General features: G+C 41.2%; 2 protein-coding genes across 2 annotated transcripts; one reads left to right on the forward strand and one right to left on the reverse strand.

Annotated features, from left to right (window-relative positions):
- Window positions 1–1,594: 1,594 nt before the first annotated feature.
- LOC135933855 (small membrane A-kinase anchor protein-like) lies at window positions 1,595–8,660 on the forward strand. The gene is made up of 3 exons (XM_065472099.1): window positions 1,595–2,018; window positions 2,833–3,038; window positions 3,142–8,660. The coding sequence occupies exon 3, from the start codon at window positions 3,145–3,147 to the stop codon at window positions 3,418–3,420; it is 276 nt and encodes a 91-aa protein (XP_065328171.1). The 5' UTR covers window positions 1,595–2,018; window positions 2,833–3,038; window positions 3,142–3,144; the 3' UTR covers window positions 3,421–8,660.
- An 854-nt stretch (window positions 8,661–9,514) lies between these two features.
- hibch (3-hydroxyisobutyryl-CoA hydrolase) lies at window positions 9,515–33,299 on the reverse strand. Its single transcript, XM_063499838.1, has 14 exons — window positions 33,190–33,299; window positions 32,869–32,911; window positions 31,746–31,877; window positions 30,503–30,587; window positions 30,319–30,399; window positions 30,120–30,172; window positions 20,903–20,981; window positions 14,931–15,076; window positions 13,766–13,852; window positions 13,602–13,660; window positions 13,257–13,338; window positions 12,268–12,387; window positions 12,131–12,164; window positions 9,515–11,509 (listed from the first exon to the last, which is right to left on the reverse strand). Exons 1-14 carry the CDS (start codon window positions 33,219–33,221, stop codon window positions 11,394–11,396), a joined length of 1,149 nt encoding a protein of 382 aa, XP_063355908.1. The 5' UTR covers window positions 33,222–33,299; the 3' UTR covers window positions 9,515–11,393.
- Window positions 33,300–72,089: the final 38,790 nt, after the last annotated feature.

Raw genomic sequence — 72,089 nt, forward strand, 5'->3', positions numbered from 1 at the left:
TAATCTATTCACCCCTACACCATGGAGCTTTAAGTAAGAAAACTTTCACATCTCATTATACACACAAGCGATTTCAATGCAGGAAAAATAATGCTGGATATCTGCACAGATATGGACTGGGTAATAGGTTATGTCACATTGTTTGGTGGTAATGAAAATTATCAACCTACAGACAGCTAAATTCAAAGACACCCCAAAAATCAAAGTGAAAAAATTATGACAACACTGGGGCATGAGAAAGGGTGGATGGTGTCTGTGGATGTGATCTCCTCCCAGATCTGGACCAGGACATTACTGAGCTCCTGAACAATCTGAGGTGCAACCTGGGACTGTCTGAAGGTCCCAAAACATAATGTCCCAGAGGTGTCCTATTGGATTTAGGTCAGGTTAGTGTGGGTGCCAGTCAATGCTATCGTTGTCCAGGAACTGCCTGCATACTCTCACCACATGAGGTCGGACATTGTCATGCACAAGGAGGAACCCAGGACCCAGTGTACCAGTGTAGGGTCTGACAATGGGTCCAAGGATTTAATCCTGATACCCAACAGCAGTCAGGATGCTGGTGCTTAGCCTGTAGATGTCTGTGCGTTCCTCTATGAATATGCCTCCCCAGACTATCACTGACCCATCACCAGAACACATTGGCCATGCTGAACGATGTCACAGACAAGATAGTCTTCTCCACGGCTTCATGAAATCTGTTTCTGATTGTTTTGTCAGAGACATTCACACCAGTGGCCTGCTGGACGTCATTCTGTATCTCTGTTTTGCTCATCCTGATCTTCCATGCCTAAAGGAGCAGATACCAGTTCAGCTGATGGGTTAGGGGCCTGTTACGGCTCTATCCAGCTCTCCTTAGAGTAACTCCCGAAATCTCATCCATGCTCTTAAGATTATACAAACGTATTGATGTGCCATCCTGAAGGAGTTGGGCTACCTGCGCAACCTCTGCAGAGTCTAGCTATCAGCTCATGCTACCAGTAGTGACACTGATCCTAGCCAAATGGAAAACAGTCAAAAAAGATAAGGAGGGGAAAACATCAGTTTCCTCCACCTGTGAAACCACTCCTGTTTAGGGGTTGTCTTTTTGATGCCCGTCTAGGTCACCTGTTAACTGAAATCCATAATAATCAGTTTTAAGCAGGAATAAATAGTAAGTTAAAGTTTCAACTCATTGTAGGGTGTCTGCCGCTTTTTGTGCTCACGTTTATTAGAATTACTACCAACATAGGACAGTCTTACCAGGGAGGGCCACTGGGAGGGCCAGCAAATTTTGGAAGGTGGCCAGTGCCCCCCCTGGACCCACCCTGGTGACGCCCCAGGATCAGTATCTCAGAAGTTTAACTGACTTGGTGCTGTACTCTGAATAAAAAGTGTTCCTTTAGGTTTTTGAGCAGTTTAAATTAAAATAGAAGTCAGTTTGTCCCTCATTTGTGTTTTTAGGATTTTTGTTAGGGTCCCACGTTTATTCTGCACAAGTGCACCTCCATATCGTTTTGTCACTTGTGTGGCCGGCAGATGGCAGGCTCGCCCCGTGTGGGTGCGGATCGTCTGGGCTCTCTCTCCTCTGGAGCCCCGCTGCAGCTCGGTAACCTCCGTGAAGCGTCGCTGTGCTCAGCTCAGTCCAGACCTGTGATTTTCTCTCCCGGAGCTGCACTCTGCGTTGACCGACCGACGCGAAGGCATCAGGGGAAACAGTCTGCAGAGCCCGCACCCTCCAGTCTCGGAGATTATTTGGAAATCTGGCACGGAGCGCTTCATCACAAATAACCAAACCGGCGAGCAGCGCCACGAACTTGTGGAGATATTTTGATTTCTTTACATTACAGCCAATAAGGTTCAAGTTCAGATCCGTCGGATGCTGTTTGGAAAGCAGAGGGGGGCGAAGCGCAGAGACACAACATGATGTCCGGATTACTGTTTATATGAACGACCTTGGGGTTATAGCTCCTTCTTCTGTCGCTGGATTATTTCGTTTTAAAGTGGAATGGAGAGAAATCTGAGACTCTCTTCTAGAAGTATGTACAGCTTATTTGGACCACTACACAGTCATGTTCATGTTTGTAGAGATAAAGCTGCAACACTGTGCCGTTCAAATCACGTTTAATCCAAATCCCATGTGTCTGTCAGACATCTAACGGGTGCTCTCAGTTTTTCATACTAAGGCAACTGTTTGTAGCCATTTAAGCTCATTAACATAACATCAGCTGTGGATGCGGATTTCCTGTGTTGATGTCTGCCCGCACCTCCAAATGTTGTTGTACTCACAGGGAGACTCCCCGGCTCTGCATGAATCATTCATGTGCTGCGTGTTGTGCAGACTACATGCAGCTTTCTGAATGAAGCACATGTTTGCTGTGCACTGAGGCCTCCAGTCCTAGAAAAAAAAATAGAGGAGCTGTCACTGCGAATCAGGCTGCAAGGCTCGCTTAGTGGAACAGATGGGAGACACGGGCTTACAACAAAACAGCATCAGGGCACTCAGGCCAGAGACAGACGTGCCTGTGTCATGCTGTACAAAATAGGGCGAGGGGGATTGAGTCATAAAACACGCTGAGTTAGTAGAGGAGGAAGAAGAGGAGGAGGGTGGATGAGTAACACAGTGGATGTGCAGAAGAGTGGAGCGTGGTTAAAAGTGACCCTGCAGAGGTGAGCCAACTTCAGGGCCCTGACCTCGAACCAGTCGCTGGAGCCCAGGGTCACAGCCACTGTGCAAATCGTCCACAATCCTCCCCTCGCTCCCCACCATCTGGTATTTTTAGACTGTTTTTACTCTAGTGGAAATTAAATCACTTAAAAAAAATCCTCTCTCTGTCTCTTCTCTATCTGCAGCCAAGGAAGGTGTGAGATCTGGTCAAGAAAGCTGCCGGACTGTCAGACCCACACAGGGATGGGCCTCCTAGCCGGTCAACTCACTAAAACACCACCCTCAGCTGTGTAACACCACCCCGACCATCGCACCTGTTGTGCTCAGAGACATGGCTATGAGTGGGAGTGGATGACAGTGACTGCAGCAGGAACACAGCTCCCCTCCAGAGGTAAAAAAGAAATGTTGGTGTTGGAAATCTAACCAAAGACTCTGGCTCCTCACTGCCATCCTACACCTCCCACCCTAAACTGAATCAATGCTACATCCTCCAGAGTATGGGGTGCGTCAAATCCAAGAGGAGCGACTCGGTGGCCCAAAATGCAAACTCCACGGAGAAGGTGGAGGGAAAGAGCAAAGGGACAAAGGGTGAGAAAGCCTACTTAGTTCATTCAGAGATGGGTTCACCGGAGAGCTCCAATCAGGTCAACCCGGTGCTGCTGGAGTACGCCCAGAAGCTATCAGAAGAGATCGTGGCCCGGGCCGTGCAGCAGTGGGTGGAGGTAGACCGCCGCTACAGCGACATCCCCTACATTGAATGTGACGTGCCATGACGGGGGGAGGTGTGTCGCAGTGGAAAGGTGAGGCTGGGACGAGCTGCTCTGACCATCATTCAGAGTCACTCCACCTACTTGTGAGGAGGAGTATGAATGAGGCGTTAGTAATTCACATTTGAGCTCCTTTTGTATTTGATTTACATGGACTGAGACTAAAAAACCTCCTCCAAAGTGACCAGAGTGCTCTGATCTATGTTTCTGTGATTATTGGTTTCTTAGCCTGAGCCTCACTGACGCACACCATCTTCAGCTGGATATCATCTTCCTCGGTCCTTATTTGTCCCCTCTCTCCCTCGCAGTAGGTGCTGGCTCTTCGTGGCTGCCCTCATAAGAAATCCTATCAGATATGCCCGGAATCACAATGTTCCTCCTTGCCAGTGAAAGTCTACCCCGTCCACTGATGTTGTCCTGGGGCCAAGATTCTCTCCTCTTACGGAGGAACTTATTTATAGATCCCTTCATTTGGTGAAGGCTCTCACTTGAAAACTGGTATCAGCAGGTCAGAAACACACCCAGCTGTGTGACTCCTTCCGGTCTGACAAAAGGCTCTGTGGGCTCCTAATGGCCTCCCTGGAGATCCACGAGGAGCATTATCCTCCAGCTCTGCAATTAGACAGGCTTGGCCGCACCCCTCCTTCCAAACATGTCCTCAAAACGAGTCCAGGAAATCCAGGGTACAAATGATGCGCTTCCTGCCCTCCAGGATATTCTCTGCACACAAGTCGTGCAGTTTGGGAACTTTGACAGGACTTGGATCGTATAGGCGGCGAGCGCAAAGAAACCAGGGCACGAGGAGGATTGACACACTTTCAAGAAACATTTGGCTCATCAACAGAAAGAAGAGTGAATAAAAAACTAGCAGCAGTTTGGGGGAAATGTTTTAGGGCCTAGTTTCTTTTTTTGTTCGATTGTTTTTTGGGGGGATTGTCCACATCGGGTCAGTGTATACCTGAGAAATATTGCTACCTGCCCTAAAGAAGAAAAAGCACAAAGCCATGACATTTAACCTTTTATCTCTAACAAGAGTGCCAGTGCATCTGGAATAAGGTTTAAACCGCCCAAGTCCTTAATGATAGTGAGCCAGCTTTAAAGGCTCACTCCTGAACTCCTCTGGCCATAGTGGTATCTATCATTGTTTGTTTTTGTGTGAGATGCCAAATTTGGTAAATTCTGTCTGCTTTTTCTTACATATAGAGGAATATATAGAAATGCTTTTTTTAAAACCCTCCCATCTAATGTCTCTTTCCAGAAATCATGACCTTGTTACTCAAAAATCTAAAAAAAAAAAAAACCCAAATCTTCTGATGGTGAGGAATTTCATGTAGAAACTATTTTCTTTCTACAAAGATTGGAGTTCAGCTGAAGGGGGGTGTCATTAATGTAGACGCCTCTCAGTCAACACTTCTGCTCAGTGCTGGAGCCAAATAATGATGCAAGTTTAGGTTTTATTTGCCAGATATCAATTTGCTGATTGCTGCTATTTAAGAGCTGGTTGGTTATAAACTGAAATATTTTGGTGTTGATTGCAGAGCATCAGCAGGTTTGGGCTATTTTTAACCTTGATATCAACATCTGTTTACATCATTTGCTTGTGAAAAAGAAATCACCAAGCTCGAGTGGTATTTATGTGTAGACTTAAGTTGCATTCCAGCCAGGAATCCTTCATTCTCCACAGTGTGTAGCTACGGTAGGAAAACAGCCAGGATATACAGACTGTAAGTAAAAGTTGGACGTAGTCACTGTGAAGTCATGAGCTGGTGTTAATGCAACAGTGAAACTGAGGGACTGGCTAACTTCTTGTGATTGATACATCATTAGCCAATGAGCTGTCTCCCGTTAGACTCTAATGGGTACTGTAATGTACAAACTGAATATCATGCTGTGTTCAATAAGACCTGAAACTAGAGACTGAACCCAGAAAGACATCAGTTGCTGGTTCCTCTTAAAAGGGAGTTTTTCCTTCCCACTGTCACCAAGTGCTCGCTCAGTGTGGGTTGTTTAATTGTTGGCTTTTATTTGTAATGTTTTAGTCTTTATCTTACAATATAAAGCAGCTCAAAGCGACTGTTGTTGTGATTTGGTGGTGCAAAAATAAAATGAATTGAGCTTTTTTTTTTCTTTGGACCTTTAAACAACCAGTTCTGTAATTCACTTCCACATAACCTTTATTTTTCACAGCTGTAAGCCTCGTCCACCTTTTATATACAGTCACTTGTCACAGGTTGTTTTTCTTAATAATTTTTTCTTTTGAGGACTGAATCATGATTTCAGGAAATAAATGTTGCTGTTGTTGACAGCTCACACTAAAACAGATGAATAGCATCACAGGCCAGAGAGGTCTCACCCATATGTACATTTATGGGTGAAATGTCCCTTTAATATCCAACAGGTCCCAAGATAATTTCAAACAAATACATTTTCTGAAATTAGAGGTTTTTACTTTTCAAATTAAGTTTCATACCCGTTGTTATGAGCCATTCCATTTGGATAAACACATTACATAAAAAGGAGTGGATGTGAACCAACCCCTAAACTGTAAATAGGTCACTGGCAGCTTGGTGAATGCTGACAGGTCAGGGTTCTCACTAAAATCTGAATTAAAATGTTTGTTGTGCGTCAAAGTGGCATCAGACAGGTGTGGTTTAGAGGGATGGTGCAGCTACAAGCCAGAGCCTCTGAAGCAGAAACCGTTTGTGCACAGGTGTGCTTTATTGTCCTTATACACGTACATGGAAATTGTGGAATTTACCCTAAACTGAAGTCATTACTGCGAGCTGACGCTTAAACTGCCACACAGCTGTTTGCAGAGACAACAGCTTCGAGTATTGAAGTAATAAAATAACTGCAAGGATGAACCACAATAGCAGGAACCAACTGCTAATAAAGCCATAAAAGTAAGTGGCAGGCAGGGTATGGTCACCGCTTGCCTTCTCTTCACGTCTCCAGTCTGTGCTGACATAAAACTGACCAATAAAAGCAGCAAATATACCCACACTGCACTGGGAGGGCTATCTGATGCTATTCGGTGCTTCAAACTGTGCCAGCTTTACAGAAGAGCAGCAGCCTCTTTAAAAACAAAGTTCTGAGCCACAGTTCACAGGTTGAATTGTTTCTGTGAGTTCAGTGATGATGAGCGGCACCATATTGGTGCGCTATGTAACCCAAACACTCCAAAAATCAAACACATTAATCATAATGTTCCTGCGTGGGCAGATTAATCTCCCTCCAAACATGTTATGAGCAAACTGGAGATTAGAGGTCGTGCTAATCGGATGTTTTGCTTCTGATAAACACAAGAAAAGGCTAATCTGACTGTTTTCCTAAAAAACTGCTTTCTGTGAATGAAAGGCTGGCTTAGAAAAACACACACACACAAACACAAGGAGGGCCTGATAGCCAGAGTTTGAGCTGTTAATGCAAGTCAAGATGCACATTTTCTTTAAAGTTCTCAGGCTGGAGGCTGAGTCATAGTTTTCATTTCTGTTTCATTTCTGCCTCCAATTCTGTTTCTTAAAGATACTGCCAGAAATATTGATGTCAGGCTTAACTGCATTTCCTGTGTTTACACATTTATAAATGTGGGGTCTGCAGGTCATACAAAAGAAAAGCGTCGAGTTTCACCTTTCACAGAATTGAGAAAAGAAAATCTCAGACCCAACGTGAATACCCGTCTTCATCCAAACATGTGTCTTCCAGGTGATGCTTCCTTTTGGGGAAAAGTGATTCATGGTTTTAAAGGTCACTCATTTTACGCTATTTGACACCAGCAGGTGTTCCCACAGACAGGCTTTACTCACAATAAGGACAGATTCTCTGAGATGCAGAGTCTGAAGGGCTGTAGTGCCCTGTCGTTGAGTTCAAATCAATGCTGGAGCGAAGTGTTATCATTTTCTTGATGCAATTTTTTGTATTTAAAGAAGCTCCTTCTGCTGTTCAGTGTTCAAATATTACAAATATTAATCTTTAATTAACAACTAGTTCAGTATGGAGCACTTTAATGGCCATAGATGGGACTTTTTTCCCATTTTGAGAGATGAATAAGCAAGACAATATGTTTTTTTCTTAAAAACATAAGGAACTTATGTAAATGTAATGAAGTAAATGTATTTTTCAATAGGGTAAGCAGTCTTAAAGTAAAAGAAGGAGACACCCAAGAAGAGGGAACTTATAGCTGAACACACCAGGTCCAGGGGTAGCTAATACTGCCAATTACCTTTAAATCAGCATCGACATAGCCAGAAACACCTGGATGCCCTCATTGTCATCATATTTATACTGAATTTAGCAGAAAAAAATACAAGTTTGAAGTACACTGGGATGCTTGGAGGAAATTCCTCTAAGATTCCAGGAGTTTCTCTGATAAACCTGCTACATAAGTGATGATCAATCAGTACCTGATTTGTAAACCAGAAGCTCTTGGTGCACAGAGAGGGATTCCTCCAATCAACGGAAAACAATTACAGGCTCTTCTCTGTGGATCTTATCTGTGAGTTCTGGTTTTTCCCACCATCAAAAATCATTCAAAGACAAATAAATTCTGCCTCTTGGGCATTTGTCTATAATGTTTAATTTCCTGTTTAAATAAAGATTTTTTTTAAAAGCATTTCCTACTACATAATAAATATAACCAAGTATGCACACAATACATGCTATGAAAAGTCAGGGGTCCCCTGTGCTTTGCAGCCTGGCTTCAAGGTAGAAAAAGCGCTATGATGTGTTGATGGTGCACACAAAAATATACAAAATCGGTGCACATAATCGCATTTTGTGGCTTTAAAATGTAATTTTTTCTTGTATTTGACTCCTGCTGGACTCCACGGTCCCCAACACAAAGGAACTCCATTGACTTGTTACAAATAAAGCAAACAGATGAGACGCTAGACCCAACAGCTCTGCAAGTTTCTGAAAATGAAAATAAAATGTTGCGCCTCCTTTACTTAAAATCTTTTTTTTTTTAGCTTTCTCTCATTATTCCTGAATTTGTCCACCGTCTCTCAAGTTTGTTTAAAATTAGTATTCGAACATGATTTAGAAATGTGCCACTGACTTGACACCAGCCAAGCTGATTAGTTAATGCTCAGCATTGGACACGTAAATCTGAGGTCAGTATGATCTCATTGGTGCAATCTCTCTAATGTACCAGCTTTCCACAGCAGTCTGAGGGACCCACAGAATAAAAAACAGGTAGAGAAGTTGAGCGAAACACAAGCAGCCCGGGGAACGATAACTGAAACCACCTGCACCATGAATAATCTGTCATGAAATAACCTGAAATGAGTGACTTTGTGCATCTTCCTCTATGATAAAAGACTTTGATTTGCAAAGTGTACATACAGTGTGTGTAAAACTGATGCCAATAAATCAGACTCATGCCTTTCTGTCATTGAAGTGTTTTTGTGGCTGTTTAATAAGAGGAGACGCAGTGGATTTTGAGATATTTGTGGTGCAAGATGACTTTAAAATTCCTGCCAAACAAAAACGCCCATCAGCAGGCCGAGGGACAAATGATCAGAAATGAATTCTGGCCAGCTTTTGTCTGAAGAGCAAGATGTAAATAGACGTAAATCACAGAGTTCATCTGCCCGTCCAGAGCGAACAGTCAGCACTGGAGGTCGTCCTGTCTGCTTGATGAGCTGCAGACTGCACTGATGAATGAGTCAAAGCCTTGATACTCATTTCTTAGGCAGGATTTATGGGCTCAGACTGTGCGAATGTGAGGCAGGTAAAGAAGATTAAAACAGGCATGAGGAGAAGGTGTCCCACGCTGCAGATAGTCTGGGATTTAAACAATAATCTGAAGCCTGATTTAAAAATTGTTTGAGTCTGTGCAGCTCGATGGGGACAATTCAGTCGGAAAGCATTATCATTCCCAGGTGCCAGCCTGTGCTACCGAAGCAGGATTTCCTGGCAGTGCTGCAAACAGAACAGAGCACTTGACGTAAAATAAACGTGTTTACTTTGGAGAGTTTATATCTGAGCAGCAGCTTAGTGCTCTCATGCTGATAATCAAGGCACTTTGTAAAGTTACACAAGAACATTTTAGGTCATAAAAAATACCGTCCTCAACAATCAGTTCCTTTAAACACACCCAGTAAAAAACACACAGAATTTCATGTGACCAGCTCTTTTATTGCCCTCTGTTCCAGCACTGAATCTGACTCTGGTTGTTTCATAAATAATGCAGCTGCTGAGACCTAATGATGAGGGAAGTGATTTGATTTCCTCTGAACAAACATCGGGAAAATATTAGAAAAACAAGACATGCATTTCAGATGACTAAAACCAGATTTGCTTTGCTAAATTATGCAGATACATTCAATATCAGTACTAATTTATAGGTTTGTCTTCGAAGTATTGTTTGGATTTGTGTTAGAACACTTTAATTCCCTGTTATACCTAAAAACAACTACAGGTAGCACTTACACTGGTCTGCCACAACATTAAAACCATTTTTCCAGTGCCAGAGAATTTAGGGATATTCCAGAGCAGTGAAGATATTAGTAAATGTGTAATTAATAGTGGGGGGAAAAGGTTTTTGCTTTAAGATGTTAGTCAGACTTGACTGATGAGTCTTGGTAACCATTAACATAAAAAAATTTAAATAATGCTTCAAAATAAATGCTCATATCTCGCCTACAAGTGGCGAGACTTGATTCCAGAAGGACTGTGCTCATATCAGCTCTGACTTATCAGAGGATTCAACTCCTGTGACCGGTGTTAGAATGGCCCATTGGGTCCAGTGGGTTGCCAGGTGGGGCCATAGACTGTATATAAAGATGGGCTTAGCTTAGTTAGGACGTAGTTAGTAAGTTAAAAACTTAAGCCGAAGCACCTTGACATTTTAACCTTTTTTTAATGCCCAGCAGGGGGCGACTCATATGGTGACAAACATGTCTTCTTCTTTTTTTAAAGATAGATGTCCATGAGGAAAAAACCCGGGTGCACGATTGATTTACAAAATCAAAAGACTTTCCTGAACAAGACATGGGTTAAATCACTAGTTTTAAGTCTTTATACATTGCAGTAAACTTGATAGAAAAGCGCAGTATCTTCAGGGACCAGCAGGTGTCTCTGTTTCTCAACCAGATCCACTTTTTGCGCAGAACGTTTAGTTTTAAAAAGTTAAACTGTAAAAAAGTTTAACTCTTTTTGAAGCCTCAAATTAAGGTTTCAAAAAGAGGACGGTGCAAACCAGTGCATGATGTCATGGTGGGTATGCCCATCTTTAATATACAGTCTTTGTTTAGGGTCTCTGTGGACTGAGCTTTTTCCAACAGATTCGATCAATGCGAAAACGTTTAGGAAGCTGCACCTTGTCAGAGCAACATCAAAGTTAATGCCCAAAGGTTTCCCAGCACCGCACTGTAACAAGATGATCAATGTTATCCAGCGTTGAGGGGTTTTAAATGCTGCGGCCTGTATGAGATTAAACATTGGAGAAAAAAAAAAGGGGGGGGAACAGGAAACAGGAAGCTGAGACGATATATGATCTGTATCAGAAGCTGTGACCGCGCTGCAGGACTACAGATGATACTGCTCCGTGTCACATCAACAAACATCCACAGGAAATGTAGTGAAGCACTCAGTGGTGAGATCATTATCCCCTCCCGTGTCCTTGTGCTAATGTAGCACTGCTGTTCTGATCCTTCAACATGCAGCACTGTAATATTACTACTGTACAAACTATGCAGAAAGACTCCACTGCAGAGCAACAGTGCACCAAACTGTCTGCTCCCTCTTCTGCCTGTGAGCATGACTCAGCTGTGGAGACACAGTCATGATTTTTTGTAAAGAATCACCAGAACAACTACTTATTCTACAGCAATAACACGGTTTATGAACAAGGGCTGACACGCTTCCATCCACAGCGGCACGCTCCTCCATAAAAGGATGGGGGGGACAGGAAGTGGCCGGTTAGAGAAGGCTTAGCGGTGTGTTGTTTGAAGTTGGGAGGCAGCTGCTGACCAACTTCACAAAGTCAGGTCCTTCTCACCCAAGGAGGAAAAGCACTGCTCCACCATCTGGTCGGACACCTCCTCCAGTGTTGATGGGTTCCACTTGGGATTCTGGTCTTTGTCAACTAGCACTAAAAACACAGAAATTCGAGTTTAGTGATGCTAAGAGGAACAATAACTAACCCACAGCCTTAGAGGCAAGCATATACTTCTGCAGAGTGATCCGTGATGATAATAATCACTGCTCAGAATCCTTGCTAGTCCCAGCAGACACTTTAAATCTGAACCCAAAAACCAAAGCTGATTTTAAAAAGGCTGATCTCCCCTTCAAGGTTGTCTTTCTGTGCACATCAGGACCTCTTCCAGCAGGCCCAATTTTTCAGATCTCCCCCTGAAGCTCCTAATTTGCCTTTTTGCATGTGTGCATCAGCTAAGCTCCCTCAGCTAAGCTGGAGGAGAGGGAGGACTGGGCTTCTCTGTTCAGACTGGACGAGTGAATGGGTGAGAGACAGGTGCACCAGGAGACGACCTCAAAGAGGAGATCAGCACAGTTTAAATCAGGTAACGTTTTAATCTCTTTATCATTTCCACTTTACTAGGAGGAAGACCACTTTAGTTTACTGATCCTGTAATAATAGAATAGAGCTACAGTGTTTAATATGTTTGGTAAATCTATTTAAAAATAAGTTACAAGACTAAATTTCATACCCATCCTCTTCTGCTTTTGTTTCCCCTGTACTGCAGTGACTTACCGGCTCGAACGCCTTCATAGAAATCACAGCCCCTCTGCAAAAAACACAAACAATGCCTTATCACTCCCTGAAATACATCATCAGAGCTGAAATGTGAGAGCACCTTGGGTTTCAGACTTTACTGTGATGGTTTTTACCATGCAGGCCTGGCTCAGTCGATACTCCATCACCAGCACGTCCTGCAGGCTCAGAGCTGCGCCCGCCTGCAGCTGCTTGAGGGTGATCTTCAGGGACGTGGGAGACATTTTGGACAGAGTCTAGAGGAAGAGAAACCGTTTGTTTGTTTTACTCAGATTTGGCTTCATAATATCAGAACAGTCACAATCTAGGACAAATCGTTCCTTCTGCGGATTCTAACAGTCCCAGCTGTTACTTATACACATATAAACCTCTCAATAACGCCAGGATTTAGTCAGTGACAGCCGAAAGAGAGAAGGAAACTTTTAAAAAGATCATCAGCTCATCATCGAAATGCCCCCCCAAAAAAACCAAGCTCTTTCCTCGTGCCCATGTCCAGACTCTACTTCCTTCTCACACGACAGTATTCAGAGAACATCCTTACATCCAGAAAAAAAATCGCTTACATCACAATTATTTCAACATGTAAATAAAGATTCATTAATAAAAACTGTTTTTTTGTTTGTTTGCTTTGGTCTTGCTGAAGGAGAGAAGATCAAGCTCATGACTTTCCTGGTGAACAGAATTAAGAAGCGGGGTGTGGTAGGTGAGGGAGGGCGGGTCATGTGACTCGTTTAATCTCACTTGACAGTACACGAGTTTATCAGGTGAAGTGGGACATCGCTTTTTAGGCTGTTTGAGGGAATTTTAGTGAATGAAGCCAAGATAATTCACTCTGAAATCCCACTAAAGTGACTTTAGCTCCAGCCAGCAGGGCACAGTGATTAACCTCATTAAGTACTTATTCTCAGGTAACTACTAATTACCAAAATGCACAGCGGAGCCAAATAACACCCCGGCTTCATTCCAGCTCTGTCTGTGGGTTTATCAGAGGGTGGTGTTCACCATCAGCCTCTGAAAGAGTTCATGTTTTAAAGACGCCTGACTGTTGGAACAGAAGCAGCTGGACCGCACTCTACTTGAACTGAGCCGCAGAGGAGCAACACACCTCAGTTTGTTTCTTAGCGAACTCGGAGCCCTCGGTCTTCAGGTTATTCACAATGCCCTCCACACTGCTGGCGCTGAAGAGCCTGACGGGATTTAAAAGGACAAGAGACTGAAAATAAATAAATGGCTGATAGTCTTTAAAAACAGAGCACAAAGAGATTAAAACCAGCACTGAAAGAGTGCATATAAGAGTACATATGGAGCCCTGAAAGCTGATTTCAGGAATACATTTCTCACTAAATAGGGTGTTTCTGTAGATTTTCTTTATCTGTCACCAACAAAAACAGACTCCAGCTCACCTCCTGAACCTAGTTTAAGTATATTTAGGAAGAAAGTCATGGCCCACCTGTCTATATCAGAGAGGTGCTTTTTCAAGATGAAAGGCTTCTCAGCATCCAGACTGCTCTGTGGACAAAGAGCAGAAACAAAGAGTGAGATGCAGTAATGCAAATACACAGCTAGAGTCTAAGCCACATGTTTGTGTAAATGACTGGCTTCTTGGCTTCTAACCTGGCTCTGGTAGGAGTCTAGCACTCTGAAGACATCTTCAGCAGAGGGAGACTTCAAGTCCACGAGCTCCTTCTGCAGGTCTGGGATCTGTTTAATCCAAACGGAAAACGTCAGTCTGCAGCTGATCTGTCGTTTATGATGTGATGTGTAGAAGCTGACCTGTCAGCACATTCACTAAACATAGTTTTATCGTCTAATAAATAAACAGAATGTGAGGATTATTATTCCCGACTAATGAAAAATTTAGGTTATGTTAACTGTACTTCTAGTTTCTCCATCTCTGCGTCATCATGTCTCCATCTCAGTCGTCCTTAATCGCTTCCTGTTTGACTTTGGCATTTTTTTGCGTGTATTGCTTTGTCTTTACTTTCTCCATTTTTCCTTCTTTGCGATTGCCTGCTCTGCCCTCATCCTGCAGTCTCTCAGCTTCTTCTTCCAGCTGCTCCCTTTGCTTCACAGCGGGTCATCTGCTTCCATCTCACCCTATCCCAAGCATCCTCCTCTGTCCCATCAACCTTCTGAATGTCCTCCTTCACTACACTGATGAACCTCCACTGAGGCCTTCATCAGGCCGACCTCAAATACCTCAGATGATACTTAATCTGGAAGTCACCAATGCAATAAAGTCTAAACTATAAATAAAAACAGATGCTAAAACAGTACCTGAAAGTAAAATGGAAAAATCAATCTAGCACTTCAATCGGTAAGCTACCCTCTTAATGAAATTTGACTATCAGACCGCACCGATGATCTTGTTTCTTTCCCCTTGTTCATGTCAGCTCATTGCTCACACTCTGTGCAGATTCCTGTTGTTTTATTTACTCAGATTCAGAATTTTTGTATTTTGGCTCTTCTTGCATCAGCTCATTACCTCCGAGTCCTCTCTCCTGTCTTATGTAACCCTTTGTCTTGTTGCTAAACTTCCACTGAGGTGAGATGTGTTTGTTTCTGCCCAAACCAAGGTTAGAGTCATAAACAACCTGCCACCCACTGCTCTGACCTCATGCCAACAGCAAGAAAAACATAACTGGCCTCTGTGCCAGCCGGTGAATGCTGGCACCGTAAACAAGAGTGAGGGCTCAAGTGAATCAGCATCTGGCTTTCCAGTGCAGCTCTGACCTCACCCCCGCACTTCCAACACCTGAACTGAAAGCTCACACGGTACCTTCTTAGACTCCACAAAGTGAGTGGCAACACCGGCTCTCTGCACATCCCGTCCTTTAAGTCGGAAGCCCGTCAAGGCAAGAAACAATCCCAACTTCCCCTGGAGCCTCGGCAGAAAATAGCCACCTCCCACATCAGGGAAAAGCCCTTTCAAAATAAAATGAAAAGCAGAGTTAATAACAGTTTGCACAGGTTTTTCATGAAAGCAGCATGCCCATTAATCAGTGACTTACACAAGCCAAGCAAGGGTTTTATTATAATGACTTTTCCCTGAGAATAATCAATGGTTTTGTCCTAAAATATCATCCCCCCCTCACTCTAAGACAATTTACATACGGTGGTATTCCAGCAAAAGGCCACTGGCACACTACAAAAGGCCAAATATGCAGCTTAGGAGAATTAATGATCATCATCACAATCTGCAGATTTAATCCGTTCGTTCTGTCCTTTCAATAATGTTTCCATTTGATTTCAATATTTCTGACAGGACACGACAGTCCAGTGCTTACAGCAGGTTCTGTAGTGTGGCGAGAGGAGGGGATTAGATAAGCTGACCTGATTCATGGCTGAAAATGTAATATTATAAATGTGGCAGATTATGGCTGTTGTTCAGAAGGCTGGCAGGGCCGAGTTAAATCTGTTAATCCCGCCTCACGGGGGGTAACGGGGGTTACAGCGTGCTTGTGTGTGTAGATATAAAGATATGATGTAAGTACTGCTAGAGATGCTATTAATACAAAGACACAAGTTTTCCTGGGGGAATAATTAAGTAATCTCAGGCACTGACAGCTACAGCTAAATCATGCCCACGTGATGCTTCAATGATTGTGAACCAGTGCATTTACAGGTCCATATGGAGCCTCGTGTTCACCCGCTTTTGATTACAAGTACATTTTAAAAACAACAGAACCACATCTTCTCTGCTTTTTGCCAACGATCTGTTGGGACTGAGACAACACGCAGTTATTGCCTCGTTAATTATCCATTTTATTGTCGCACATTTTTCAAAGTGACCTTTCTGGAGTAACTATGAGTGTTTGCTTAGTCCAGTTACTTGTATGACTAAGCAACTGGTCTCAGACCGTATATAGACTCATTTTAATGAAAATCAGCTTATAGTTTTGTTGTCCACTGACCTACAACACACACACACAAAAATCAATTTAGCTATTTTTCCTCATAAATATTTACATTTTTTCCTCTCAATTTTGCCTTTTTTCCTTGTATATTCGTCAGTTTTATCAAAATTGTCAGGTTTTGTTTTCCCTCATAAATTTATCTTGTTTTTTTTGCCAGATCAAAGTGACCTTTCTGGCGTGACTATGCATGACTAAGCAAGTGATCGACCTTTGCAGTTTTTACACACACACACACACACACACACACACACACACACACACACACACACACACACACACCTTCCATGCAAACATTTTTCAAACTCTCTTGTACCCTAATCTTGAAAATTCTGACCTTTCTTTGCAATTTTATCGTCCTTTGCCTTAAATCATCTGTTATGATTTCATTTTTAAACTTCAGCGGCTCTGATTTGCCGACAAAAAAACCTCTTTAGTTGACACCAAGATTTTTCATATGCACAAAAAACTCACAAAGTTGTTTGCTGCTGCTTGTTTATGTTTATGTTTGCTATAACTTGTTTTTCATAATTTCGGGGGTAATAAAAAGAACTCACTTTTTCATAGTTTGGCTCTGTTCCTCATGTCTAACCATTTTCCCCCTTCACACAGATGGAGGATGTCATGATGACTTAAAGGGTAATGAGTTTAATTCAATTAGACTGCTACAGACCATTTTATCCATCTAACAGTCATATCCAGACTCCAAAATTTTAATAAGTGGACGCATCCTGTTGTTACAGCACAGCCTTTAATTCTACATCACTAAATTTGCCCCTAATATGAGAACTACATCTCAAACATTTTCAGAGTTTACTGGCACTAAGTTCAAAGCTCCTGCAGCATTTGAAACCCTCTCGTCTAATCCTGGAATACCACAGTGGAAAAAGCAAGATTCAGTCCACAGTGCGACTCTGGTTAAAGTAAACCAGCACAGACGAGAAGCTCTTGAGAGGATTCCTCCCCAGGATCAGGGCTAAAATAAGCTTGTGGGGTCTATAAGGCAGCTGCATTCCAGTGAAAAAGGCAGAAAAAGCTCGTCCCTGATGGAAAATCACACGGTGTGAAGTTCCTGATTACCCGGGGGACGTGCTGATAACGGCCGTGCGGTGACCTGCAAGTCGAGAGCTTTTAGTAAAAACAATCGTGACAATGTTATGACCACGGCAGCTGGGAAGGGGATTAGGCAAGATTTCCTGCTCGTCCTCGCCAAAGTGATGGGAGAGATTCAAAGCAGGAGACTCAAGAAACTTAACGGTGAGGTTAAAATCAAATTATTCTGTGTGCCAATTCAAGAGAGCACACCAAATGAAGAACTGACACTTTAAAACAGATCACATCCAGTGTAGAACATCTTTGCCCCATTATGGCCAATCCTGAGCATGGACGATTGAATTACTGGCCCATTTCCTCCCACTTCTTACTTTAGCCTAGCCTCTGACAAAACCCCAGACAAATATCAGACCACATCGGCGGGAATCTCCTGCTTTTTCTTGCTGCTACGCTCATTTCCTGTCCGCTGACAACATAATCTTCACCCTCCACCTCGCTCTAGACACCAGTCCGACTCCACAGCGCTACACATCAGCAGAAGATTTATTATAAAGTCATAGCCCAGAGTACTTCAGAATAATAAGCCTGACATGCTTCTGTTTGTATGTGTGGGTGTCAAATGAAGAATGGCTTGAGCGTCCTTGGAAGTTTGCACATATGAGGGAGCGAGTGCACGCAATCAATTTATCAGAACCTGAACAGACTCGGAAAAAATGAGCAGTGCCCACGCTGCAAAACCCTTTCCTAATCCACTGACTCCAGGACCAACGTAATAAAACCTGCACAGAACGTTACAAAACACCCTGAGAACCTTTATGAAGACACTGACGACATTAACTGTTCGATCACAGCAACACAAACCCACTGTAACAAATACTTTTACAGTCATATCACTCTGGAAATAGCGTATATGCATTCACAGCAACAGAGCTGTGGTAATCCCAGTGGATTTCATTGACAACATGCTAGTTCACGGTACAATGTCGACTGCATTTCTTGTCACAGATTTGTTACTAATCTCCTCAGCACCTCAGGAGATGACCATCTGTCCACTAGAGACAATTAGCGAGAGAGGAACCTACAAGTTTAGTGTCTCAGTGGCATTTTTCACTGGAGGACCTGCCTCACACTGCAACAGACAAAGATGTCGTACATGGTTCAGCTATGATGCTTTAAAAGATCTTCTAACAGGTTAATGTAGCACTTTTTAGTTGGATCAGATCATTTTCTGGCTCCATATCAGGACACTGTAATCTATTATCTTTAAACTGCATGAAATAATTAAAGAATTTGACCTTCTACAACTCTTCAGCTCTTCAGCCACTAACACACTGAGAGATGATTTTTGCCAAAGGATTCAAAGGATGTGATTTTTATGTTTGCTTCCAAAGACTGTAAAAAGATGGATGTAGGAATACCTTGAACCTGCACTCTTTCTAATGGCCAGCAGAAGGCAAAAAGGCCTCTGGTTTTATACAAGTCCATGAGAAAACTGAAAGTTTCACCAAAAACTTTCATGCTGGATAAAATATGATAATTTTGTTTGACACCTACTGGAGTCAAAAAGGAGAGTTATGCCAGCCAGGCTGGTGCAGGACATGTTACTAGGATGAACAGGATTAGAAATGAGCACATCAGAGGGACAGCTCAGGTTGGGCTGAGATGGTTTGGACATGTGCAGAGGAAGCATAGTGGATAATATGTAGCTTCCAGGCAGGAGGAGAAGAAGAAGACCACAGAGAAAATTCATGGATGTATAGAAGGAGGACACAAGTTTTCTCATTTTTGCTAGAGTGGCTAAATTTAATGTAGCATTTCTTAAAACATATTTTTAGAAAGTTTAGTCAAGAAGTTTAGTAAACTCCTGACATCCACCTGCAGAGCATTGGCCTTTCCTGCTCTGTGACTGTTTGAAGTCCTGGATCTGTCTCTTCCCTTCCCTTCTAGGTGATGCAGTGTGTTTGTTTCCCTATCTCCCTGGAGGCTCAGATAAAAAACACAAGTTTGTGTGTCAGAAGGCAGCAACAGGAGTAGAACAACATACAGCCTGCTTTTCTATCACTGACATGTACGTCTTCCAGGAAAAGACGGAGAGCAGAAGGAGGAAAAGATGAATTATATATGGGAAAAGCAGCCGTTACTGACGACAGCTGCACAGCTGGATCACCTCTCAGTGGGCTCGACTCTTCTATATCAATCTTTTTTACACACAGAAAGTGATGTGCTGTCCAGTGAGTCCACACAGTTACCACTACTGCATTTAACAAGTCCAACTAAACAACCACAGCAACCCATTTAAGGGTTCCTGAACTACTTCCAATTTAAAATACACTATAACACTGCAGCTTCAGTCTCCTATGAATAATCTTCAAGTTTTTTAGTTGGCTTAGAAAAAGAAGTACCACCAAAGGCTGCAGTTCCTCTAATGCCCACTTGAGGCTCTCTACAAAAATGACTCACTCCTCATAGACCCCCACGTTTAAAGGCAGCATAAAACAACATGTTACCGCCTGGTAGAACAACATGTACGAGGGTGATTCCTTTTAAATAATTATAATTCACGCTTCCTTTGCTTGACAGGTGGCACACCTGATTGATGTCTGTTAGGCTTCACATCATCTGTTCTAATCCCTGAACAGGACCTCTTGAACATTTCTGTGTTGGTGACTAATCTTCTGTCTCAGTGATGTGAGCAATGTAACAACACCTGGGTCAACAAATGGTGCAAAAATCACAAAAAAAAAAAATCACATATGATGGAAGCGAATTTACCATGAACTCTTGGTGGCTGCAATTCGCTGAGATACGAAATTAACAGCATTACAGCAATAATAATATAAAGGAACAAATCCAAGAAGTTTGTATTTAAGGTAAATTATTTTATTAGTCTGTTAGCATTTATCATACCTCTGTGTTGCACCTGTACAGTTCATGGATGGAGCCAGCTAACCAGCTAGCAATTCAAAATGTTCATTCTTTCTAATGGCCAGCAGGGGGCAGCACCCGGCTCTCTTACTCCATGTCCTTTCCTCATGATTTATGGGTTCAGTCACTAGTTTCAGGTCAAACTGAACAAAATTTTAAGTTAATTTTGCAAATTATGGTCATAAGGGAAGATTGCCCAGAGTATTTTCATTGGCTAACAACCTGTCAATCACAAGTCGCTGGCCAATGAGCATGCAGTGGCCTCAGTTTCTCAGTCAGACCCACACCACGCTTGTCACGCTCAAGATGGTGACAGTGAACATGCCCCGCTTGTTTATTCTGCTGTTAGCACAGCACTTCACTCTCTTGTCCATATTGAATTACTTTTGGCTCCAAAAAGATAAAATGGTGGCAGATAAACTGCAGCCCAAAAACAACTGGTGACATCATCATCATCTTATCTACCGCCTTAAATAGTTATAAAGACTAAATATTCCTATTTTTAGATTACTGAGCTTCTGTTTTCCAAACTATCTGAAAAGGTTTTTTTGTGATTTTTAGCATTGCTGAAGTTTAAAGGCTTAAATGCTGGACTCACTTTTCCACCCTGCCCATTTTAGCAGTTCATTTTCAACACTTATTTAGGGATGAGGTCATCAGCAAACAGCACTGAATGCAAATCACTCTTCTGCTCGTGTTTGGCTCTCCAGCTTCAAATGCAGACAGACCTTGTATGTGAACTGGGCCCAGCTTGAAATCATTGCTCCTACATAATTAATATTCTAGATATACACTCCCACTGATGTGGGCCAACCCTTGCCACTGAGCACTCCCTCAATCAGGCAGATCGCGGGCTTACCGATGGCAGTCTCTGGCATCGCAAACAGCGTCTTCTCAGTGGCCACTCGAAACCGTCCGTGAACTGAGAGACCCACGCCCTACAGGTATAAGAGAACACATTTTAAAATAATTAGAGAAATAAAATAAAAGTCATATGATAGAGTAAAATTTAAAAAAAAAAAAAGAAAAAAAAAGGAGGGATCAGTGTCATTAATGACCGTCACCTCTACAGAGAGCTGGAGACTCAGATGAAAATTGGCTGAAAAAAGTAAACCAGGCTAACCTGTCAAGAAAGTGTGTGTGTGTGAGTGTTTAACTCATGCAGCTCCCAGCAGGGAGAGAGGTGAAGGCTAATGAGCAGTGTTGGCCAGAGGACATTTCCAGCACAGTAAGGAGTATGTGTGTGTGTGTGTGTGTGTGTGTGTGTGTGTGTGTGTGTGTGTGTGTGTGTGTGTGTGTGTGTGTGTGTGTACGGGTTCGTACTATCCTGGTGGGGACCAAAATCTGACTTTTACTATCCTGGTGGGGACTTTCTGCACCGTGGGGACCAAAATCCAGGTCCCCTCGGGGTTGAAAGCAATTTTCACACTCAAAATGCGGTTTTACTGTCAGGGTTACAATTAGGTTATGGTTAGGTTTAGGGTAAGGGTTAGGGTTAGGCATTCATTTTTAATGGTTAGGGTTAGGGTAAGGGGCTAGGGAAAGCATTATGTCAATGGGATGTCCCCACGAGGATAGCAAACCAGACATGTGTGTGTGTGTGTGTGTGTGTGTGTGTGTCTGTATGATATTATAAGGTTGCCTTGGAAACAACATCCCCTTGCATACCTGAATGCATATGACCATGCAGATAGACAGGAAAATTACACTACCTGATTGTTCATTATAACTGAAGTACCTGTCAATTGGAAGCTTTTATTTTGAAGGTCAAATATATATCTGCAATAACAGTGTTAGACGTTTAAAGAAAACACTGCTCAATCCAAAAAAAAAAAAAAACAACACATAAAAATGTTTATTGTGTAAAAGCTGCTGGTGTATCTCAGTTCATCCCAATGCAGAGTCTCTGTTGGTGGCGGGTTATGGCGTTTGCTGTTGTAACGTTCAGGCTTCAACACTCTCGCCTCTCACTGACTTTGTCTAATTACACACATGTCAAATTCACAAAGGAATGAGTAAATGGCTCTTACAGGGCTGGATTTTACCCCAAACTACAATCTTTTCTCAACTCTAACTGGGTAGTTTTTATTACCTGAGCTTGATCATCAACTGATCAATTAAAAAAAGCAACATCAAGTGCAAAACACAACAGAGTCCAGTCTGCTGTGTTCCGTTTAAAGTCGGATATCAGAAATCCTGAGGTCTCAGTCCGAATTTGCAACTGGATCACTTCTTAAAATCTGACATTCTACTCAAAAAGTTGGAGAAGCCAAACCAACGCTGACTTTGTTGATGAATTGCTGAATGGCTCTAGCTTGGCACGGAGAAAGCTTTACTGGAACATGTTCAAGTTGGGTGTGACGTCACTCCCAGCTCTGACATCCAAAGTTAAAAAGATTACGGCATAATGCGACTGCCATCACTCCAACCTCTTAATGCGGACTTTGTCAGGACCGTCACCTCTTGGCGGTCAGTACTTCCACAGTAGCTCTGTCAAAGTGCCAACGCCAAAAATGACACGACGGATGTGAGAATGTGTCGATCCACAACATACAAAACTGTAATTTATGTGGACAGCAACAATAAAAAAAGATATAAAAACAGGAAGCGATACACAAACCCTCAAAATCAGGATTATTTAACTTGAGGACTCACTCGCTCCATTATCATGATGGAAACCTTTAGCAGTGGACTCCCCAAATTAAAAGACCCCCATTGATAAATTCAGGGATCTGCCTTAATGAGTTTGGGTTTGAATGTGTAGCAGACTCGGTGTACACAGTTCTTCTGCTCTCATTACACCAGTGTATTAATACAGCCCACAATCCTGACTTTATGAATGTGGGCTTTATGATTACACTCGTGGCTTTTCATCAATAAAATAGTTTAAATCTGTGTGACATTTAACCGATGCCGACATCCTGTGATGTGTCGGGTAGTCGATATAACGCAGACCAACATTCGTTGTTAACTAACCACCAGTAATTCTTAATTAAACCACAGGACTGGTGTCACAATACAGTCTAATAAGGGCCAACCTTTTTTTCAGTGTCTGAAGATTCTATATATATAAAGGATCATGTTTGAATAACAGATATAAATTTAAACTTCACACCTTTTTTTACCTGACAATTATATGATGTAATTCCTTGAATGTCGGGATGGATCTGTTATTACTTGGTCGTCTGCAGCCTGTACAAAATCCAGCAGCTCGTCTTTAGTCAGGGAAGAAATGCCGTTGGTCACACCTTCACGTGTTCATGTTTTTAAAGAGTCTCGCTGGTTTGGTGCCACCCTACTTAAGAGACCTTTTACAGGTTTGTGGTTTTTATTGTGTATTTTCGGGTATATTCATAGTCTGCTTAATGACTCTTGTGTATAATGTATGTATGTGTTTTGTACAGCCTGTGCAGCATTTTGGTCAGCTGAGGTTCTTTTAAATGTGGTACAGAAATAAACTAAATTAAATCCATGGCTTTAATTTAGTGGTAACTAGAACATACAGAAAAATAAGGTTTTTCAGCTTTTTCCCTGCACAAGTTACAGTCCTACTATTCCCTTGTGAGTCAATGTAGCAACATGACTGGCTGATATTTCCTCTTTCAATTGATGGCACCATCCAGCATCTTAACATTTCAGAATTATCCGTCTGATTTCTATTCGGGAGTTTATTTCTTTATTTTTTGGCACCTTGTTGTCTCCTCTTACTGTATATGCACTCTATGACTCAGCACCACTAAAGATCAATCATGCTGTCATTTAGTGCAAAGTAAAGGTTGTTACCTGCTGAGGGATCAATCACAGCCAAAACAACAGCAGCTGATTGATTACAGCTGACAAACTGTCTTTATCTTGATCTCAGCGATCAGCAAAAGAGAGTTCAGAGCTGGACAGCAGCGCTGCTGGATCTGCCTCACAGCAGAGAGATAAACGACCACAGGGGAATAAAAATATCTGATCACTGGAGACTAAACAGGCCTCTGCCAAGAGAAGTTGCTCCTCTGGAAGACCCAGAACCCAAAAACCTTAAAAAACACCATTGGGGACACAGGCCTTTGCATTTATTTCATGATGACATTTCAAAAAAAAGTTAAGGATGGATTTACATGAGAATTTTTCCAGAGGTGAGGCTTTGCCCCACTCAGAAGTGGGTCATTCATTATAAATATACTGAATTTTAAAAAGTTCCCACCAGACCCCGTCAAGCTGATTTTTTTTTCTATGCATGCAAAATTTCACTGTCATACTATGAATATTTTCAAACTTTCAGGTCTTCAAAGTACATACAGGTAAGCTGAAATTTTGCACCTTTTCTTTTTTTCTTCCAAGCATTTTATCGGAGACACCAACATGCAGAGACTCTGTGTGATCCAAACTTGCTCAGGACCTACAATGGTTTGATCGATGTGACACAGCTAAACTTCCAGTGCTTGTTTCTGTTCCTCCGCATCACAGACATTAAAGTGGTGATGTTTATCCAAACTCTCTATGTTTATACACAATCATTCATTTAATCGTGGGTAATTATTAATCTCTGGCTCCGTTTCAAAGCGTCTCTTTTATCCATTATCCCCTGCCCTTCCCTGATCCTAGTTATACCGGATGTAAAACAAACAAGAGTGGTTACGGTTTGCAGTTGTAGCATCTATTCTCATGGTGATGTGTTCGTAAGAACTCTGTGCAGTTTAACTTTTACTTCCATCTACAGCTGTGGAAGCTATATGAAGCTTCAAGTGTAAACTATGCTCTTTAACTGGCACTTTTTATTACATGGTATGGGAGTGCCCTGGAATGACTACTTTGTGGAAACAGTCTGGTTTTTAAAAGCCATAAATCGGTTTTTGGATGGCAACAACAGTTGCTCACTTTTGTTATCTTGAGTTGTCCACTGCATGTATCTATGGGTCCTAAAGACAACATGTTTAAACTTTGGGCTCAGAAGGTGGAGAGGGCTTACGTACTGAAAGACCCACCTCCTATTCTTTTCATACCTCTCCGTTCATCTCCTCCAGACCTCCTTTCTTTGGGGTTTGTGTTTGTTTGTTTAATCTGTGTGAAGCTCTTTGGTTTCACTGTTTCCATGTTGATGTTTGTTACAAATGTAATTACAAAAAAGAAATTGAATTTACATTTCAACAAACGAGCGAGTGCTCCTCTCATCTGCATCTATTTTTAGAAACCAGATGAGTCATGTAGAGCGACGTGACCTTGAACTATAAGACTGATGTACCGAGTAAATCACGGTATCAAATTCAGCCAAAGAGCAGAAATAACATAACCTGAAAATAACTGTGGGAAAGCTTACTTCTTTTAAGAAGAAAAAGAAAGACAAATGAGAAAAAGAAGGATGGCTGAAAGCAGCCTGTGGAACAAGGGGCCGTTTAATCACATTACTCGAGTTTCACCATAAAAGTAGTGGAATACTGCGAAGCGCTGGTGTAGAGCCTTATAAGAACATGTCTCCAGATCCTCCTGTAAACAACGCCAATTTGTCAGCAGACGAGCGTGTTTACAACTTAAAAATTTACAACTTGGCTGGTGAAGCTTAGAGTGCTGAAGATTCCTGAAGCCCTCTTTAGGATATCTGGGTTATTATGACGTAGTTGTCACACAAATTTGGCTTTGCATAATCAGAAATCAGTAGGTGAGACTGTGAGTGAGAGTGGACAGTCTGTTACTTACACACCAAGTGACAGAAACAACAGTTGAGTTACTTTCCACATCGCTCTCACTCACAGAATTCCCCTTTAAAACAACTGCACAGGCTCTGGATGAAAAACGAAAACCTTAAAACAGAGATTAAAAACCTTGTAGGCACTCCTTTCATGAGGCTATCAGGAAAAATGTAAACAGGAACTCTTTACTCCAAGGAGACAGAGATCAGAGTCATGCAGCTCTGGGCAAATATCTATCAAACGGGCAGCACTCCCCTTTACGAGCCATCTTAAATACAGAGTGTTCTCACTATGTAAATGTTTGAAATCTAAAGTGCAAGCACAGAAGGACAGGGACGCAGTGTCTGCTCAAACAAAGCACGGTGGATTAATAAGGAGCATTCACAGACCTTAATTCAGTGGATTTTAAACAAGGTGAGCATCGACTGATGTGCGCGAGATGTGATGGGATAATCAAACAGTTTGTCTCTGACTGCTATCTGACCAGCCTTTTGCTCCCTGGTGGTTTGTTATCGCTAATGTAATAAGAAAATCCGTTCTTTGCGGGGGTTCTGCCCTGAGCTTGGAGCAGATCTGGGAACAGGGGCCTCTTGGACTTGTCCTTATATAGAGCTGCCCCTTTCCATCCAGTTATGCACATTAAACAGCAACCACCGTCAGGATGGTTTGCTCCGACATTAGTGTCGCCTCAGTGCTGACGTGACACGTTGAAGAGGTCGACTTCAAATCGCTTTAGTTCCAGAGACATAACTCATCACATAGAAGTGATTTCTCTGTGTGGAAATCACATGATTCAACAAACATCACAGTTTTTGATGGGCTGATGACCAGAGCTGACTTCTAAAAACCACACAATGCAGCACGCATGAGATCCATCCAGCATTTTACTTCATGCTGTTGTTCTGACACACAAATTACAGCTTCTGTCAGTCTTGGATAACATCATCATCATCGTGGCTGTCTAAACACAGAGCAAGCCAGGAAACAAGATGATTTCTGGTTCACAGCTCTGAGGATTCATCTTCCTGTAAAATGTACTCCATAAAAGTGGAAGCAAGGTGTTATAACTTCAACATAATAATGCTCGGAAACTCAGGTGCCACTTTCAGGACGTTTACTGACCACTTTCGGAAACATCCACAGTTAGCCACAACACATACAGGAACCTGTTTCCCACATAACATTCTGATGGGGAAAACCCTGAAAAACCTCTGAAGGTTCCGGGGTGCAAGGCCCCCAAACATACATTAACACCAATACTCTCTACAACACAAGCAATATTTATTTATGTAGTTTATAAAAGTGCTTTAAAGAAAATAATCTGAGATAATGATAAATTTAGAAAGTGGGTAAAAGAAAAAAAACATTCAGACAAAGACTGTTCAATGCTCTGTATGTAAAGCTGAGGATTTTAAACTGGAACCAAGTAAACTAGTGAGCCAGTGAAGGGACATGAGCAAATCAGGGGACCGTCTGTTGGAGCTACTGAGGTGATTTAGGGCAGATTTACTGAGCTCTTCAACAGAAACTGTACATCTTAATTTAATAACATTTCTCAGGTGAAAAACTTGATATCAGCAACAAATAAGTGCTAATATTAAATTTCCTGTCCCAAAGACAGCAGATATAAAATGAATAAGAGGGGACTCAGGTCTGAGCCCTGTGGGACACCACAGGAAAAGAAAAAAAAAAGGGGGGGGGATTAGTAGAAAAAACCTGCAGAAAGGCTGAGCATCTACTTGTTGGAGTCAAAACCAAATGTTTTCCAGATGGTTTTGACCAAACCATCTGGAGTTTGAGCAGGTCAGTCCCATCTCAGGGTCCACTGAAACTTTGCATTACATCTGTCGTTACAGACAGGACTAAGATGTCTTCCACACCCACAGTTTTATTCAACGTTGCTCTTCCAGTGATTTGATTCTTGTTGTTAATTCTCCTTTAGCAGCTTTTCTTTTCATGCTAATGAGGTTTTATGTTCATTACAACAATAAAGTTCTCGATCCAAAATTAAACACTGTTTAACGTCTGATGAATCTGACTGAAAGAGTGTTTGTTGAATAAATTCTGGAAAGACCGACAAGACAAACACCAGCACATTTTCTCTGCTTGTCTCCCACCATCCATGACTGTAATCTGTTTTCACTCCCAATGTAACTGGGATCACTGACGTAATGCATTCCCTAACCCTAACCTCACCTCAGAGTGGGTCTGTTGTGTTATTTTGGATGGTAGAACCAGTTTCAAGTTAAAGAAAATGAGGTTTGTGTGGGTATAAGTAAGTTCTGTGAAACTAATGCTCTAAATGTTCTGTCTTGAAAGGTTTTTTTTTAAGTCTTGCCTGTGTATGATGTAAGATGGATTTAATATTTTCATTTCAGGCCAAGAAACTCCACCCTTATTTAAACCTACTGATTATGAGGGGTAGCCGATCAGAACAAAGCTAGCTTACTGGGGGAGAGGCTAAAAAAAAAAGCACCAAAGGGCCCAGACCAAAGTCCAATTAACCCTTGTTCCACTTTGAGGATCCACTGCTACTTATATTTACAGAGAAGCACTGGATTTCTGTACTGTAGGTACTTCCCAGCCTCCAACCTGGATCTTCTGCTTGTAAGGTGAATGTGTTAACCACTACACTTTCAAAATGCAAACACAGGTGCATGAATATGAACTCTCACTACCTGGTAGAGCTGGGCGATAGAACGATAATGATATGTATTGCGAAATAACTTTTTCTCGATAGAAAAATTTAACTATTGCGATAGGCCTCATTTCTCTTGTCCTCTTAAAAAAAAAAAAAAAAAAAAAAAAGAACAGCCAATCCAAATTAAGTAGCGCAGAGCCTAACCAATCACAGCCGCAGCGTCACGTCACGTGACTTGTTATGTACAGCACAAGTGCCAAGGCGCACATGTGTATTTGTTTTTGCAGCCGGGCTGCCCAGGTAATGAAGGAAATGAGTTTGCCGACTAGAGAAAAATCAACCGAGAGCGTGAGCGAAGGTTACCGAAGAAAAAAACATAATGGTTCCAATTCCGGAGAGATTGTCGAATGGAAGGGCCACAGAAGTTCCGTAGTGTGAAGGTATTTCGGCTATTTCAAGTCTGACAAAAAACAGAGTAGCGCGCACTGTAAATTGTGCCGAAAGCAAGTCTGGAAATACAATAAACCGGTGCATGCTCAATCTCTGACTGAAAGTGCTAATTCGTCATTCGGCTTTTGTCAGACTAAAGTCACTGTTAAAACTGTTTGAAAAGCTAAGCTATACAACAAGGAGAGATTGACAATTTCCTTTTAGTTCTCAGTTTATTTGATATTGAAAAAAGTTAGTCAATTTTGTCTGTTCTTCTGTAAAACGAACTAAGATTTATTTTTAGAATTAAAATTTTGTTTCTAAGTGGAATTGACAATTTAGTAGTTTGTTTTGTTTGTTCTATTTTGAAACTTAAACGCTTTAGCAGCTGCATTTTGTGTAGTTTGCAATATTTGCCTTTATTTATCTGAAACTGAAGTTTCATGTTCCTTAAGTACATCTACCCTGTTAAACTTATTATGGGAAATAAATATTTAAATTAAAACAAGCTGCTAATTATTTCACATTTTACTTGTGAGCAACGGCACATTTAAATCTTACAAATATAGTTATTTGGCTTATATCGTGATATATATCGTTATCGCCTGAAATGATAAAAACATATCGTGATATGAAAAAATCTTATATCGCCCAGCTCTACTACCTGGTATCTCCATCAATATACTGTAATTAATAACAGGCCTCCTTTAATGATAAAACTAAGTCCTAATTATCAAACTTCCCCCTAAATATGTGAAGAGCAGCCTTAATGCCCTTTCACCAGTCATTTCAGACCTAAACTGGTCCTTACAACAGTAGCAAAGCACACCCACACATATGCACACAGACAAGGTCGTGATGACTAATGAGCCAGTGGGATACTGGCTGCTGTGAGCGACCTCGGTGACACCTCAGGAGTGACATCACCATCAAGGTCACATCAGAGATTCAAGCCTCACAGCATCTCCTGTAACCAGGAGAGTTGAACAGTTACACAGCAGATAAACGTGCATGTGTGCAGCTCTGCATGTATGACACTACACTAAAAGTACCAGCTCATATCCACCCAAATCTGACACCTGGAGGGAAAGACCAGTGGCAGCAACAATGATTTGTCACTTCACATTTCATCCAATCAGAGGCCACCTTGCCACAGGCAGCAGGTAGCAGGAGCAGATAAATCTCTACTGACACCTACTGGCAGACTTTCACATAACATTTCATGAGAAAAAAACAAACAAAAACCGTTTTTCATGCCTACAATTCATGCCAGTAATGGCAAACAGTATCTATCCTGAACTTTATAATACAGGATAAAAACTCAAACTCACCCCTCCCATTGTTATGCCATCAATAAGGGCAATATATGGCTTCCGGTACGATCCTTGAAAGAAGAAATAAAATGTATAAGAACAATGTGAAGCTGCCAGAGTGTTTGGATAAGTGAATGAAAACAGACAGGTAACACTTATATTAAAAAAATAAATAAATACATACATAAAATAAAATCAAATAAAATAAAATGCATACCAATAGCATTGTTCAGAATATATTCCTCACGAAAGAAGTCCTGGGCAAGAGAGTCTCCGACCTTCCCGGCTTCTGTTACAGCTGAGAGGGGAAAAAAAGAAGATAAAAACAGTAATCGGTCACACAGGTCAACATAAAAACTCATCTGAAACTGATACCTGAACCTTGAAGGCAGCTTGCTTACCTCTAATGTCTCCACCTGCACAAAAAGCTTTGTCGCCTGCTCCTTTAATGATCACGATGTCCGTCTCGTTGTCGCTTTCCCATTTCTAGATTCTCAAACAAGGCAAAACACAGTTTTTGTTTACAGGAAATCTTCCTTTATTCAAAAACCTGCCTTAAAGTTATCGTTATTAAGTTATAGAGACTGCATGAGCAGCTACATCTGTGGTTTAAAGAGTGTGAAAAGGGGTCTTTGTACAAAAATACAACCAAACATCTTCAGGACAGGTGAACCTGACAGATCTTTCACAATGTCGAACTACACATCGGTAAAAAAATGAAAGGAAAAGAAAAAACCTGTGCTCAGTGTGCTTCTTCAGTACTTGTTCATCCAAGTTTCTGGAATGCTACCGGAAGGATGAACACTACTTCTTCTTTTGTTGCTTCCTTTAGGGCAGGGGTGTCGAACTCCAGGCCTCGAGGGCCGGTGTCCTGCAGGTTTTAGATATCACCCTGGGTCAACACACCTGAATCAAATGATTAGTTCATTACCAGGCCTCTGGAGAACTTCAAGACATGTTGAGGAGGTCATTTGGCATTTAAATCAGCTGTGTTGGCTCAAGGACACATCTAAAAGCTGCAGGACACCGGCCCTCGAGGCCTGGAGTTCGACACCCCTGCTTTAGGGGTTGCTGCAACGTGTCATCTGCCTCCATCTCATCCTCTCCCTACCATCCTCCTCTGTCCCACATGACCTCCTCCTTCACTACATCCAAGAATCTATTCTGAGGTCTTCCACTTTTCTTCCTTTCTTTCAGCTCTTTATTAAACATTATTTGTCCAATATATCTACTATCCCTCCTCTGCACATGTCCAAACCATCTCAGCTTTGCTTTTCAGACTGTCCCCAAACTGCCCAGCTCCCACATTCTCAGTTTGAGACTGACATCATGGAGATATTTGCTCCATAATAAGGAAATAATGGCATCCCACAGCCCGCTGATAGCCTCATTTCATCCTTTTTTCCTTTTCATCCCTGTGAGTTGTTCATGCTGTAGATATAAAGAAGTGGTTGCGGTACTTTAGCATCTATGGAAGAGGAGTAAGTATTAACGGAGTAACTGTTCTGTTTTGGAGTTTAGGTGACAGGAAATTTCAAACATCTCAACACATCTTTGATCGCTCAGGACCTGGTGGTGCGCGGACAAGGAAAGGTCAAGATTTTTCTTTTAATTCGTCACATACCAGATTTTGATACTACATACCTTGAGCTGGGGGTAGATTTGCCGGATCATGGTAAGGTTGAGGGCATTCAGGACTTTGGGTCTGTTCATGGTGATCACACCGGTTCTGCCCACTTTCTCCAGGAGAACCTCCGGTTCTGCATGACTCGACATCTGATGTAGAACAGAGACAGGAAACCTCTACAGAAATATCTCAAAAACACTGAAAAACAAACACATTTCAACATCCACTCATCCAGGTAATGAGGAAGCAGTACAACCAAATGTTGGGGATCAGGATCCAGGAGGCTCCCTGATGCCCAACACTCTTCAAATCCTTATAGTGTGGAGGAGTAGTGGCTCTACTCTGATCCTCAATCATTTAAACAAATCAGGACGGCGCAGTTGGTTGGACCCTGTAGATTCTGCTGCACAGCCTCTTAACAGGTTATGGCCCCCAGACTGACAGCAGTACTTGGCTCTGATTTTAGAGAAGTTCAGTCCAGCTGTGAACCCATAGTGCAGCTCAACTTGCTGCTGTTACCTTAAACTCAGCTTGGATGTGATTTGGGGATGGCTGGGATTTAAAGCGATCACCTTTTGTGTTTGCTGGCCCTATATTTTTTTCTTGTTGCCTAAAAAAATACTCTGGGTGATTTTCCTTTGAAGGCTGAAACCTGTACACTCTTCAGCAGTTGGTTCTCCTCGTTTTTGCCAGCAGATACTTGTTTGTGTTGTTACTCATTACTAGTTTAAGTTTTTTTAAACTCAATGACATCAAAACAAATTTTTCTCTTGCACCTTCCCTCCGGCTTATCCTGCAAACTTACGGTTCTCCCCTTTAAACGAGCCAAGCTAAAGGCCATCATCACTTCAATAGAGGGAAGAGTCGATGCATGAAGGTTACTGATAGGTATGACTAATGATTAAAACTGATAAGGTTTCATTGATACGAATGCCATTACCAAATCTACTTACTGATCCAGTTCCCTCACTGATTTATTTATGATTTATTACTCCAGTAACCCCCAGTATTTCCAACATGAACCACAAGAAAGATGTAGTAAACTCAGCAGGGAAGCAGATTCTGTGTTCCTGCGCATGTCTGATGTGAGTGAAATAATCAGAGGAGGCAGTGGATCATGCTGCTGCTACAACTTCTCACCATGTGAGCCTGGATTCGCTGCAGCCTGCAGAGGGACCTCAGTCTAGAGGAAACAGCAAACACACGGAGCATTGATGACGGTTAATAAGCAGATCTGAATTAACTGGTTCAAATTACACCGCGACGATGATGGCAGCAGATACCCCGGCTACAAACACACAACCAGTCCCAGCAGGTGAGTGCAGGAAATCAGCCAACAGCCTTATCATGGTGAACAAACCAGCTGGGACACTTTAGTGTATCTACTTGTGCCGTCCATAGCTCATTTATGAGCAGAGACGGAAAAACAAGCCGGCTGCACCTCCCAGGTGAGGCTCGTACCTGTACGCAGACGTCAGGATGGTCAGGGACATGATGATTTTTGACCTGTGCCGCGGGGTCAATAGCAGAACCTCTACAGCCTCGAGTTTCTACGTTTACTTCCTGGAAGCGGGGATGAGCTCCCGCTGATTGGTGGGTGTCGGTGACGCCAGAGCGTCTCTCCGCGGTGTGTTTGTGCTACACCGCCACCTGCTGGCGAGTGAAGATGACACACATATTTATTACAGACTCAAAGGCCCAGATTAAGAGAAACACGTGGCATAAAAAACAAAACACAGAACATTTTAGTAAAGAAATACAGATGTGCTAGTCTCTCCACAGCTGGAATGGGTAACATCTGGTACTTAAAACCTAAAATATTACGCCCCCAAATGATTTTAGATGCAGAAGCATTGAGCCTGAACTCAAACATGATTCTGCACCTTCAATAAACCAGAAAAAAGCAAAAAAAAAAAAATCGACTTAAAGCACCTAAAATATATAAAATCAAAGTTTTCTTTTAAATTCAGATAATTCATTAATAAGGAAACTGTGGTTTGTATAAACAAGCTAAGTGAATTTTTTCATGTCTGATATCATGTGTCGTAGTTCCAGGGTTTTATTTCCGGCTCTGGTTTTGATTTTATTACCACTCTAGTTATGTTGAGCTTTCTTGTCTCTAACTCTGTAGTGTCAGTTGCTGTTTGGTTATTTGCGGTTTTATGCCAAACATTAGGTGTTTTTTGGCGTCTAGATTCCTTTTACCTTCTCCCTCCTGTTGTTATCAGTTGTTTACTGTTTATTTCACTCCCTGTGTCCATGTAGTCTGGCCTACCTGTTGCTCTTCACCAGATCACTGTTGGTTTCCCTGTTTTGAGTCTGTTCATTCCCGCTTCGTAGATTTTTTTTGCTTAATACCAAATAGACATAGACATAATAAATCCTTAATTATTAACCTGTGAGCACCCAGAGCAACACTGTCGTGGGAAACATATTGAACTTTGAGGATAGAGACAAAGTATTCCTACTCGTTATTTGTTTGTTTAAACCAACATCTCCGCATTATAACTCATGGCAACATGACCCATCAAGAATACACAAGTGAATTTAATAAAATAAAACAAATAAAAGCTAAAATTGGTCAGCCCCTTATTCATGAGAAAGCACAGTAAAACCCACAAGTCTGAGTATATTTTCCAGACATAATAAATCCTTAATTATTAACCTCTGAGCACCCAGAGCAACGCTGTCGTGGGAAACATATTGAACTTCGAGGATAGAGACAAAGTATTCCTATTATTGGCTTGAGTTTTATCTACTGAGGCTCCTTTAAAGACATATCTTTGCAAACCAACTATACCCCTAGGTGTACTGTACACACAGTTATCTTTGCAACAAGAAAAAAAAATAAGCACATTGAAGTGGAATCAATTTAGTTTTTTTTCTGCTAATACTTTGTGTGTTAAACTTCAAATTATATTTACATCAAGCAGTGTTTCTGCTTAAATAAAGAATGAATTCATCTTCACCACAGAGTGAGTGTGCACCTTTCAGTAACATTTCTACATGCAAAAACAAGAGGCAGCAGGTCTGTGAACTTTTCAATGTCAACGGCTGATTTGCATAAGCTATCATGAGATAAGAGTCACAACAGTGGCAGTTTCAGGGTGTGGAGCACCACTGTGAGCAAGGTGTGGCTGATCAAATGAGTTCAGTCACCTGGGTAAATAAAGTTTGGTTATATGGTCAAACAAAACCAATAAAAAAAACCCCAAAGGGATATGGGATATTGTATAAAAACAAGACAGGGTGAGATTAATTTAAAAAAAACTGACCAGGCACTGAAATCACTTTTATTTCTTTGCTGACAAACACTGGATAAAATAATGCTTTTTAAAGCTCACAATGATCTAAAGTAACTTGACAGATTCATTTGGTATCTATCAAAGTTTAGATTATTATTATTTTCTGACAAAAGCTGGACTGATTCTTTTTTTTAAGCAAAACTGTGTCAAAGCTCAAAATGATGAGACAGGAGCATGAAGGTTTCCGGGTTTTGTCCATCTAGTCGGAGTCGCTGCTGCAGGAGCTGCTGGAAGACTACAACAGACAACATGAGTCGTGTTATTCATCAAAACTCACGAGAAGCTCAGTTTGTCAAAGTTTATCTTGCATTTAAAAAAGGCTGTCATGCAGGTCTTGCAAGTTTTGCAAAAACACTATGAAAAATATATTTCTGTGTTTTCCTGTGAGTTGCAAGTCCACAATTTGGTTGTGTTGTAAAAATTTCTAATGTTATATGTCACACTTTGAATTTGTGGTTCGGTGCAGTCAGTCTTACCCCGTGGCTGTCCTTTCCTTTCTTGTGACAGTGGCCATGCTTGTGACCGTGCTTGTGCTTATGTTTGTCCTTTTTCTTGTCCTTTTTCTTGTCCTTGTGTCCATGTCCATGTCCATGTCCATGTCCATGTCCGTGCCCATGCCCTTGGCAGGATCCTTGACCTTGACAACAACCAGAACCAGGTCCGTGCCCATGTCCGTGTCCTCCATGTGGCCCATGGTGCTGAGGAGGACAGGTTGGTGGGACAGTCCCTGGAGGATAACCCTGTGGAGGGCAACCCCCCTGTGGAGGGTAACCCCCCTGCGGAGGGCAACCCCCCTGCGGAGGATAGTTTGGGTAACCAGGTGGGCCTAAACAAAAGGAAAAATGAGGAATCAGCTGTAAGTTCAAGGTGATGATTGAGGGGGCGATCTAAAAGAGTCGTGTTTACCTTGGTTGTGTCCGTACATTTTGCTGCGTTACCAGGAGAAACTGCAGGTCCTGAAGAATAAAAAGACAGATTTTAAATTAAAATCTTTGATAAACACAAAGACAAGAGTATCACGGGTATATCACAGGTGTATCACAGGTGAACATACCGAGTGCTGAGACCAGATCTGCAGATGCAGACGTCGCCTGCTGCTCCTTTTTATGTGCAGCTGCACCTGAAGCAGGGGCCGAGTCTGAACTCCTATCAGACCATTTTCTGTTTTATGACCTACATGGATGTGTGTGTACAATCATTAATATGCAGTCAGCAAACTAGATTTTATAAGGGTGCACACCCACAGACCCACATGATCTATTTTGCCCTGTGGTTAGAGATTTTTTTTAATCATTTGCAGTCCTGCAAAACTTTTGAATACTTGGTGTCACCTCTTAATGCTTAAAAAGCTGAGCATCTGCACAGACGTTATGCACAGTCAACACACAGGCGCATCGGTGCAGGTTTCATATTATTATTGAAGGAGACACATTACATTTCTGCTGAATTCTGCACTGATTTGTGATGGAAATTTCTCATGAAACTCAAGCACCACTTTGCAGTTCAGAACTAGTCCTTGATGTCTTTCATTGTGTCATTTGGGGGTAGAAAGTACAAATACATGTAATATTGGGAGAGACATGTCTCCATCGTCTCCCTGAAATCTAAACTCATACCTAAGATGATTCTTTTCTTACAGAAATGAATATTTCCAGGCTTAAGGCAACATTAATCTCACTGAACACACTTTTTGTTATAATCAGATATGAAAAATACACCACCCACTGGAATTAAGACACAAAGTTTCCATCCACAGGATGCAGTGCAAAGATTAAATGGCACAAAAAAACCATAAACTGTGATAAAAACTGAATTAAAGTGGCTGTACTGGGAGCTGCAGGGTGTGTAACAGTTAGGAGAAAAACAGTGCTGAACAAAGGTCCAACTTGTCCTGAGTAAATAAAGATAAGGCACAGAGAGGAAGCAGAACAGCTGAGGTCAAATATAAAGTGGCACAAATGTGGGGACTGACTGTTTTTAAGATTGATTTAGTATAATACAAAAAAAACTTAGAATGATAATAATTTAACTCAGATACTGTTAGGAACAACCCTCTGCTTGTTACATTTATTTAAAGTCTGCTTCACGTCAGCACATTGACTGCTGTAAAAGAGCCAGAGGCTGACTACCAGCTGAGCATCATTTAAACACCACAGCCTGCCGGAGCTTTGATGCCATCCCTTTATGACCACAGTGTGCCCACCTTCTTCCAGCATGTTAACACACCACATGACAAAGCCCCTATAGTCTCAAACTGGTTTCTTAAGCATGACAATGAGTTCTCTGTGCTTCAATGTCCTCCACAGTCAGCAGATCTTAATCAAATAGCCTAATAACCTAAGCTAATGATGAGATCTAGGAGTGGTCCTCCCAACACAGCTACACACTGATTTTAGTTGCACCTTCTCAAGTATAGATAAACAGTAGTTAAGCCTATGCAGCACACAAAGACTCATGCACCACTAGGCCAGCAGGGGCTGCACAGGGATCATGTTTAATATGAGTACCCACCACTATAACAGGACACACATGAAAGTGAGAAAGAGGCCATAAAGAAAATGAATCCATCTTTGTTCTCAAATTCAAATTTATTACCACAGAGATAGATACAAAGTCACCATTATAGGCTCACTGTGTGTTTTACATGATCTAAAAGTGTGGTTGCATTTCTTGGGCCAAAAAAAAGGTTTATATTTGAGTTAACACAAGATTTTTACATCATAAAAATGATTTTTGTAATGTGTCACGAAGATTTCCAGGTGGAATGTGTTTCGTGGAGAAGTCTTCTAGTCAGAGTCACTGCTGCAGGAGCTGCTGGAGGACTGCAGGAGGGATAAACACAAGATATTTTAAATACTCTGAAAGTAACTAGCACACTGATTTAATCTCAGTTTTATATCCTCCATTCTGAGTAACTGTAAAAATGATGGCATCAGATCATCAAGGTTTTTGGCTCAGTGTGACTAACTGTGACGAATTCAGTAAAGACTGAACAAGTTATAAAAACATCAGTGTTGAAAGTCGATACTTGGAGAGTTACACCTGGATAAAATGCCTCACTGAGAATCGGTTTTCAGGAAGGATTGCACAAACTTGCTAGTGTCATCATACCTCACCTCTGTTTGAACTCCTATTCAGTAGTGCAGTGCTGTACTCCTGAATTCTACCCTGTTCGTAGCCTTTCCATTCCCGAATGTTCACAGCTGGGAACACTGGCTTTAATAACCTTTACTCTAAAGCAGTAGTCATGAAAACTAAAACAATAAGTCTTAGGTTGTATAGAGCTCCGGGAAGCCGCAGATTTGGGTCAAAATCTGTATGTGATCATGAATTTGAGCAAACCTATTAAGTTACTCATAGGTCTGACACTGGTATTATAAATGAAGACACATACAGCTACAGGGACTTGTTCTGCCCGAGGTCTCCTCCCCTTAGAAGAAAACTTACTCTCATCAAGTGCTGCTCATAGGTGATCTTTGGACTGTCTTTTGGTTCTCCCTCTAATATTGTTGAGTATTTGTTATTACAGCTACTAAAGAAAATATAAAGCAGATCTAATGGCATAGCAAAATGTACATTGTTGCATAAATAATCATATCTTACCCCATGACACTGTTTTCCTTTCTTGTGACAATGACCATGCTTGTGGCCATGTTTATGCTTGTGGTGGTGACCATGATGACCATGGCCATGCCCGTGACCATGATGACCATGGCCATGCCCGTGACCATGATGTCCATGGTCATGATGACCATGGCCATGACCGTGACCATGATGTCCATGGTCATGATGACCATGGCCATGACCATGGTGTCCATGACCCTGGTCATGACCATGGCCATGCCCATGACCATGGCCATCACCATGTCCATGAGTAGATCCGCAGCCGGGTCCTACCACGTGGCCATGACCTCCAGATTCTCCACAAGGTGAGGTCACTGGACAGCATCCAAATGGAGCAGGCTGAGGTGGACATGAAGGTGGTGGGGCAGGGCCTGGTGGACATCCTCCTGGCACTGGCTGAGGTTGACATCCTCCTTTTAAAAATAACATTTTGCTCCTTAAAATTCAGTGAATAAATATTTTAAAAAAACAACTGAGGAATCAGGAAATAAAAGTGATTTATTTACCTTTGTTATGCCCAAACATGTCAAATGATCCAATCTAAAACCAGAAACTCAAAAAACTTGGTGTCACCCGTTACCTGTTAATGTAAGGAAAAAGTTTAATTGTAAAATTGTAATGATAACTCAGAGAAGATGGATAAAAAGAAAAATCCACAGTGAAAAAGACAAAAGTTTAGTTAAATGTTTTTAAACTGGTTATGAACAAATAAAATAAATATATAAGAAAGCCACAGCACAGTATAATTACTATAAACTACTCATCAGAAGGAAAGTTCACACTTGTAAACAGACTTTTGTCCATACAACTAGAAATAGTACCAGATGCAAATACACACATGCACAAACACATATTTCATGGTAATTATTCCTACATATCCACGAATGGACTTACTGTGTGTTGCACTGCAGATCAACAGACACAGCGTTCAGCTGACCCTGCCATTTTATAAAGCCACACCTCTATTATGAAATCCAGCTTACATAATCAGGGGCAAGCCTGAACTCCCACCATAAGATGTCATGCCATCATTTGTTAAATTAATCCCAGCAAACACAATGATGGATTTCATAGGATCTGTGTCTGATGCAGCTACTAATAAATCATGGTCTTTGTGTTTGTGCTGTGTTACTATTGGAATGTCCGATCTTGTTGCATAGACTATGAAAAACAGAGACAGTTTGCTGGTCTGCTGATGTAAAAGTGCCTTAAACTGGCATTCTTTTGATCAAGGTCAAGGTCAAATTTATTTATATAGCACATTTCCAGACAGACGATGCTGCACAAAGCTGTGTGTTAAAAGCCAGGGCATAAAAATATGCCTTTAGTAGTGATTTAAATTGATCAAGAGTTTGTGCAAGTCTAATATTTAGGGGAAGACTATTCCAAAAGTCTGGGACCTGCCACAGAGAAGGCTCTATTTTTGAGATTAAGATTAGTCAGTGGGATGGATAGCATTAATTTTGAGCTAGACCTCATGGACCTCAGACAGGTAAGAAGGGGCTTGGGTGTTAAGTGACTTAAAAACAAAAAGTATAAGTTTAAATTAGATCCTGTAGCAAACAGGAAGCCAGTGTAGAGAAGCTAAAACTGGGGTTATAAGCTCTCTTTGTTTGACATTAGATAGCAGACGAGCTAACTGGTATTAAATGGAGATGTCCAAAATAGTCCTGGCTCTGTAAAAGGACATCAGACAAAAAAAACTGAACAGACCAGAGAAGAATAATCAGTTTTCATATTTATTTTTTCAACGCAAGATAACCATATAGTGGAAGCTGATTATAAGTTTACACAAAGTGTGTACAGAAAGATGGCTGTAGAATCTGGATTTTTTTTTCCAACACTAAAAAAATGCATTCTCTTTGATGACCAGCAGGGGGCAGCGAGGTGCAAAAGAATTTAATTGCATAATTTCACAAATATACTTGCTTCTGATTTGTGAACTCGGTGAACAATTTCCAGATGATTTTAGTTCTACAACAAAATGTTATTTTTGAAAATCATGTTCCAGAGCAAAGCGACACTGAAGCAGGCTTTGCATTAAGGCAGAGCTGCCTTGTGATTGGCAGGTTGCTACCCCGTGAGAATGCAGTTTCCTCAGTTTCTCAGGTAGAGTTGAGCCACTCTTGTCATGTTCTAATTCAAAAACAAACATAGGAAAGCTCAAGGCTCAAAATGATACTCCACAAACCCAGATATCCAGTTTTTATAAATATATGAATGAGCATTCTGTTTTACATATTCTTTATGTTTAATGTATTTTTACATCTGCTAAAATTATTTTTAAGTAAACATTAAAAGAAATGAGACAGGAAAGGATAAGATAGTAATGTTTCCATGTAGGTTCCTTCAGAAATGTTCATCTAGTCAGAGTCACTGCTGCAGGAGCTGCTGGAGTCCTGGAGAAGAGACAGATGATATTTGGTGAATTCCTCATGCTGATTCTAAATTCTAAACTCTTTTTGGCTCAGTGGTTAGGATGAGGGGTTTATTTTTCACTTATGACCTCAAAATATCCTTAAAATTGACTTAAAGTGTGTATTTGCTGACTTGCTATATAGTGATAACCTTCCAAACTTATATTATAAATAACAGATAATTTCAGTGATCTTTTTCAGGATGTATTACACAAACATGTCACGCTTCACTTGCAGCTGAATAACATCTACTTCCTGTTGTGGATAAAATATTCACTGCTGCAGTATTCAGACTCACCCATGATATTCCCTCCCCTTCTTGTGGCAGAACAGGTGCCCGTGTCCTCCCCTGTGTCTGCTCCTATGCTTCTTAACATCCATGATGATGGTGTCCATGGTGCCCATGGTGCCCATGGTGTCCATGATGCCCATGGTGCCCATAGTGCCCATGGTGCCCATGTCCCCAGTATCCATCACCATATCCCCCACAGCCATCACCATATCCCGTATAGCCACCACTATATCCCCCATGGTGACCACCAGATCCGTGCTGCCTGAGGCCGAGGTTGAGAAGTCCACTAAGAAGGCCACTACCATGTCCGTGGTGGCCATGGTGCCCATGGTGGCCATGGTGCCCGTGGTGGCCATGGTGGCCATGTCCATGATGTCCGTGCCCTGGAATTAGTCATAAATTTAATCTTTAGGATATAAATTCTAAAAGAAAAATCAAATCTATATGAAAAAGCACACATGATGAGCGCTGTGTTATTTACCAAACATTTCAAAACTGCAAAATTCAGATCCTTGAGTTCACCAAAATCTGTTCAGAAAATAAAACACAATATATTCAAACATACAAAAATTACAAATTACATCAACAAATTAGTTACACCTGCACATATATAAATATATATATATACATATATTATCATGAGCAGAGATTCAGTGTTAAACTTACTGTTCACCGGAAAGTTGATCCACTGACTCGCCTGTTATCTGCCACTCTTTATATGTAAAGCCACACCTCAACCTAAACCATGCTGAACACCCATTACTGTGTTTTGTTTACATCTGTAACTCTATAGTCTACCACTGACACATATAGCACATACTGATAAAATCAGAATTACACATAAATATGTAGATACGTGAGCCCTCAGTTCAATGTATCACACAAATACGCTTAGATTTGATGTTTAGTTACTTAGTTACTGAACAGTTTGATTGACAGGGCTCTTTGTTCCTGCATTTTTCTCATGCAAAACAGGTCTGATGATACCAGGAAAAAAAACCCACATCTGTTCAGAGAAAGGAACTTCAGAGAAAACTTTGTTTTTTTCTTAGAGCTGTTTGTTTTGTTGATATGGCTACACAAACAAAACAATTTTAAAGGCACTGCATCCATAAATAAAGGGACCTGGTCTGGCTGTTAACATTTTATGGTTGAAATTATGATGATAAGCCATTTTTGTTTGTTAATTCTTTCATTTACATTTGTCATGGAGAGCTCTACTATGAACGGAGTTAATTTTTGCATTATCTAGATTCACTTACTCTAATATTGTCAGCTGGGATAAAGCTGATTATCATCTCACCAAGTTGACCCCCTATATGTTCACATGATCATATGACTCTTCTTCCACAGAAAATGATCCCAATGAGTTTCATGATTAAATGGAGATTTAAATATATATATATATATATATATATATATATATATATATATATATATATATATATATATATATATATATATATATATATATATATATATCACAAAAATATAAGAGTAAAATGCATTTAAAGCGGTTTGAGGGTAAAGATTACATTCAAAAACCAGAACTCAAACATGGCCTTAGTCTGCATACATAATTCAGCAAATCAGTGTAGATGTCCTGTTTCAGGATCATATGTAAATGCTTATAAAACACTACGAACAAATAAAAAAAATACAGTTGCATCATTATTTATGACTGATGTTCATCAGTAATAAACACAAAGACCTGACACTCCTACTGTCTTCGTAGAGGTCTGTGGTAGCTTCCAGGAATGATGATGCTGTTTCTGGAGAACTGATTGAACCTGCTGAACAGGTTAGGTTCACATATTACTAGGGTGATTCACCTTTTAGTACAGAAATCCCAGGTTAAACCTGAAGTTACCTGGGTAAGATGAATTCATGCTACCTGGTGTAGGCTTCAGGTTAGTTTTCACATATCAACAGATAAGAAATCACCACATACTGACCAATCAGATCATCGGACAATAGCGTCACTGTTCCTGGAAGACACCTGCTGGAACACAGAGCATACACCAAAATACAGTTTAATAAATCTAAAGTTTAAATGGATCCAGTTTAAAGTTTCAGAGCGCTAATGAGCAGCTGTCACCTTAGAAATAAACAGCAGCACTGAGAGCACACTCAGAGGTAAAAGAAGTAACCTGAATTAAAACTTTCATTTTACTGTTTTATGTGCTGAATCACCATATTAGCAACTTTAATCTCTCATCTTATTTCTATAAATGTTTTACTGATATATTTTTATGTTCTTTATACATTTCAAATCACCATTTGCTTCCAAGAACGCTCTTTTTTAAAAAGCAGCACCCACTAAGCTACAGAGTCACAATACAAGGCTTTCAATTGTACATTATGTGCACAGTTATTAAAACACATTAATAAAACAAAACATTCGTCATGACCACACCAGCTACTGGACTGCAGCCTAAAAAAACATGCACATAATGGAATAGCAGAAATAGTTTTAATGACGTCAGCTATGTGCTGTATCAGGTGATGCAGGGCGTTGCTGCAGAAAGCAGTCGAACTTGTTGACTGTGACTGTGAATAAAGGATAAAACATCACGGGACGTCCGTGTCATGGTTTTTGTGCTTTATGTTACTGAGTCAAATTGTTAAAAACCAAAAACAAACGTTTGGCCTTATCCGAGTAAGCAATGAGGAAAAATTGTTTATTTTAAAGTTCTCTGCATTAAAACGTTTTAAAACATCCACATACACTATGTTACTCTGTTTGTGTCGGGGGACCCGATCCTTGGGGTGGACCAGTTTTTGGTGCAGCGTATTTTGGGGTTTAAAAGCCACAGAGAATGTGAATGGTACTCATGGCCATTGATCAGTGGTCTTTGATCAGTGATTGTTGATCAATGGTCATGGGAATTTGCATAATTATGATTAAGGAACTGACCTCCCAGCCCATTGTTCCTTCAGTGGGCTGGTTTCAGTCATTATGCAAATGTACTGTTTATAAGGTTTGGGGAAACCTGCAGTCAGCTGAGACTGAAGAAGTGACTTGGATGAGTGACGAAACGTTTCTCCCACAAAACGCTACGTCCAGATGAACAGATTCAACTTTTGGAGATAAAAAAAAACAGTAAATTTTAAATGACTTCTGAATAAAAAACTACTGTATCCCTAAAGGTATAGTCTGAGTGCAAAGAGATGTTGCTGCTTAGTTTCTCTAAAAATATTTTTATACAAGTGTGAGATGTCTATGGGCACGTCGCACCATAATTGTCTCACATTTGTCTGGATGAACACTTTTTAATGCAACACAAGGAAAGGTCCGTGGTTTCTGTCAAAGGAAGTTCCTATAGCTCGAAGTGTGCTATGTATTCTATTCTATTCATTTCTGCTTTTTGCCATCCTGTCAACTTGTTTAGCATTGCTCAGTTTCTCAGTGTAGTTCTGTTATCTTTGGGTCGCTTCCTGTTTTAGAATTGTTTCTTCTGTCTTTTCTTCTTCTTTTACTTCCTGCTTTTTGCCCTCCATTGTGTTTTTCTTCCCAAAACATATTAGTCTGTCCTGTGTTTGAGCACATCTTGTATTTTGTTTATTCATGCACTTTTCACCTGCAGAAATAAAAGAGTAGTTACCATGGCCAGTCTTATCTTTGTACTCCACCACACATCCTTACATTTCAAAAGGCAGCGGAGACTAGTGTGCAGGTTACCTGTAAGCATTTTTAGTTGTAACTAAGTGTGAATCACCATAAAAGTTAAGGTGTCCAGATTTCAGCATGGACTTTTTGTCACGTTTTTAGTTTGCTGGGATCCTGAAACCCTCCTCACTTTATAGAACCTGTATAGAACCTGTTAATAAACAATCTCTTTCCCCTACTTTTTCTTCCTCCTCAACCTCATCTACAGATGTTTTGTCAACTTATAGGAAGAGTCAAACTCTGTACTTCTTTTTTAATTATTAAAATTAAATGAAGAGTAAATACATCAGGGTCTGGTTGGTGGCTCGACTGCAGGGGAGGAGTGGAGCAGTGATTTCAGAGTGTTGGTTTGCTGGTTTTGCACAGCTGTTGAGCATTTTCTAATCATGCCTTCCCTATTTCAGTAGCGGGAGAGGAAGCTGGTGCTGGAGGAGAGCACTGGAGCCAGGGCAGCGCACACTGGAATGCGCCCAAAAAGTGGAAAAGCAGATTGTGTGATGACAATACAAAATGCAATCCACAGCTACAGAGTTGTATATGGTCCTTTTGAGATCACAGTAAACTACAAGTAAAAGGTGATATAAGGCGACATGGACAGTTTGTTTTTTGAGGATCAGACAGGAGGAAATCTGCTGAAGTAACGTCATTATTTAGATGGAAATTGCACTAAAGATGGCTCAAAGTGCTAAAACAGTACTTCTGAAAACCTCAGCAGCTAGATCTATTTACAGAAAACACGACACAACTACAAGAAGTACTCCAGCCCCTCTCTCAAAGTTGACCTGAATAAAACACAGCAAACTCAGGATCCTCCTGAACTTCAGCGACAACTGAGAAAATATATGTGCTCAAGATATTTTCAGAAAAACACAGTTTGATTTTATACTTATTTTGTTAGGTTGGCTTAAGTTTAGTTCAAGCCGAACTAATACTTTGGACAATTACAGAAGAATCTCACACTGTGGACACATTTGCTCCACTAGGTTTACGAGAGGGAGCTAAAAGGGCAGCAAAGATGACTAATGTAGCCTGTAATGTAGCTAATGTAATGTCCAGCCTTATGTTTCCTGTCACCTGGCTGTCTGTCAAGTGATGTGCACAAGACTTCAGGATTGCAGTGCATGTATGAAAACAGTTTTGGGAGATAGCATACCTCCAAACAATGTGTTTATACCTCATCTCCTCGGCACGGTGATCAGGGTAGACCTTCTGGAAATGCCTCAGAGCCTGCATAACTGCTGAGGTGCACTCCACATATGTGTAATCTATCAAGATGTCGCCTGTTTGTGAATGAATGTAAGAGATAAAAGAGAAAGACAGAGACGGCACATAGTAACAGTGTAAAACAAACATTTCACAACATGTTCTGCATCCTCATTTTCAATGGAAAATAAGGCGGTCTTTGACTTTCTGCCCTTTGCTACTTGAAAGATTATTGCCACATTTTCAGTACGCAATGGAAAAAGGTTTCCACTCTCCAAGCGTCATGTTTAAATTATTGCCTCCCTTTTCATATCTACATATTTACAGCTTGAGTCACTCAGACATTCCCAGCAGCAGCAAGGAACTCCTCCTCACATGACTCTTTGAAAAAGGTGACAGGAAATGTTTTTTTACACAAAGAACATGTTTTTTTCAGTAAGATGTTTGCAACACACTCACCCAACACACCGCAGATGGGCTGAGCAGCTCCAGGAGGCACTCACCTCTCTTAGTTTCATATATGGTAAATTCACTGTGTCTGTGTTTCTCATTCTTAGCAGCTACAAAAACAGAGACATGGTGAAAGGATGAAGAAGAAGATGATGAGGGGCTGGGTGTTCAGTTCAGTTTGCACTCTAATCGCTTTTAATTGGAAAAGGCAACAAGATTTCACAGGAAGCCTTAGATATTCTCAATTTTTCAGAGTGATCCACGTTTATTCCAATTACATTTATTTCAAAGTGCTATACGTAAAATATGACAGGCATTAGGGTCAAAAGAGCGACGTAAGAAAATATTCAAAATTATAGTCCAGTTTAAGAGCTGAGTATTTATGGAAGTTAGGAAGAGGGAAGCAATTTTGTATAATTTAACTTTAGTCTCATTTTAAACACTGGTGACTCTGTTGAATAAAATGGAAACCATTTGGGAATAGTTTAACTTTAATGATAACTCAAAGAAGACAGTTAAAAGGAAAGATTCACTGTGATATAGACAAAAAGTTTATTTGAATGTTTTTAAACAGGTTAAAATACCCTGCCTTTCGCCCTAACACAACAGTGATAGCCTCCAGGCACCCCGCGACCCTCAAATAAAAAAAAAAAAAAAAAGCGGAGGCAAATTGATGGATGAATGGACAGTGTATACAAAAATTTAATAACATAAGAAAGCCACACCACAGTGTAATTACTAACTACTCATCAACATCCTGTGTATTTGCTTTTTTTCCTCTATAACGGTGGAAAGTCCACACTGGGTGACTGTGTAAACAGGTTTATGTCCATAAAACTAAAAATAGCATGAACACATCCATACACAGAGATTTCATGAAATACAAATAATTACCATGCCACTACTAATAAATCATGGTCTTTGTGTTTGTGCAGTGTTATTATTGCTATGTCCAGTCTTGTTGCATAGACTAAAACATTGAGATAGTTTCCTGGTCTGCTGATGTAAAACTGTCTCAAACCTGCATTCTTTTCATGGCCAAAAAAAGTTTGGCTCTGTAGAAGGACTTTGACACAAAAAATGACCCAGACCAGAGAAGATTAATCAATTTACATATTTATTTTTTCAACACAAAGTAACCATACAGTGGAGAGTGGTTTGTTTTTTACACAAAGTCTGTGTACAAAAGATGGATGTAGAAACTGGATTATTTCAATGCTCAAAAAATGCATTCTCATTGATGACCAGCAGGGGGCGGCTGGCTGCAAAAGAATTTTAATGGCAAATTTTAAAAATATCCCTGCTTCTGACTAATGACCTCAGTAAACACTTTACAGTCGACTTTATAGTATAGTGTTATAGTGTTCTACAACATAAAGTTATTTCTGATAATTATGTTCCAATTAAGACCAAAGGGAACACTGAAGCAGGCTTTGCTTTAAGGCAGCTGCCTTTTGATTGACATGAGAATTCATGTCATGTTCTAATTTGAAAACAAGGTAAACACAGCAAAGCTCAAGGCTTAAAATTATATTCCACAAACCCATACATATAGTTTTTATAAATATGGGAATAAGCTTTCTGTTTTACATATTCTCTATATTTAATGTATTTTTTCTTACATTTGTTAAAACATTTTTTAAATAAATGTTAGAAGAAGAGACAGGAAAGGATAAGATTCCATGCAGGTCCCTCCAGAAATGTTCATCTAGTCAGAGTCACTGCTGCAGGAGCTGCTGGAGTCCTGGAGAAGAGACAGATGATAATTGATGAATTCCTCACACTGATTCTAAATTCCGTTTTGTTTTTTGTTTTTGTTTTTTAACTCTTTTTGGCTCCGTGGTTAGGATGAGGGGTTTATTTTTCACCTATGACCTCAAAATATCCATAAAATTGGCTTAAAGTGTGCATTTGTTGTCCTGCCACCTGTTGAATAACCTTTTAAACACATCTTATGAATACCAGAGTATTTCAGTGATAATTTTCAGGATGTATTGCACAAACATTTCACACATTACTTGCAGTTAGATAGTGAATACTTCCTGTTGTGGATCAAATCTGCACTGCTGCAGTATTCAGACTCACCCTGTGACAATCCCTCCCCTTCCTGTGGCAGAAGAGATGTCTGTGTCCTCGCCTGTGTCTGTGCCTAGGCTCATTCACATCCATGATTATAGTTCCCTTGGTACCCATGTCCCCCATGGCCTCCACCATGTCCCCCATGGCCTCCCCCATGTCCCCCATGGCTTCCACCATGTCCCCCATGGCCTCCACCATGTCCTCCATGGTGACCACCATGTCCTCCGTGGTGACCACCGTGTCCATGCTCATGGTGGCCATGACCCCCATGGTGATCACCATGACCTCCATGGTGACCACCATGTCCGTGCTCATGGTTGCCGTGGTGGCCATGTCCATGATGTCCGCGCCCTGGAATTAGTCATAAATCAAATTTATGGAAATATTTTTTTCTTAAAGTAAGCTATCTGCAAAAAGGACACATGATAAGCGCTGTGTTATTTACCCCTTCCAAACATTTCCAAACTTCAAACTACAGGTCCCGTGAGTTCACCAAAATCTGTTCAGAAAATAAAACACAATATAGTCAAACATACATGAAAAATAAAAAACATTACATCCATGAATTAGTGGCATCTGCACATAAATATACATGATCATCAGCAGAGATTCAGTGTTGAACTTACTGTTCACCAGAAAGTTGATCCACTGACTCACCTGTCACCTACCACTCTTTATATGTAAAGCCACACCTCAACCTGAAGCATGCTGAATGCGCAGTGCTAGGTAAAATATGTCTACCACTGACACATAAAGCACATAGTGATAAAATCAGCATTACGTGTAAATATGTCGATACGTGAGCACTCGGTTCAGAGTAACACACAAATACACTTAAATTTGATGTTTAGTTACTTAGTGAGTGAACATTGTGATTGACAGGGCTCTTTGTTCCTGCATATTACTCATGTAAAACAGGTTTGATGATACCAGGAAAAATCCCCACATCTGTTCTGAGAAAAGAACTTCAGAGAAAACTTTTCTCAGAATTGTTTGTTTCATTTCATACGTACTAAAGTGAAGACAGTGAAAAAAAGTGCTGCATCCACAAATAAAGGGACCTAGTGTAACCTTTGACATTTTATGGTTAAAAGTATAATAATTAGCCTTTTTTGTTAATTCTTTCATTTATATTTGTCATGGAGAGCTGTACTACGAAGGGAGTTTAACATCCCCTCTGTATTTTTCCATTTTCTGGATTCTCTTCCTCTAACATTGGCAGCTGGGATAAAGCTAGTTATCACCTCAATAAGTTGACTCAGAGTTTCCCTATATGTTCACATGATCATATGACTCTTCTTCCACAGAAAATGATCCCTATGAGAGTCACCATCTCCAGTCAAAGAGATTATAAACACATGATGATTAAATGGAGATTTAAAAAATACAAAGATCATAAAAATATAACATTAAAAAGCATTTTAACTGTTTAAGAGTAAAAACTATATTTAAAAACCAGAATTCAAACATTGACTTAGTCTACATACAAGTACAGTGTAGATCTCCTGTTTCAGGATCATACATAAATGCTTATAAAGGCTTAGGCTTTCAATCCTACATTTACACTTACAAAGTTCAGTGACAAACAATCTCAAAACATTCGTCATGACCACACCAGCTGCTGAACTGCAGCCAAAAAAACATGAACAGAATTTAATGATAGGATTAGTATCAATAACCTCAGCTATGTGCTGTAGCAGCTGCTGCAGAAAGCAGTCGTACTTGTTAACTGTGAGTGTGAATAAAGGTAATACAACATGGGACGTCCGTGTCCTGGTGGCTGTGCTTCATGTTACTGCGTCTGTTTAAAACTGAAAACAAACATTTGGCCTTATCAGAGGAAAGAAGACACCTGATCAAGCATGGTGATGAAAGCTTTTTTTATTTTAAGTTCTCTGCATTAAAATATTTTAAAACAATGTGGAAGAGGTGTATTAACTTTAGGGTCATTTAGATTAAACTTATTCTGCTCTCTACAAGAGTATAGCTTCGCATAATTTCACATTCAGAATAATCCTCATTATCTTATACGGGGTCCTTGTGCTGCCCCACAGTGTGTCCCCAACAGAGATGGGCTGTGTTACTACCGATTACTTTTTTCAAGTAATGAGTAAAGTAAGAGATTAGGGGAGACCGGGGATAGTCATAACATGGGTCAGTTGTAACACTTCTAATTTGTCCAATCAGGGCTAAGTTTCAAATCATGTGATTCATTCTGTACATGCCCAATTCAGTTCTTCTATCACTTGTGAAAAATCAGCACCCTTTGACAAACACAGACAATTTAAGAAGAAAAAAACTCATTTGTAAGTCAAAAAGTAAGTTTTTTGGGTTTTTTTTGTTGTTTTTTTTTACTTTATTTCATTTTCTAATAGCATTATCTGCTTTGCAGTTAAACTCATCGAACTTAAATCATGTTATTTGTATGTCTATGGAGATATATTCTGTGCATGTCTTTAGTGCTAATGTTTTAGCCGTTAGCTGTAATGTTAGCCATATCGTGACTATAGGAGTCTGGGTCAATTGTAACAGCAACAGTCTCGGTTAGTTGTAACAACCATGGAAATGTTACAACTTACCCCACTATTACTTTAACTGATTTTTTTTTTCTTTGAATTACAGTATGCCTGGGTTGTGGAAAAGAAAGACTGACTCAGGGTTGCCTCAGTATCTTGGAGAGAGCATCAAATGATGTTAGAAATCAGGGAAAGTCCAACAGATCTGTGGCAAAATTGCATGGCATTTGCCATGTCACTTTGCACAGATTTTGTGAAGAAAGGAAGAATCTGGAAGAGCAGGGATCAAGGAAACTCCCACATGTAGGATACCATAGTGGAAAGAAGGTCTTCACTGATGAACAGGAGAAACAATTAACAGAATACCTGATAAGGGCTGCAGATGCATTTAATGGACTATGTCCACGTGAGGTAAGCAGATCGGAATTGAAAAAGGATAAGACAAGGGAAAGTTAGAAAATTGTAATGGTGGCAATTTAAAATATAGTATATCAGAAATACTAACATATTTCATGATTAAAATTATGGCCACGGTCATGGACCGTGGCCATGCCCATGACCATGGCCATCACCATGTCCATGAGTAGATCCGCAGCCGGGTCCTACCACGTGGCCATGACCTCCAGATTCTCCACAAGGTGAGGTCACTGGACAGCATACAAATGGACCAGGCTGAGGTGGACATGAAGGTGGGGGGGCAGGGCCTGGTGGACATCCTCCTGGCACTGGCTGAGGTTGACACCCTCATTTTAAAAAATAAAATTTTGCTCCTTAAAATTCAGTGAATAACTATTTACAAAAACCAATTGAGGAGGAATAAAAGTGATTTCTTTACCTTTGTTATGCCTGAACATGTCAAATGATCTGATCTAAAACCAGAAACTCAAAGAACTCTGTCACCCGTTACCTGTTAATGTGAGAGAATAGTTTTATAGTAATGATAACTCAAGAAAGACAGGAAAACTGTCTTTCTTTTTACTGTGGAAAAGAATCCACAGTAAAAAGACAAAAGTTCAGTTAAATGTTTTTTAACTGGTTAAAATATAGAATCATACAATGTATGAACAAGTAAAATAAATAAAAAGAAAGCCACAGCACAGTGTAATTACTATAAACTACTCATCAGTAGGAAAGTCCACACTTGGCGACCGTGTAAACAGAATTTTGTCCATAAAACTGTTTATATACGAAATAGTACCAGATGCACACATGCATAAACACATATTTCATGGTAATTATTCCTACATATCCACGAATGGCCTTTCTGTGTGTTGCACTGCAGATCAACAGACACAGCGTGCAGCTGACCCTGCCATTTTATAAAGCCACACCTCTATTATGAAATCCAGCTTACATCATCAGGGGCAAGCCTGAACTCCCACCACAAGATGCCGTTGTTAAATTAATCCCAGCAAACACAATGATGGATTTCATAGGATCTGTGTCTGATACAGCTACTAATAAATCATGGTCTTTGTGTTTGTGCTGTGTTACTATCGGAATGTCCAGTCTTGTTGTATAGACTATATGCAAAACATAGAGACAGTTTCCTGGTCTGCTGATGTAAAAGTGCCTCAAACTGGCATTTTTTGATGGCTAAAATAATCCTGGCTCTGTAAAAGGACATCGGACAAAAAATGAACAGACCAGAGAAGAATAGTCAGTTTTCATATTTATTTTTTCAACACAAGGTAAATATAAAGTGGAAGCTGATTATAAGTTTACACAAAGTCTTTGTACAAAAGATGGATGTAGAATCTGGACTTTTTTTCAACGCTAAAAAAAAATGCATTCTCTTTGATGACCAGCAGGGGGCACCTGGCTGCAAAAGAATTTAGCTGGCATCATTTCACACATATAGCTGCTTCTGATTTATGAACTCTGTCAAAAATGTTCAAATGACTTTAGTTCTACAACATAATGTTATTTTTGAAATGGCTTAAAATGATACTCCACAAACCCATACATCCAGTTTTTTTATAAATATGTGAATGAGTGTTTTGTTTTACATATTCTTTATATTTAATGTATTTTCACATCTGCTAAAATAATTTTAAGTAAAAACTAAAAGAAAACAGAAAGCAAAGGATAAGATAGTAATGTTTCCATGTAGGTTCCTCCAGAAATGTTCATCTAGTCAGAGTCACTGCTGCAAGAGCTGCTGGAGTCCTGGAAAAGAGACAGATGATAATTGGTGAATCCCTCACACTGATTAAAATTCTAAACTCTTTTTGGCTGAGTTGTTAGGATGAGGGGTTTATTTTTCACTTATGACCTCAAAATATCCTTAAAATTGGCTTAAAGTGTATATTTGCTGACTTGCAACCCTGTGATAACCTTCCAAACACATTTTATGAATAACAGATAATTTCAGTGATCTTTTTCAGGATGTATTACACAGACATGTCTCGATTCACTTGCAGCTGAATAACATCTACTTCCTGTTGTGGATAAAATATTTACTGCTGCAGTATTCAGACTCACCCATGATATTCCCTCCCCTTCTTGTGGCAGAACAGGTGCCCGTGTCGTCCCCTGTGTCTGCTCCTATGCTTCTTAACATCCATGATGATGGTGTCCATGGTGTCCATGGTGCCCATGGTGTCCATGGTGTCCATGGTGCCCATATTGGCCTTGTCCCCAGTAGCCATCACCATATGCCCCATAGCCATTACCATATCCCATATAGCCACCATTATATCCCCCATGGTGACCACCAATTCCTTGCTGCTGGAAGCCGGGGTTGAAAGGTCCCAAAAAACCACTACCATGTCCGTGGTGGCCATGGTGCCCGTGGTGGCCATGGTGCCCGTGGTGGCCATGTCCATGATGTCCGTGCCCTGGAATTAGTCATAAATTTAATCTTTAGGATATAAATTTTAAAAGAAAAATCAATTCCATATGAAAAAAGCACACATGAAAAGTGCTGTGTTATTTACCAGACATTTCAAAACTTCAAAATTCAGATCCTTGAGTTCACCAAAATCTGTTTAGAAAATAAAACACAATATATTCAAACACACATGAGAAAATTACAAATTACAATCGTGAATCAGTGAGATCTGCACATATATATATATACACATGATCATGAGCAGAGATTCAGTGTTGAACTTACTGTTCACCGGAAAGTTGATCCACTGACTCACCTGTTATCTGCCACTCTTTTTATGTAAAGCCACACCTCAACCTGAAGCATGCTGAACGCCCATTAGTACGTAAAATATGTGTTTTGTTTGCATCTGTAACTCTAGTCTACTCTATAGTCTACCACTGACACGTATAGCACATACTGATAAAACCAGCATTACATGTAGATATGTTGATACATGAGCCCACGGTTTAGAGTAGCACGTAAATGTTAGATTTGATGTTTAGTTACTTAGTGAACAGTGTGATTGACAGGGCTCTTTGTTCCTGCATTTTTCTCATGCAAAACAGGTGTGATGATACCAGGAAAAAAAAACCACATCTGTTCAGAGAAAGGAATTTCAGAGAAAACTTTGTTTTTTTCTTAGTGTTGTTTGTTTTGTATTGTTCATATGGCTACACAATCAAAACAGTTTTAAAGGCATTGCATTCATGAATAAAGTAACCTGGTCTTGGCTGTTAACATTTTATGGTTGAAAATATAATAATAAGCCATTTTTGTTAGTTAATTCTTCCATTTACATTTTGTCATGGAGAGCTGTACTACGAGTTAAACATCCCCTTGGTACTTTTCCATTATCTGGATTCACTTACTCTAACCATGGTGATTCACCTTTTAGTACAGAAATCCCAGGTTAAACCTGAAGTTACCTGGGTAAGATGAATTCTTGGTACCTGGTGCAGGCTTCAGGTTATTTTTCACGTCAGAAATCAACAGATATGAAGTCACCACCTACTGACCAATCAGATCACCGGAAAATAGCGTCATCATTCCTGGAAGACACCTGCTGGAACACAGAGCATACACCAAAAATACAGTTCAAGCAATCCAATTAAATGATCCAGTTTCCAAGTTTCCAAGCTCTAATGAGCAGCTGTCAAATTAGAAATAAACAGCAGCACTGAGAGCGCACTCAGTAATTAAACAAGAAACCTGAATTAAAACATTTGTTTTACAGCTTTATGTGCTGACTAACCAGATTAGCAGCTTTAATCTCTCATCATATTTCTATAAATGTTTTACTTTAAACATTCTGTATACAATTCCAATCACCATTTGCTTCTACAGACAAATTTAAAAAAAGCAACACTCCCACTAAGCCACAGAACCACAACACAAAGTTTCAATTGTACATTACGTACACAGTTCATTAATAAATCATTTCAAAACATTCGTCGTGACCACACCAGCTGCTGGACTGCAGCCTAAAAAAACATGCACATAATGGAATAATAGGAATAGTTTTAATGACGTCAGCTATGTGCTGTATCAGGTGTTGCAGGGCGTTGCTGCAGAAAGCAGTCATACTTGTTGACTGTGACTGTGAATAAAGGTTAAAACATCATGGGATGTCCGTGCCATGATGGCTGTGCTTTGTGTTACTGAATCACATTGAAACCTATGTATATATATATATATATATATATATATATATATATATATATATATATATATATATATATATATATATATATATATATATATATATATCAGTAAATCTTTTTAAGTAAATGTTATATATAACATTTACTTAAAAAGAATCTCACACTGTGGACACATTCGTTCCATTAGGTTTATAAGAGGGAGCTAATAGAGCAGAAAAGATGGCTAATGTAGCTAATGTCCAGCCTTATGTTTCCTGTCACCTGGCTGTCTGGCGGATCATATGGACAGGATAGGAGATAGTATACCTCCAAACAACATGTTTATACCTTATCTCCTGGGTATGGTGATCAGGGTAGACCTTCTGGAGGTTCCTCAGAGCCTGCACGGACAGATAGCCAGGTGACAGGAAACATAAGGCCAGACATTAGCTACATTAGCCATCCTTTCTGCTCTTTTAGCTCCCTTCCCTAAGAGATAACAGAGGAAGACAGAGACGGCACATAGTAACAGTCTAAAACAAACATTTCACAACAAGTTCTGCATCCTCATTTTTTCTCTAATTTTGGCCTCACCCTTCCCAGGATCTGTCAGGTCTCTGAACCTTCCTGCAGTACTCCAGCCCCTCTCTCAGAGTTGACCTGAAGAAGACACAGCAAACTCAGAGGATCCAACTGAACTTCATGGACAATTGAGAAAATATACATGCTCAAGATATTTTCAGAAAAACACAGTTTGATTTCATACTCATTTTATTAGGTTGGCTTAAGTTTAGTTTAGGTTGTTCTTTTTTTTTCTTCTTTTTTTTTTAAACCTGTCCCGTTTGGTTCTTTTGCCATCAGAATTATTGTCTAAAGGCGAAGAAAGATGCCCAACGGATTTACTTTACCAAATGGACCATCCCAGCCTTGCCGTAATGGTCCATTTGATTTACCTTTTATTGTTTATTTTATTTTATTTATTTATTTATTTTTTTACTTGCTAGATACGGGACAGGGGAAAAGAAAAGGGAGAAAGAAAGAGGGGGAAAAAAAAACAGCGAAGAAGAGGGACGGGGATAAAGGGCAAAAAACAAAAACCAACAAAATAAGCAGACAAAAAATACATATATCGATCACCTGGATCACCTGTTGGGAAAGAAAAAAGAAAACAAGCAGAAGAAAACGAGAGTAATAGAATAAACAACATCACGATGATCTATGGGAATATAACAGTAAATACTTAATATTAAACATTATTGTGCAGCACATAAGATCGACAGCGCACAGTGTGCTTTGAGGTAGGAGCCAAAAAGGGTGTAGTTTGTGTGTGTGATCACCTGTGTGTACACCTGTGAGCATGAGCGCGCTTGTATTTAAAAGGTTCCTTAATGTAATGATCTGCTAGAGGGTGTGGGGGGCCACAGTCCCATCCTCCAGGGCATGAAGCAGGTATGGAGGAGATCAAAACTCCAGACATCCAGAGGCCCCCAGAACACAAGAGACCAAGGAAGACCAACAGAGGGGCAGCCGCGCCACTGTCCCAGAAAGAGCTGAGGAGAGTCCCAGATGAGGGATCACTCAGCAGCCGCGGAGCAGAAGCCAGGGGGGGTTGCAGTGACGTGCCCGTGAGCTCCGCCGGCAGCCAGCTGTGCCTGAGTGACCGAGCCCCAGGCCGAGAGGCCGAGGGCACCCCACCCCCGAAGTGGCCCGAGCGAGCCCCAGGCTCCAGGCCCCGATAAGCAGCCACCAAGGAGTGAGCCGGTGTGTACCCGGACGCCCACCCCCGGACACAAAGAACCACCAACGCATCGATGTCTGAGGGCGTCTGCCACCGGCAGGGGAAGTGGTGGGGGGAGATAGGCCTCCAAACCTTGGAGGGCCTGAGATGTCCCCAGAGAGGTGGCATCTGATACCCAACCTGACATATAGACACAGACATACAGGCACACTCAAATACAAACATCCATTCCCACCCTCATGCTCTCATAGGCAATTACTCCACACTCAACCAACGTGGAGACAGACATAAAGAGACGCTGTACACACAATCACACTCCCCAAGCGTACTCTAAGAACCGGGTCTAGGTACCCTTGCCCCTGGAGGGGGAAACTGCACCCAGACCCAGGTGGTGTTACCCTTTTCCCTGCAGTGGGGAGAAGCAGACTGCCCCGACTCCGCAGCAGCAGGGAGGCCCCACACACCAGACCCCAGTCGGACGGCCAACTCCTCCTCCTAGCCCCCCCGCTCCAGCAGGCCGCAGAGACCGGGGGTGTGAAAAGACTCCAAACCTCCCTCTACCCGCTCATATGTAGTGTTGATGTATATGTGTTCTAAGGTGCAATTAAAACCCAGGAGGGCATGGAGCTACCTGCCAGAGAGCAGCAGGTAAGCGCATAGCCCCTCCTGATAGCCCTCAATGTCTACATGTATTTAAAATTGAGAGGTGGGCAACGACGCCAGGGGTGAGGTGTACACCCTGATGGTAATTTGGAGTCCGTGTTGTGAGCCCACCCCCAAGATCCTATATGTATGTGTTATGAGAGTGTGAGTAATGTGAATGTCTAAGTTGTGAGATAAAATTGAGGCAGAGGCAGCCAGAAGGGGACAGAGGGGGGGATGCCTCCTCTGCACCCTGGTGACACACCCCTACCCCAAGGCCCTGCATGTGTGGGTGATTGTGGTGGAGCGGGAAGAGGGAGGCAGCTGGAGATGGGGAGGGAAAAAAGGGAGGGGCAAGTGACCCCTCCCTGGGGCCAGCTCCCCCGCTGACCCCAGTAGGCACCCCCATGCTCTGCAACCCGCCAGGGAACGGGGGCCCAGGCCCATCCGGACCAGGGCCCAGTGCAGCAGCGCCGCCCGGCCCCACAGAGCCCGGGACAGCCCACCCGACCCCACTACAGAGAAAACTGCACCCACCCCATCATCCACTCATCTTCCAGACTACACAAGACAATAGACGCCCAGGCTGAGATCTTCCTCCACCTCTCCTATATCTCCCCCTCCTCCAGAGAGAATTCCTGAGGAGAGGAAAGCTCCTGCAAGATGTGACAGAAGAGTCCCCCAGGTGGCTCGATGCACTGGCGGCGCCCTGCGCCAGGACTGGGCCCCCATATACCCACCCGCCCACAACCCCAGCAACACACCAACCAGGACCCGAGCCCCCGAGGCCCGGCCAGGGCCCCAGCCCAGAGACGGAGCGCCCCCAGAACCTCACGCCCGTCCCGGACCCACCCAGGGGCAGCCAGGCTACCAGGTCAGTAACCCACGTCCGTCAGCACAGACCACCCCGCTGCACGCAGCCACGAGGAAACCGTCACCTAAGAGCCAACAGAGCCCTTAATTGGCCATGACCGCTACCCCGGGTTGAGCCCCCCAAGGAAGATGCTCCTGGGGAACCCCCCGACGCCCTAAGCCTGTCCCTACCCCCACACCAATCACAACAGTGAAGGTGGGACCAAATTATGACCCCCCACCCCCGCTAGGTGATGGAGCTGATCAAAGGAGCCCAGAGCAATTGATCTGATGTGGTGGCAGAGGCTGTATCAAGACTAATGTAATCTAATAGATAATTTCTATACTGGTTAGAATTAAGATTATTTTTATTTTTCCAGTTCATGAGGACTGTTTTCTTGGCTATGCATAGGGCAGTGAAAACCATGTGGGCTATATTCTCTTCTGAAGTGACATTATCTAAGCTGCCCAACAAACACACTAAAGGAGAAGTTGGAATGTTACATTTCAGACACTTCGATAAGTCTTCACATATCTCACGCCAAAACTTCTGAACTGGTGGACAGAACCAAAGAGCGTGGATATAATTGTCCAGTGAATTGGTTTGGCAGTGTGAGCAGTTGTTGGTAGACGTAAAGCCCATCTTGAACATCCGATGACCTGTATAGTGCACTCTATGTAGTATTTTGTATTGAATTAATTGAAGACTGGGATTTCTAATTAGATGAAAGGTTTTTAAGCAAATCTGAGACCAGAAGTTTTGGTCTAAGTTAACTGATAAATCCGCTTCCCATTTTGCAATAGGAAGTGATATTGATTCATGTATTTTAGAAAGCATTCTGTATATTTTGGATAGTAATTTGGGGGTTTTAAGAGTAAGAAATTGAACCACACTTGGTGGTGTTTGTAGTTCAACTTGATCCGGTTTAAATTTCTTTTTTACTATGGATTTAATTTGTTGATATTCTAAAAATCTTTTCTTGTTGATCCCATATTGTGTAACTAGTCTGTCAAATGAAATAAATTCTGTTCCTTCTAGTATATGTTCTAAATATTTGATTCCTTTACTACTCCAATCTGAAAAGTTTATCATATTATTGTTTTGTAATATGTCAGGGTTGTTCCAGATAGGTGTACGTTTGCATGGGATTAATGAAGACTCTGTCAACTTCAGAAACTCCCACCATGCTGTCAGAGAGGAGCTAATGTTGACGCTTTTTGAAGCATTCATGTCGTTTAGGCTGTTCTAATACTTTGGAAAATTACAGAAGAATCTCACACTGTGGACACATTTGCTCTATTAGGTTTAGGAGAGGGAGTTAAAAGGGCAGGAAAAATGGGGATAAGTCTAGCTAATGTCCAGCCTTATGTTTCCTGTCACCTGGCTGGCTGTCGAGTCATGTGGACAAGAGTTCAGGATTGCAGTGCATGTGTGAAAACAGTTTTAGGAGATAGCATACCTCCAAACAACGTGTTTATACCTCATCTCCTCGGCACGGTGATCAGGGTAGACCTTCTGGAAGTGCCTCAGACCCTGTATAACCGCTGAGGTGCACTCCACATATGTGTAATCTATCATGATGTCGCCTGTTTGTGAATGAATGTAAGAGATAAAAGAGAAAGACAGCACATAGTAACAGTGTAAAACAAACATTTCACAACATGTTCTGCATCCTCATTTTCAATGGAAAATCTTTGACTTTCTGCCCTTTGCTACTGGAAAGATCATTGCCACATTTTCAGTATGCAATGGAAACAAAGGTTTCCACTCACCAAATGTCATATTTATATTTAGTGCCTCCCTTTTTCAAATCTACATATATACAGCTTGAGTCACGCAGACATTTCCAGCAGCAGCAGGGAACTCCTCCTCACACGAATATTTGAAATCAAAGTGTTTTTAAACAGAGAACATGTTTGTTTTTTTTCAGCAGCAAAAAAAAGGGTACCGATCGGGTTTCCGGTACGGATCGGGTAGTGACACGACAACACCCATTGGCTGTATCCCAATTCAGGGTCTGCAGCCTTAAAGTACGCAGCCTTAATGGTCCTCAAGGGCCGCGTACTCAAAGACCGCTAAGGCCGGAAGTGCGAGGCTTGTGAAATGGGACGGTCTAGCCTCCGTCGCCCTGCCCAGGTTGCCTAGCAACCATGATACTAACAGCTGGAAACGTTTCATACAGCTTTGTTTGACAGAAATGAAGGAGAAAATCTTTTGTTCATTTGTTTCTACATGAGCTCTGTGTGATTTAATGAGTATCTGAGGCTGAGAACACAGGACTGTAAAACATGATTGTTGGGCTTCATTTCTGTACTGAACAGTCATTTTAAGATTAGTTAGTAAATAACAATTAGCTAATGTTGTTCATGAGACTAAAGTCAGTGTAAATATGATATGGCCAATATTATAGTTATCATATTAATCATTATTAGTTATTACAGCAGTGAGTTTGAACTCCGTGTCAAATACTGAGCTTCAGTAAAGATTCAAGTTGCTTTTATTTATATGTCCTACACCTTAAATCTTCACTCAAAGACAGGTATCTTTGACAGTGTATATATAGATGTATTATAAATAAGAGACAAATATTGTTCTTTTAATATGTTGGCATTACTAAATTTGGCTCAATGCTTACATATATGTGGAAAAAGAAAATGTACGAGCTGTGATAACTGTTTCTGATAAAATGAAGAGTAGACTGATATATTAAATATTCCTTTATTGGGTGAGAAAATCAGACCATGTCATAACTGCTTTAAGTCATACAGAATAGATATCAGAGCCTTAAACAGGCTGACTTCTGCTAAATGGGTCAAACTGGGCAGAAAGTATACAAACACATAACATCCTTATAGAATATGATGTAACACTATAGATCAACTTACCCCAGAATATATAAAGCATATAAACAATTACAGCAATGTGATGCAACAAACACAGCAGTACTACTAATCCAAAATACTCAAAGCTTCATAGAACTGAAACAAACATTTATTTTCAGCTCCATTCTGCTGCTGATACATACTTTAGGTTTCTGAATATTAAACTTGTTGCTGCCTTTCATAGTGTTTAACTTGAAGGCCCTGAGTACTTTCTCCCACACTGAAAACACTGGGATGATAACATTATTTGAACATTACCTAATAAGACTGATTCAGGACAGACAATTAGTTATGTTAAACTTTTCTAGCAGTCCTTCACAAACAGGGAACAGTCTGTCTGTTCTCTCCATCTGTCAGCTGCTGCTGGCTCTTCCTCCTCCTCTTCCTCACACACTGCTGAGTTTGTCCTGGTGGATCATCAGGGGTGCAAAGCCTCACAGATGATGTGCAGCAGTGGGTCCCTCAGTCTGTCCTCACTCTGGACACTTGCAGTTGTCACACATGGAAATCAAATGTGTGATAAGCTGCAGGATTCAAACACAAGTGTAACTTATAAATACATGTTCATACTTTTATTCCACAATCAGAGAGAAAGAAACAGAGAGAGAGTGCAGGACAGACAGACAGGTGACAGTCTCAGGTGTATACACTGCTACAAAACAGCACAAGAGAAGGAGGATTTAGTGTTTGTGTTATTACGAATGCTAAACAAGAAGAGTTCCCAGATGGTACAGTGGACACATGTGTGACTCCTGTGATTAAAGCATCTTTCTTTCAGCTTAACGAGTGAACCGTCAGCTCGTTCAAACACACGTTAAAGTCCGTTTGGCTCGACACCACCGAACAGAGGCAGCAATGTAACATAGCTAACATTAACAGTGCAGTGAATCCTGCTTGTGCCGTGATATTCAGGACTGCAAACCGAGCAGCATTCACTGACTTTCAGCTTGTTGTGTTTGTGGATATATGACTGACTTTAATTATCCATAAAATCATCACATTCTCTGTAAGATTAAGGTCGACTATTGAACGGCGTATATTTTAAAGTAAAGGCTTTAAAACCAAGTTAACGCTGAAAGTACAAACATCGCTAATGTCACATAACTTTGCCGACATGTGGCCAACAGTAATGTTTTAATGTTCTTCGTTATTAAACATTTGCACATAAATAAGTGACATCATATTCAGTACTTACTTTTACAAGTTTACTCTTTGGCTGCTCCGCTTCCGCCGGTTTTTTTTGGCAAAATTATCCACACCCAATGCCGCGCTATGCATTCTGGGATATGTTGGGCCATGAAGTCTACACCGCCACATCCTTAAAATTCAGGGAAATGAAGGACACATTTGAGGGCCGCATTTCGAGCAGCCTTTGAATTGGGACAGCCTTCGTCGCGTCGCGGTGACGTAATCGGCCTTAAAATGCGGCCTTTAAGGCTGCAGACCCTGAATTGGGATACAGCCATTGTCACTACTCGATCCGTACCGGTGGTGCAAAAGGCCACTACTTCCGCTCGAAGCATTTTACGATAGCTACGGGTCAGAGTATCTGTTAAGATGTTAAGAATAATAAGTATCTCTTAAAATGTTTGCAATAATGAAGCATTTCAATATAATGTAGACAAAAACAAAAAATAAAAAGATAGTTACGGATCAGGACTCCCCGATCCGTACCGCGCATGTGCAGATGTTTTCTTATTCCTCTGTTTCGTTTAATGGCAGTTTACTCCCCAGCTAACTGGGGGCCTGTCTCAATATGCGTACTTATGCGTACTTGCGTTCTTGTGTACTCGTGATACGTCATCAGTAGGAGACCAAGTACTGTTCCTTTTTTTTTTTTTTTTTTCACTTGCTAAATACGGGACAGACTTGACTGGGGAAAAGAAAGGGGAGAAAGAAAGAGGGAAAGAAAGACAGCGGGGAAGAGGGACGGGGATAAAGGGCAAAAAACAAAAACCAACAAAATAAGCAGACAAAAAATACATATATCAATCACCTGGATCACCTGTTGAGAAAGAAAAAAGAGAAAACAAGCAGAGCAGAAGAAAAAAAAAGAGCAACATAATAAACAACATCACGATGATCTATGGGAATATAACAGTAAATACTAAATATTAAACATTATTGTGCAGCACGTAAGATCGACAGCGCACAGTGTGCTTTGAGGTAGGAGCCAAAAAGGGTGTAGTTTGTGTGTGTGATCACCTGTGTGTACACCTGTGAGCATGAGCGCGCTTGTATTTAAAAGGTTCCTTAATGTAATGATCTGCTAGAGGGTGTGGGGGGCCACTGCCCCGTCCTCCAGGGCATGAAGCAGGTATGGAGGAGATCAAAACTCCAGACATCCAGAGGCCCCCAGAACACAAGAGACCAAGGAAGACCAACAGAGGGGCAGCCGCGCCACTGTCCCAGAAAGAGCTGAGGAGAGTCCCAGATGAGGGATCACTCAGCAGCCGCGGAGCAGAAGCCAGGGGGGGTTGTAGTGACGTGCCCGTGAGCTCCGCCGGCAGCCAGCTGTGCCAGAGTGACCGAGCCCCAGGCTGAGAGGCTGAGGGCACCCCACCCCTGAAGTGGCCCGAGCGAGCCCCAGGCTCCAGGCCCCGATAAGCAGCCACCAAGGAGTGAGCCGGTGTGTACCTGGACGCCCACCCCCGGACACAAAGAACCACCAACGCATCGATGTCTGAGGGCGTCTGCCACTGGCAGGGGAAGTGGTGGAGGGAGATAGGCCTCCAAACCTTGGAGGGCCTGAGATGTCCCTAGAGAGGTGGCGTCTGATACCCAACCTGACATATGGACACAGACATACAGGCACACTCAAATACAAACATCCATTCCCACCCTCATGCTCTCATATGCAATTACTCAACACTCACCCAACGTGGAGACAGACATAAAGAGACACTGTACACACAATCACACTCCCCAAGCGTACTCTATACCCCAGGTCTAGGTACCCTTGCCCCTGGAGGGGGAAACTGCACCCAGACCCAGGTAGTGTTACCCTTTTCCCTGGGGTGGAGAGAAGCAGACTGCCCCGACTCGGCAGCAGCAGGGAGGCCCCACATTCCAGACCCCAATCGGACGGCCAACTCCTCCTCCCAGCCCCCCGCTCCAACAGGCTGCAGAGAACGGGGGGGGTGTGAAGACTCCAAACCTCCCTCCGCCCGCTCATATGTAGTGTTGATGCATGTGTGTTCTAAGGTGCATTTAAAACCCAGGAGGGCATGGAGCTACCTGCCAGAGAGCAGCAGGTAAGCGCATAGCCCCTCCTGATAGCCCTCAATGTCTACATGTATTTAAAATTGAGAGGTGGGCAACGACGCCAGGGGTGAGGTTGTACACCCTGATGGTCTTTTGGATTCCGTGTAGCGTGCCCACCCCCAAGATCCTATATGTATGTATCGGACCAAGTACTGTTCCAATTCAAAGTACGTATCAAGCCGAGAACGCGAAAAATTCCCAGATGTGTTCTCGCTCCGCCTGTGTTATCGAGCATGCATTGGTGGTGACTTGTGTGGACTAGGTACAGCTAAATATCCCAGAATGCATTTCGTCCAAAACTCAAAGGCGGCAATGGCGGATGAGCGCGGCTAAAAACTTTTAAATATTACTCTTTCTGGGTCACAAAATGAACTTTTAAGTTATTTTCAAGCAAGAATGTAGCTGTGTAAACTTCAAATATCTGCTCGATTTATCAAGATGTCATATATTTCCAAACGTGCTCCGACATTTTCGGAGACGTCTGTTACCCACCAGCTCCACAGCAGACCGGGAGGTCGAGGATAGAGCCGGCGACAACAGCGGACTCCCGGCACATCGTTTTCAACCCCCCCGCTGTCTTTCGCTACTCAGGTTAAACATGATATATAAGTCACTTAGATCACTTCGAAATGTTAATGTTTGGTTTATTTCAGTGTTTCCTTTGTTCCTGAGTAAATCGGTTTGGCTGAGATTAAAGTTAAGCTTCATAACATATTAATCACAGTTAAATTAAGAGGGGGTGGCAGTAAAAATTCCAGACCTGTGACATCATCAAGTACGCTGGTGTTTCAATTGTACAAATTGCGAGTCCGTGCTCGTGTTCTCGGCAAGTCCGGACTCGCCGAGAATGCGAGTACGGACTCGCATACTTGAAAATTGAGAAAGGGCCTGGGTGCTAACCGTGTCATTCAAATACATAACTGTCGCAGTGTTGGCAAAGAGAGGAAGTGACGTAAGATTTGTGCATGCGTGGTACCGATCGGGTTTCCAGTACGGATCGGGTAGCGACAAACCTTATTATTCCACCGTCCAAGCAGTGGACCACCATTACTTACTTGCTAGGTCTTTTGCACTTTGATATGCAAACAGGACAGGCTGCAGGCAGTCCATGCTGAACTATATCAACCTTTTTTGTTGATAGAGCATGGCTATGTCCCTTGCCATGTTCACGCTGATACCTCATGTTGGCTAGGGTTTTTTTTTTTTTTAGGGGGGTGGGGTGGATAAAGCAACTGGAACTGATTCCTGGATTATTTCCGGATGGAGATGGCGAAGAACTTGATTCTTCTCTCCTGAGAAACAAAAAAGTGTTAACAACTCAAACTTCCAAACCCAAACAGAAAGGGAGCTGAACTAAAAATGTCACGGTCTGCGTGGGGACCGTGGGGAAGTGGAAGGAGGACCCAAATGCAGGACTCTGTGCAGTGAACAGTGTGTTTATTTACAGGGCAGTAAATATTCATGCAAACAATCCCTGTGCGCTCCCCTGACTCCCGTGTCATGTCTTCTTCCCAAAAAGCCCGTGCCTTGTGCTCTCTCCACTCCTGTGTGTCTGCACTCTCTGACTTTCCATGCTCCTCCTGCAGGAAACAATAGAAGCAGCCATCAGGACACTCAACTACACTCACTGGACTTGTCTCTCTAACAACACTAACGTGGAGTCTCATGCAACAATCCCACGTCGGTGGGAGCTTCCTCATACTTTTAAATAGCTCCCCCCCGATGAGCCTCATCAGCAGCAGGTGTGTGGGATGGTCTTCAGGTGTGGCCAGCCCCCTAGCAGGGCCACAGCCACCAGGCCTGAAGGTGCCTACCACCTGGCCTACAGGATACAACTGCACACACACACACCTGTCTATACATACAAACGTGGAACACAGACGGCAGCACAGTGAAGCTAAAACACATAATAATAATACGCTGCCTTTAAATATTAGACAGGCATCTTCATTTCCTGTTTTTAAGTTGCTTTTGAAAACACACCTTTTTTCGGTAGCGTTCAGACTGATGTGAGTTGATATGTTTATTATGTGTTTTATGTGAGTGTCAGTGGTTTTATCTTGTGTGTTACCCTTTTGTTTCTGTACAGCACTTTGGGCAAACCTTCTGTTTTTAAATGTGCTATATAAATAAATTGGATTTGGATTTTGGATTTAATAATAATAATAATAATAATAATAATAATAATAATAATAATAATAATAATAATAATAATAATAATAATAATGATGATGATGATGATAATGAGTCCACACTACTCAAGGACCCTGGGCCCCTCAGACCCAGGCACCTGACAAAAAAGAAATCTTGACTTGAATAATGATCAAAAAAGGATAAACTGAAATATTGAGCTCAATAGGATGTTTGTTTGTTTTGTTTTGCTTTTGTTATGCCAGCTTATTATTGTTGTTATTGTTGAAATTGTAAACTGTATTTTTTTTCATTCACTTTTCTACAAAATAATATCTATTGTCACTCATCTTCTGGCTCCAGCCATTTCATTTCACATTCACCTCAGTTCCTATTGTAATCCTGTCGTACCTAGCAACTGGTCTATACTTTTGGCTTAACCTACACTGAAAAAAAGGGATTGGCCATCTCTTGAATTTATGTAAGGATCTTGCGTGTATTCAACACAATTGCATCATGCTTTAAAGTTAAGTTAGTTAACGTTAAAGTTAAAGTTAACTATATAGTGTAGAAACTACATGATATGCAGAAAGGGTATATTACATTGTTCATATCATGTTCGAGTGAAGTCAGTCAATAATATAGTAATGTTAAATCTCGTAACACCGCATGTGATTTCATCTTGCGCGCTTCGAATTGTGGTTTGAGGAAGGCATCCATCTCAGTCAAGTTGAGCAGCCGCCTCTACTTTTTTCGGTATACCGAAAAAAGGACATTGGGTGGTTGTTACATTTACAAAAGTCTAACTTGTAATTTGAACAAAATAATTTCATGTTTCTATGGTGAATGTAACTAAATCATGTAGGATGTGTATGAAATTCAGCAGCTTAATTTGTTCTTGTTGAGATGACATGATACATTCTAGTAAGAGTGGTTAGTTGCTGGACTCATGAAATTCACAAGATCACATGAGATTTCAAACTGCAGGAAAATCACTGGAGTTGTAAGAGGCAGACAACTACATACACACACCACGTGTATGCTATCACTATTTATTGTGGTCTAACCTGTCAAGGACAAAAACGTACAGAAAATTCTGCATCAAGCCTTGGAATCATAGCTTTCCTATTTTTGCTAAAACCTGGCATGGTGGTTAGTGCTGCTGCCTCACAGCAAGAATGTCCTGGGTTCAAATCCACAATCTGGCTAGTTTGCAGTAGGTTCTCTCTGGGTATTCTTGTTTCCTCCCACAGTTAAAAGTCATACAATTAGAGTTAGGTCAATTGGTGATTCCAAATTGCCCATGAATGTGACTGCAAATGGTTGTTTGTCTCTGTGTGAGCTGTCCAGGGTGTACCCTGCCTCTTAACCTATCACTTCTGGGTTATGCCCCAGCCTCCCTGCAATCCGGATAAAGATAGGAGGATGGTAGTCATTGTAAATCCATTCCATTTTTGTGTTAACCAGACTCTACCCTTTGTTGAACATTATGTAATATGAGGACAACATGTAGTGTTTAAGTGACCAAGTAGTATTGGGGTAAAAGTTATTGAATAGTGTTGGAATAAAATGACAAAATTGTGAAGGATTAAAATATTCCAAGAGCTCACCTTACTTCATCTAAACATGTTTCAATCACGTTTCATCAACACAAAATGCACAGGTTTATTGAATATGAATAAGTTGTGTTGATTTAACTAAGTTGTTTAAGTTTCTGCCAAAGCAAAACAATTGTGTGCAACCAATGTCCACTATTGAATTAAGTAAATCCAACATGCTCTTTTTTTCTGTGTACACTACTTAATGTGAGACAAGGGTCACACACAAGTAAGCCTGCAGTCTGAGGGTGAAGTGTTCTAATGGGATGATACAGTACTACAAGGTTTTTAAGAGAAGATGGGTCCTAACCAGTGTTGGTCAAGTTTCTTGTAAAAAGGAATTAGTAACTAATTACTGATCACTTCCCCCCAAAAGTAATCCCATTACTTTACTGATTACACATTTTCAAAAGTAATTAGTTAATTAGTTACTTTTTAAAAACATGATACACAACCTGAATAGGAAATAAAGCAATAGACCTTCAGCCCAATTCAATTTTTTCTGCATAATCCATCATATAAAATGTAATCAAATGAAAAAGTCTCTTTTCAAACTTGTTTTATTAGTTTTAGTCTTTTAACTTTATGCACATTGCATCAAGCAAAAATTAAATTGTAAACAACAGTTTTTGACTTAACTGTCGCAATGTTGGCAAAGAGAGGAAGTGACATAAGATTTGCGCATGCGTGGTACCGATCGGGTTTCTGGTACGGATCGGGTAGCGACACTGCACACGTCTGTTACCACGAACGTGCACGCGCTTACGTCATTGTCACGAGACACTCTCACAAACAAAATCACGGTTTAGTAACGCAGTAACGCGTTACAAGCGACGCATTACTGCCCATCTCTGGTCCTGACTATTCAGGACTTTGTATGTAATAGCAGAATTTTAAATTAAATTTTGAACAGGGAATGAAGAGAAGCCAATATAGGTGATATATGCTCTTTCTAGTCCCTCTCTGTACTCTTGATGCAGGATTCTGTAGCACCATTAACAATGGCTCAGCTGACCCATTACCTGTTAATATGAGGGAATAGTTAAATTTTTATGATAACTCAAAGAAGACAGAAAAAAAAGGAAATTTCACTGTGAAAAAGACAAAGGTTTAGTTTTGTAAAATGTTTTTAAACAGGGTAAAATATAGAATTATACAGAGCATAAACAAATAAAATAAATATATAAGAAAGCTACACCACAGTATAATTACTATAGACTGCTCATCAGCAGCCTGTGTATTTGCTTTTTTTTCTCTAAAATGGTGGAAAGTCCACACTGAGTGACTGTGTAAACAGATTTATATCCATTTATATATCCATTTATATCATACAGATTTATATCCATAAAACTATAAATCTGTAAATAGATTTATATATCCATAAAACTAAAAATAGTAGCACGTGCATTCACACATATTTCAATTATTATTCCTACAGAGCCGCGATCTGACTTACTGTGCACTGTAGATCCACAGACACAGCATTCTGCTGGCCCTGCCTTTTTATAGAGCCACACCTCTGTCTTGAAATCTGCCTCACATCATCAGGGACAAGCCTGAACTTCCACACAAGACAAATGAGCAAACTGATGCCATCATTTCTTAAATTAATCCCAGTAAACACAATGATGAATTTCATATGATCTGTCTCTGATACAGCTACTGATAAATCATGTTTTTTCTGTTTGTGCCTTGTTGTTATTGCAGTGCCCAGTCTTGTTGCATAGACTATATGTCAAACATAGAGATAGTTTCCCGGTCTGCTGATGTAAAAGTGCCTCAAACCTGCATTCTTTTAATGGGCTCTGTAGAAGGACTTTGTCAGAAAACAAAATGAGACGTATCAGAGAAGAATAATCAGTTTTCATATTTATTTTTTCAAAGTTGTCCACAGAAAATGGATGTAGAATCTGAATGTTTCCATGCTACAAGTCTACATTCTCTTTAAGGACCAGCAGGCAACAGCTGCCTGCAAAAGAATTTTATTGGCACATTTTAATAACCTAACCTAATAACCTTTAATAACCCATTTTAATACCTTCTTCTGGCTGATATACTCAGTGAACACTTTACAGATTACAGATTATCTTGACTTTAGTTCTACAACATAATGTTATTTTTGAAAATCATGTTCCAGTTAAGAGCAAAAGAGACACTCAACAGGCTTTGCCTTAAGGCAGAGCTGCCTTGTGATTGTCAGGTTGCTACCCTGTGAGAATGCAGTTTCTCAGGTAGAGTTGAGCCACACTTGTCATGTTCTAATTCAAAAACAAAGGCAAACATAGCAAAGCTTAAGGCTTAAAATTATACTCCACAAACCCATACATCCAGTGTTTCTAAATGGTTGTGTTGGTCTTTATATGTCTTTTTATGTTCTTTATAGTTAATGTATTTTTTCTTACATCTGTTAAAACAATTTTTAATTAAATGTTTAAAAAAAAAAAACAGATAGGAAAGCATAAGTTAGTAGTGTTTCCACAAAGGTCCCTCCAGAAATCTTCATCTAGTCAGAGTCACTGCTGCAGGAACTGATGGAGTCCTGGAGGAGAGACAGATGATATTTGGTGAATTCCTCATGCTGATTCTAAATTCAGTTTTTTTTTAAACTCTTTTTGTCTCTGTGGTTAAGATGAGGGGTTTATTTTGAGGTCAAAATTACTTATGACCTCAAAATATCCTTAAAATTGGCTTAAAGTGTGTATTTGCTGCAACTTGGTGAAAACCTTCCAAACACATCTTATGAACAACAGAGAATTTCAGTGATCTTTTTCAGGATGTATTGCACAAACAAGTCATGCTTCCAGTTGTGGATAAAATCTATTCAGACTCACCCCGTGACAATCCCTCTCCTTCTTGTGGCAGAAAAGGTGTCTGTGTCCTCGCCAGTGTCCTGGCCTACTCTAAATCAAATGCATCATAGTTCCCTTGGTATCCTTCCTGCCCTTGTCCCCCGTAGCCACCACGTCCTCCAGGGCCGCCACCACGTCCTCCAGGGCCGCCACCACGTCCTCCAGGGCCGCCACCATATCCCCCCTGGCCACCACCATATCCCCCCTGGCCGCCGCCATATCCTCCTTGGCCGCCGCCATATCCCCCCTGGCCGCCGCCATATCCTCCTTGGCCGCCGCCATATCCCCCTTGGCCGCCACCATATCCCCCCTGGCCGCCGCCATATCCTCCTTG

This window comes from Pelmatolapia mariae, linkage group LG16_19 (assembly GCF_036321145.2).
Source record: "Pelmatolapia mariae isolate MD_Pm_ZW linkage group LG16_19, Pm_UMD_F_2, whole genome shotgun sequence".
In the NCBI taxonomy this organism is placed as follows: Eukaryota; Metazoa; Chordata; class Actinopteri; order Cichliformes; family Cichlidae; genus Pelmatolapia; species Pelmatolapia mariae.

Bases quoted from the DNA above. Each gene is read 5' to 3' on its own strand.
- LOC135933855 (XM_065472099.1), top strand. From the start codon at position 3,145: ATGGGGTGCGTCAAATCCAAGAGGAGCGACTCGGTGGCCCAAAATGCA.
- hibch (XM_063499838.1), bottom strand. From the start codon at position 33,221: ATGTCCCTGACCATCCTGACGTCTGCGTACAG. The intron at 30,400-30,502 runs GTAAGCAAGCTG...TTCCCCTCTCAG, and splicing joins TGCAGGTGGAGACATTAGAG to CTGTAACAGAAGCCGGGAAG. The intron at 13,661-13,765 runs GTTAGAAGCCAA...CTTTGTCCACAG, and splicing joins TAGACTCCTACCAGAGCCAG to AGCAGTCTGGATGCTGAGAA.